This window comes from Ips typographus, linkage group LG13, assembly GCF_016097725.1.
Source record: "Ips typographus isolate SLU linkage group LG13, UJ_Ityp_2.0, whole genome shotgun sequence".
In the NCBI taxonomy this organism is placed as follows: domain Eukaryota; kingdom Metazoa; phylum Arthropoda; class Insecta; order Coleoptera; family Curculionidae; genus Ips; species Ips typographus.
The window spans coordinates 2,772,545-2,844,633 of NC_138434.1; the positions used below are offsets into that span (position 1 = coordinate 2,772,545).

General features: G+C 34.4%; 2 protein-coding genes across 5 annotated transcripts; both read right to left on the reverse strand.

The window, feature by feature from the left end:
- Positions 1–1,298: 1,298 nt before the first annotated feature.
- mfr (ferlin family C2 domain-containing myoferlin misfire) lies at positions 1,299–16,000 on the reverse strand. 3 transcript variants are annotated; one of them, XM_081991607.1, is made up of 30 exons: positions 15,826–15,999; positions 15,695–15,748; positions 15,546–15,630; positions 15,337–15,490; positions 14,301–14,484; positions 13,893–14,249; positions 13,667–13,844; positions 13,467–13,612; positions 13,037–13,240; positions 12,881–12,988; positions 12,537–12,689; positions 12,347–12,487; positions 12,182–12,298; positions 11,999–12,130; positions 11,792–11,947; positions 11,452–11,703; positions 11,148–11,352; positions 10,857–11,095; positions 10,753–10,806; positions 10,225–10,361; positions 10,035–10,166; positions 9,836–9,979; positions 9,590–9,760; positions 9,393–9,538; positions 9,036–9,184; positions 8,796–8,983; positions 8,247–8,485; positions 2,282–2,457; positions 2,124–2,224; positions 1,299–1,591 (listed from the first exon to the last, which is right to left on the reverse strand). In XM_081991607.1, the coding sequence occupies exons 1-30, from the start codon at positions 15,982–15,984 to the stop codon at positions 1,369–1,371; spliced, it is 4,884 nt and encodes a 1,627-aa protein (XP_081847733.1). In that variant the 5' UTR covers positions 15,985–15,999; the 3' UTR covers positions 1,299–1,368. The 3 variants fall into 3 exon arrangements, with proteins under 3 accessions (XP_081847733.1, XP_081847732.1, XP_081847734.1); XM_081991606.1 differs by having other exon boundaries at positions 15,686–15,748; XM_081991608.1 differs by lacking the exon at positions 1,299–1,591 and adding an exon at positions 1,638–1,848 and having other exon boundaries at positions 15,686–15,748; positions 15,826–16,000.
- A 31-nt stretch (positions 16,001–16,031) lies between these two features.
- On the reverse strand, positions 16,032–40,001 carry LOC145737034 (LIM/homeobox protein Lhx9-like). Of its 2 annotated transcripts, none has more exons than XM_081991611.1 (7): positions 39,852–40,001; positions 33,798–34,060; positions 25,306–25,479; positions 25,046–25,236; positions 17,469–17,577; positions 17,274–17,403; positions 16,032–17,222 (listed from the first exon to the last, which is right to left on the reverse strand). In XM_081991611.1, exons 1-7 carry the CDS (start codon positions 39,852–39,854, stop codon positions 17,004–17,006), a joined length of 1,089 nt encoding a protein of 362 aa, XP_081847737.1. In that variant the 5' UTR covers positions 39,855–40,001; the 3' UTR covers positions 16,032–17,003. The 2 variants fall into 2 exon arrangements, with proteins under 2 accessions (XP_081847737.1, XP_081847736.1); XM_081991610.1 differs by having other exon boundaries at positions 25,046–25,251.
- Positions 40,002–72,089: the final 32,088 nt, after the last annotated feature.

The window sequence follows — 72,089 nt, forward strand, 5'->3', positions numbered from 1 at the left end:
GTGTCCAAAAGTCAATTTCCAGTTTGGCCAAAAGTAATGGCTGACCTTCTTTAAACCACTTTTTGGGAAATATACTGTAAAAGCCAAAACTATTAAAGAAATTTTTTTATTAAAATTGTCTAGTACGGCCCTGGATTCTGTTTGTCAGTTCTCTGTCAAATTAGCAAACTATCCCTTTAAACCCCTTTTTAGTCAATTAAGTGCACATTTTTTGTTGATTCCTATATGCAGCACAGTTTTGGCAATTTGGCATCTTTTGTTATAAAAAAAGATGTACTACGGTCCGGTATTATGCTAATTCCAGGTCAGTACTTACCAAAATTATAATCAAATTTCACCTTTTAGGTGATAAGTGTGTTTTTTGGTAAATCCGCCATTTTAAAAATAATTTAAAAAGGAAAAGTTTAAAAAAAAAATTGTGAAATGAGGGAATAGAAACGTTTTCTTGTAGTATTTGATATAAAACGTGTTTTTGAGATGTATGACAGTTATTTTGACAATTGTCACGTGACCGTCTAGCTAAATAGTCTTCTGAAATCATGTGACAACTGTCACTAACGTCAAAACTGTGAAACCATGCTCTAAGGTTGCAAAAATCAGGGTTTAGAAACGTTTTCTTGTAGTATTTGATATAAAACGTGTTTTTGAGATGTATGACAGTTATTTTGACAATTTTCACGTGACCGTCTAGTTAAATAGTGTTCTACGTGACAACTGTCACTATCGTCAAAACTGTCAAACTGTTCTTCAGCAGTATTCAATATAAAGAGTGTTTTTGAGATTTATGATTGTGACAATGGTCACGTGACTGCCTATCTAAATTCTCCTTTACAACCACGTGATATCTAATGGCAAAAAAACTATTAAAAGACACCCTGTATAATAATGTAAAGTGAATGAATTTGTTTTCATCTACCGTTTTTGGACTGATTGTTTTACCGCCATTAAATATTTTGACTTGGCAACATGGCTGACAGACTGTGGAGCATGGTAGAACGGGCCATTTTGTATGATAACTCAGTAATTTGAAGACTAAAAATTTTGAAAAAATTATCATTTTCTCCACTGTACTGTGGTTATAATTGTTTTGCACTTCGGTTAAAATGGCCTACATTTTTGCGACACTCTGTACATTTAAGTGGTTTAAATGTTACGTACCTGATGGAATTGTCACATTTTCACTACTAACTGAGAAAAGTTTTTAATCAGTGTGAGTCTAGTGCCAAAGGCGCTGTTGCCAAACATAACACACACACAAAAAAGTGTCAATATTTACTCAATTGATTAAAAGAAAATCAAACTATTAATTGACTTTTAATTATACGGTTTGGATATAAATAAGCAGGCAAAACCAATATTTTTTAAAGTTTAACGCGCTGTTGCCAAACTGCCTCGTTTTTCTTTAGAACAAAAAGGACCTTGCGTGAAGTATCCCTCCAGGTACAAAACGACCAGAATGATCAGCAGCAACAGGGTGACCAATAGGACAAAACAGACAATCTGGCAATCCCGCGATTTTTTGCAATCGGGGCATTTGAGCCTAAAATGGCTTTCAACGTCCAAATGTCTGTGCTGGATACGATCTCCTAACCTAAAAAATCATTTTTTTTTGAGGTTAAGGAAATAAACTCACAAAATTTAAAATGACAGTATATTTTGGCTTATAGTAGAGAATTAACGAATTTTCGTACAACTTCCCCCGGAAGGGTATAATAAGCTACTAAAGCAAAACAAACTAATAATAGCAACAAACAGCCCTTAATGATTTTCCACCTCCATGTGCGACATACTACGTATTGACACGATTTCAATGGATTTCGAAACCAGGTAAAAGAGGTATCTGGTCTCCTAAAAATACCAAAAAAAAATGACAGCTGACCGTTTTAATCTGTTTGAGAAAGTTTAAGGGTGAAAATAGCATGAAATTAAATTAAATTGTAACGGAAATCCCGTTTGAATGCTGCAAAGTTTCATGACAATTTCGACCTTATAGGGTCTCCCAAATTTAAGCTAAAACTTTCTATTTTGTGTTATAAAGCAATTAAGTTTGTTATTTTAGGAAGCCAGAAATTAAGGGTAAATCAATGATTTTAGGGGAGTTTTTCAAAGGTTTCTCCACTTACTTTGGTGGGGGTAAAGGCTCCGGACCTTGTCTGGCCGTTCCTACAGGGCTGAGGTCTGCCTCCTCTTTAGTCAATATTTGCAGTTCCGCTTCGATTTTTCCCTAAAAATTGCCCCAAAAAGTTAAACACCCTGTATAATATGAGTGTAGACTAAATACCCCTAATTCGATTTGTTGAGTTTTCTTATTGGTGGCCTTAAAAGGCCACCACCCTTTTGTCCGTCTCAATTTGAACAGGTTGACTTTTTTGACATTTGGCTCTAAAATTGACAGGTTGCACTTTTTTGACGATCTGGCACCACGCGGCATTCGGGACAATTCCAGATTCAAAGAACCTAAAAATGTTTTGACAAATGACAGATCAAGAATGACAATGATAATAAAGATGTTTCATGACTTTTAACAGCCCGAAACTCGGGTGTTTTGACAGTAACTCGACTTGTCAATTTATAATTATTGCAGATATGCAGTAGGGTAATTCAAGACACAAGAAACTTTGAGTTTTAAGTTTTAATAATTAAAAGAATGTTAAACTAACATTAACAAAACAGCATGTCTTTTTTAACTTCTCAAAACTACATCGAACTTTTACTTGACTTACATGACACTGAGTTGACGTTGACAGCTGACAGACAGGGCATGACCCGTAATTAACCAACCAACCCAAGCCTAACCAACTAAACTAAGGGTTCAACTGGATTATCATTGCTACACTTCTATAACAATAATCTATGAAATTCACTTTTGACCACCCTGCATAGTAATGCAGCGCAAATGTCAGATAACCGAGTTATTTGAAGATAAATACAGAGTGGACTACATTGAAACCTGAATTCAACTTATTTACTTTGATAGCCCTCAACTAGACTATTTTGACAGTTGTCGACAGGCCATATTTGCAAATTATGACGTTTATTGACAGTTTCAAACCGGTCCTGAAATCACGTGACACCTGTCAACTGTCAAAATTGACTGGGGTAACCACTTACATTGTTTTGTCAATTCAGCATGTCATTTTCACCTAAAAAGTAGCCACGAGATTCTAGGAATGTCAATGTAACCCTAAAAATAGTCATGTGACATTCCAAATGTCAGTTTAACCTTAACAACAGTTAAGTGACCTTCATTAAATTAATTATATAAATTTAAGTTTAAATATAGTCACGTGTCACATTTTAACTTTAAAAACGGTCACATCATCGATTAGTCTGCGACAAAATGGCGTGTAAAACCCACTTAAAGTGAGAAAATTACTGTTTTAAGAACATTTTTGGAATCCTCATTAAATTTCCTATCTAATAACCTGAAAAAAACACTACAAAATCAAGTACAGTCAGGGAGAAAAACGCTGTCAAAGTTTGAATTGCCAAAAACACAGTTTAAAAGGACAGTCAGGGACAAAATCGCCTGTAAGACACACTTGAAGTGAGAAAATGACAGTTTTAAGAACATTTTTGGAATCTCCATTAAATTTCCTATCTAATACACCAAAAAAATACTACAAAGTTAAGTACAGTCAGCGAGTAAAACGCTCTTAAAATTTTAATTGTCAAAAACACAGTTTAAAAGGACAGTCAGGGACAAAATCGCCTGTAAAACACACTTGAAGTGAGAAAATGACAGTTTTAAGAACATTTTTGGAATCCTCCTTAATTTTTTTATCTAATAACCTGAAAAAAAACACTACAAAATCAAGTACAGTCAGGGAGAAAAATGCTGTCAACGTTTGAATTTCCAAAAACACAGTTTAAAAGGACAGTCAGGGACAAAATCGCCTGTAAAACACACTTGAAGTGACAAAATGACGGTTTTAAGAACATTTTTGGAATCCTCCTTAAATTTCCTATCTAATAACCTGAAAAAAAACACTACAGAATCAAGTACAGTCAGGGAGAAAAACGCTGTCAAAGTTTGAATTGCCAAAAACACAGTTTAAAAGGACAGTCAGGAACAAAATCGCCTGTAAGACACACTTGAAGTGAGAAAATGACAGTTTTAAGAACATTTTTGGAATCTCCATTAAATTTCCTATCTAATACACCAAAAAAATACTACAAAGTTAAGTACAGTCAGCGAGTAAAACGCTCTTAAAATTTTAATTGTCAAAAACACAGTTTAAAAGGACAGTCAGGGACAAAATCGCCTGTAAAACACACTTGAAGTGAGAAAATGACAGTTTTAAGAACATTTTTGGAATCCTCCTTAATTTTTTTATCTAATAACCTGAAAAAAACACTACAAAATCAAGTACAGTCAGGGAGAAAAATGCTGTCAACGTTTGAATTTCCAAAAACACAGTTTAAAAGGACAGTCAGGGACAAAATCGCCTGTAAAACACACTTGAAGTGACAAAATGACGGTTTTAAGAACATTTTTGGAATCCTCCTTAAATTTCCTATCTAATAACCTGAAAAAAAACACTACAGAATCAAGTACAGTCAGGGAGAAAAACGCTGTCAACGTTTGAATTTCCAAAAACACAGTTTAAAAGGTCAGTCAGGGACAAAATCGTCTGTAAAACACACTTGAAGTGACAAAATGACAGTTTTAAGAACATTTTTGGAATCCTCATTAAATTTTCTATCTAATAACCTGAAAAAACACTACAAAATCAAGTACAGTCAGGGAGAAAAATGCTGTCAACGTTTGAATTTCCAAAAACACAGTTTAAAAGGTCAGTCAGGGACAAAATCGTCTGTAAAACACACTTGAAGTGACAAAATGACAGTTTTAAGAACATTTTTGGAATCCTCATTAAATTTTCTATCTAATAACCTGAAAAAACACTACAAAATCAAGTACAGTCAGGGAGAAAAATGCTGTCAACGTTTGAATTTCCAAAAACACAGTTTAAAAGGTCAGTCAGGGACAAAATCGTCTGTCAAACACACTTGAAGTGACAAAATGACAGTTTTAAGAACATTTTTGGAATCCTCATTAAATTTTCTATCTAATAACCTGAAAAAAAACACTACAGAATCAAGTACAGTCAGGGAGAAAAACGCTGTCAAAGTTTGAATGGCCAAAAACACAGTTTAAAAGGACAGTCAGGGACAAAATCGTCTGTAAAACACACTTGAAGTGACAAAATGACGGTTTTAAGAACATTTTTGGAATCCTCATTAAATTTTCTATCTAATAACCTGAAAAAAACACTACAAAATCAATTACAGTCAGGGAGAAAAAGGCTGTCAAAGTTTGAATGGCCAAAAACACAATTTAAAAGGACAGTCAGGGACAAAATCGTCTGTAAAACACACTTGAAGTGACAAAATGACAGTTTTAAGAACATTTTTGGAATCCTCATTAAATTTTCTATCTAATAACCTGAAAAAAACACTACAGAATCAAGTACAGTCAGGGAGAAAAACGCTGTCAAAGTTTGAATGGCCAAAAACACAGTTTAAAAGGACAGTCAGGGACAAAATCGTCTGTAAAACACACTTGAAGTGACAAAATGACAGTTTTAAGAACATTTTTGGAATCCTCATTAAATTTTCTATCTAATAACCTGAAAAAAACACTACAAAATCAAGTACAGTCAGGGAGAAAAAGGCTGTCAAAGTTTGAATGGCCAAAAACACAATTTAAAAGGACAGTCAGGGACAAAATCGTCTGTAAAACACACTTGAAGTGACAAAATGACAGTTTTAAGAACATTTTTGGAATCCTCATTAAATTTTCTATCTAATAACCTGAAAAAAACACTACAGAATCAAGTACAGTCAGGGAGAAAAACGCTGTCAAAGTTTGAATGGCCAAAAACACAGTTTAAAAGGACAGTCAGGGACAAAATCGTCTGTAAAACACACTTGAAGTGACAAAATGACGGTTTTAAGAACATTTTTGGAATCCTCATTAAATTTTCTATCTAATAACCTGAAAAAAAACACTACAAAATCAAGTACAGTCAGGGAGAAAAAGGCTGTCAAAGTTTGAATGGCCAAAAACACAATTTAAAAGGACAGTCAGGGACAAAATCGTCTGTAAAACACACTTGAAGTGACAAAATGACAGTTTTAAGAACATTTTTGGAATCCTCATTAAATTTTCTATCTAATAACCTGAAAAAAACACTACAGAATCAAGTACAGTCAGGGAGAAAAACGCTGTCAAAGTTTGAATGGCCAAAAACACAGTTTAAAAGGACAGTCAGGGACAAAATCGTCTGTAAAACACACTTGAAGTGACAAAATGACAGTTTTAAGAACATTTTTGGAATCCTCATTAAATTTTCTATCTAATAACCTGAAAAAAACACTACAGAATCAAGTACAGTCAGGGAGAAAAATGCTGTCAACGTTTGAATTTCCAAAAACACAGTTTAAAAGGTCAGTCAGGGACAAAATCGTCTGTCAAACACACTTGAAGTGACAAAATGACAGTTTTAAGAACATTTTTGGAATCCTCATTAAATTTTCTATCTAATAACCTGAAAAAAACACTACAGAATCAAGTACAGTCAGGGAGAAAAACGCTGTCAAAGTTTGAATGGCCAAAAACACAGTTTAAAAGGACAGTCAGGGACAAAATCGTCTGTAAAACACACTTGAAGTAACAAAATGACAGTTTTAAGAACATTTTTGGAATCCTCCTTAAATTTCCTATCTAATAACCTGAAAAAAACACTACAAAATCAAGTACAGTCAGGGAGAAAAACGCTGTCAAAGTTTGAATGGCCAAAAACACAGTTTAAAAGGACAGTCAGGGACAAAATCGTCTGTAAAACACACTTGAAGTGACAAAATGACAGTTTTAAGAACATTTTTGGAATCCTCATTAAATTTTCTATCTAATAACGTGAAAAAAACACTACAAAATCAAGTACAGTCAGGGAGAAAAACGCTGTCAAAGTTTGAATGGCCAAAAACACAGTTTAAAAGGACAGTCAGGGACAAAATCGTCTGTAAAACACACTTGAAGTGACAAAATGACGGTTTTAAGAACATTTTTGGAATCCTCATTAAATTTTCTATCTAATAACCTGAAAAAAACACTACAAAATCAAGTACAGTCAGGGAGAAAAACGCTGTCAAAGTTTGAATGGCCAAAAACACAGTTTAAAAGGACAGTCAGGGACAAAATCGTCTGTAAAACCCCTTGAAGTGAGAAAATGACAGTTTTAAGAACATTTACGGGGTGGTTAATTATACCACTTTTCAGCACCGGAAGTCCTTTTTGATCACCCTGTACAGTGATGCTGTGCAGACACCAAATTCGTGGGTTTTTTAATGATTAATACAGAGTGGACTAAATTGAAGGCTAAACTCAACAGTTTCGACTATTCTGATAGTTACATGTTGGTTCAATATACTAATTTGTAGTCTTGAAAGTCCGCCATTGACCACCCGGTATAGAATTGCTGCGCAAATACGTGAATTTTTTGTTGTTGACTAAATTTGATACGAGCCCCTTCAACAGTTCATAGAAAGTTTACTTTAAGATTTACAGGGTGATTCAAAACATCATTTTACAGCTCTGAAAATCCTCTATCGACCATCCAGTATATAGTATACTGAAAACTCCAGTAGGTACTCATTTAATCGTGGCAATTACAGGGTGGCTGAAAAAATCAATTGGGGGAAAATTCCAGGAAGAAAAGTCGCCTTATATTGAAGAATTTTCGAAGCATTTGGCAACAGAACAGTTTCTTGAAATTTGAATCACTCTGTACAAATTAGTTTCAGTGTATTTGTATACCTGAACCGACTATATAAAGGCAACATACCGTATAGAGGGTGCTTAGAGCTTCTTCTTCTATAGCTTCTAGAGACACCTAGGGACAGTGTCGTGAATTAGTAAAGTCGGTAAAACAGAAAACTGTAAAATGCAGCTCCTCAATGTGTGGTTTCCCTCTGTTTAAACTTCAATAACTGCCTTATTTATCTAATAATAGTATAGATTTTTATATGTCGATGGATAGCCAATGAAACGGGTTTTCAAAAATATATATTTTTTGGATTATTAGTAAATTTGTTTGCCGCTAGGGGGCGTCAAAGTTAACCAATAACTTCCGCCCATTTCACATGCACTCTATTATATAAACCTAAATAACTGCCTTATTTGACTATAACGATATGGACTTTTATATGTCGATGGAAAGCCAATAAAATGGAGTTTATACCTAAAAAATCATCAGCTGAGAACGTATCATTGTCCCAAACAGTCAAATGAAGCACACAAGGTACTTTTGTCTCACTTTCGCTTCTGGAGAAAATCGTCTCTTTCTTTCTTATAACCAACTTGTTCTCCGTGGCCAAATAGTCAAATTGGAAGACAAACCTCCAGTTAAAGTTACCTTCCCCGGTTAGCGACCGGTAGTGCACGTCAGTATACTGAGTGTTCTGCGGATGGTCCAACCAACTGCAAATAAATGGTAAATTCAGTTGAAAAACACGTAATTAGGGTCAATTGTACGTAGAGTTCATATTCGCTTAGCACAAAACCTATTTAGGCCGATAAAGCCCATTAAAACGCTGATTTGTTTCAAACAAATATCGACCTTATATTAAACCAACTTGTTTTCAACTGAGTGTGTGATTTAAGGTGTTACAAAAAAGTGTAAATAAGAAAAATTGTAGGGAATTTTATCCTCTCCAAGATAGTGTTAAGGTGTTTTTGCCCTTTAGGGCCTTCTTAAGGAGTTACAAAGCAAAAACAAACTTTAACCAACCCTTTAACGTAAATATCCGATTTTTTCTCCCCGCTGAAAAAATCATCTTCACACAACACCACATCCTCAGTATTCCACACGACTACTCTCAGCTCGTAGGATATGGGCTTTCTGGGGGTTATATTGACTTTTTCTGGCACTGGATAGTCCAGTCTAGGGAATATGTCAACCCAGAGCTGGATTTTGCCCTGGAAAACGGGTTAAAACAGGTCGAAAAAGTGGCTTGAACCGGTGTTAAACCTGCTCAATTCCAGGTTTGTCGGGAGTAAACAGTGATCTGGTTTCAACATGTTCAGGCACAAACTTAAAGCCCACAACAGGCATTTCCTGCCATCTTTTCAAGGCCTCCAACGCGTAGTTTTCACGATCTGTGCAAGGATCTTGACTGGCTGAAGTTTAAACTTGAATTAGTGGTGTCTTATTTATAACGGTATGGAGTTTTATATGTCGATGGATAGTCAATTAAATGGGCTTTCCAACCATATACACACTTTTGGTGAGAGCTTTTTTTTTTATTATTAATAATATGTTTCTGATTTCAACTTGAATAACTTATTCACAGTCATGGATCAGAAAAAAAAGGAAACATAACCTTACACTTAAAATCCGAGGGAATAAACTCTTTAGCTCCGATACTGACTGATGTTTCAGTGTATTCTGGAGTAGGTAACCCCCATTTCTTGCACGTGGAGCTGAGAACGTCGCTTGGATTCTCCTGATCCCTCCACTGACAGTAGCCTGACCTATCACAGAACATTTTATCAGAAAGCGGAGCAACCTAACCTAAAACTGACTGAAAATAGGTCTGGGCAAGGCCACATTTGGCTCTATGTTTGGTAAAAAAGCGATTCTCCAGGTCGATTTTCGTTTCTCCTATCAGGTCATCTTTTGATGTGGCATCGTAGTCGTAGACCTGGATTGTTAAGGTTGTCGTTTCTGGAAAGGAGCCTTGGAATTCGAAACATCTAAAACAAGGTTAGGTCAGTAAAATGTAGGGGAAAGAAGACTGAAGGACGATCACAAGGTTTAGACGTGTGTACCTGCCAAATATGGGGTTAATGTCACTGGGAATGTAATTGTCCCGGTCTGAGACCACTTTAAGGCCAAATTGTACACGTACATAAGGATCAGATCGTCCATTAAGGTCTTTAGGTCTTAAATTCAGTCCACGGACGCAATATAACCTTAAAAAAATCTTTATTACATATTTTTTTGCTGCTAACCTAACCTAAAACCTACCTTAGAACATACTGTACTGAGTGATTATCTGGAAAACTGCTAAACACACCATCTTTGACCAAACTACCGTTAGGGGTGACGAATTGGTCCAATTGATCATCATCAGGTGGCCACTGGTAAATCTTTACAGACCTGAAATTAGGACAATAAAAATGGCATTTTTGACAGTTTTGACAGGGATCTGGAAAACCCTTTCAAGATGGCGGTAGTAAGTTGCTCGTCCAGGATCTCGTCTCCAGTACGTTTGCCTTTAAATATCTCAAAACTGGTCAGAATGTCCGAGAAACCTTTGAATTCAGGCTGATGTTCCAGTTCGTTTGGATAGACCTAAGAAAGTAATCTACGATTATGTTAATAAACTTGTATCTTCCTTGTAGACCAATACAACGAAAAACTCTAAGAGAGGAAAGTTGTAGGAAATTTAATTATCTACAAAAATGAAAGAGGACAGTTTTGCTCTAGTTGATCATTTAAGCGAGTAATATGCTAAAATAGGCAAATAGGATTATTAACGAATTTCTCTTTGCTTTTTGAAGTAAAGCTGGAGTTGTTGACCGAATTTTGACAGTTTTCATGTCTGTGACAGTTGACAAATGACATTTATAAACACGTCTAACATTGACAACTTTTAAAAACCACGCACCAAAAATCCAACTTTTCAAGTTATGATGAGTTTGATTACAGAGAATTTCTGCAGAATTTTAGTTCTTCAAATTACCTTTAATTTGTTTCTTGAAGAAGGTGGAAGGTTTTCTTGTTCACTTGGAATCTCCTGCAATTTAGCTTGTCTAGAAGACAATTTATATAAAATTCAGCTTTTACATCGATTGAAGCGTAGAATTTGGTCCACCAATCAAAATCACTGTAATCTTCATCCGTTTCTTCTTCAGGAAGCAACGTGTACTCACTTTGAGTGGGTTTCTTCAATCCTGCTCTTCGTTTGAAAAGTTTGAAGCATTTAGTGAACAATTCCCAGCATTTTGTCGCCCACGTTTCTTTCGCTACATCTTCAGTTCTCTTCATTAGCGCTCTCTCCCAGTTATCCACGAAGATCTCCGAACCTGCAAATTCGTTTAATTAGAGCGGTTTCAGTGGCTGGAATTGCAGAAATACTGGCAACACTGCGCATTACTAGACTGCTGGACCTCGAATGCACCCCACTTAACATGCTGAGCCTTTCTTCCATGGTGAGAGGGGTGAAGAGGAAAGGGGTGGTGTCGCAAATGCTTATTCCAGCGAATACGTACACCCCAAACTTCCTGCTGTCGTACAGTTTGAATTGGAAGGCTTCAGGGTATTCCTCTTGCAGTGCCATGTTCTGCAACAAATATTTTTTTTTAAATAACCATTTAGGACAAAACACCCCTCTAGCAAACAAAGGAGATAATTGAAGTTATATTAACACTAAAACACAAACCACATCCAGGGTTGCCACGTAGTTCGTAAAATTGGCAAACTTCCTGGCGTTTTCTATCACTTGGGAGTCCAGTGTTTTGTTGCCACAGTAAAACGTCACTTTAGGTCGATTGATTCGGATCAAATTGACTTTTCTCAATTGTCTGATGCCCCAAAATAACACCTCCACCCTGTATGATTCGATGCGCGGTTTCAGGTAGGGTGGGATGGCCACCACATGGTCCTCTTCCATCAATTTGGTCGGTTGTGCAATCTGTAAGTTGGGTTGATTGGATGAGAAACATCCACAAATGGGTGCAAATTAAAATAACTTTTCCAGTTGACATTTGGAGTTATTTTACCTCTATAAGCTCAAACCCGGACAGAATTTCCCCCAGAACCTCCTCTTGTTGGCGCAAAAGGTGAAATTTCAGCTTCAAGCTACTCGACTGATCTTCTGGTGGCAGGAATGTTACTAAAGGTTTGATGATTGCTCTCCCAACAATCTCTACAGACAGCTACAGGATTACGTGACAATTTTGCTGGAAAACAAACGAAAGAGGACTTGCCGGGTCCTGATCAAACATCTGCACCAAAAAGTGGGGAGGATGCTCCTGGATGTGCTCTTTGGAGCCATAAACGCACACGTTGTGGAAGGTTAAAGTTTGGTCCCAAAGGGGCACTAGAACGTTCTTTTTTATCTGGAAAATGGCACTTGCAAAGACCAAATTTCGTTTGGAAATTCAAATTACTTGAGTCTCCTTCATCTCTTTACCGTAACAAACTTGAACGAAAGGATCTACAAGACCACTTTCATCAAACCCTGGTTGCACCTCACCCTCAAATATGTAGGCTTTGGCCTCAAATAGCTGAAAAAAACCTTTAAGGACAAATTTTAAAAAATTTAACTTGATTACATATTTCTCTTCTGCCAATAGAAATCTTCCTTCATGCCTAAATCCCTTAGGGAGATTGGCAATGCAGTTTTCCTGCTGTTTGTCTAGTCCCAGCCACATGAGAATCTCCATCTTGCAGATCACAGCACTTTTTCTTTCTAACTGTAATGTAAACGCTAATTTCCCTTGCGAGAGTTATAGTTTAAGATACCTCAAACACTAGAGGTCGTAATTCCGCACAATGCGGCCCAATTTCCTCCTCAATTTGAGAGAAGACAACACTCCTAGCAGAGATTCTGAGGCAACCAACCTTTTTGCTTGAACAGGTCATGAAGATGAAGATGTCTGGCCAACACGGTTGTGCCTGCAAATTTCATGTGCAAAAAAGCATTCTAAACATTTTTGGTCTTTTGCAAAATTCCTCTATCACTACCCGTTTCCGAGATATTTATTCTCAAAATTGGTTTTTGACTATTTTTTTGAAAATTCCATTAAAAATTTAATATTTCGGTTAATCTTGGGGAAAAACCCTGCAACCCTGAAGAAATGTCTTACATCTTCAACTAATGCTTCAATTTTCTTCTGAATATCGTCCAAATGCCTAAATATGAGCTTCTTGGACTTGTTGGTTTGTAATACCAGCAGTTTGTCAAGAATCCCATTCTAAAAATGGGTTTTGAAGCATTAAAATGGTCAATTAGGACAACTTACCATCACTCTTAGGCACATTTTGACCCTGTCCTGGTCCAGTACAGTCCCATAGTCAAACTCGTAGCTTGTTGAGATGATTTCCATGTACTTTTTGCCCTTAGTGTACAATACATCTATGGTTTCCCTAAGCTTTTCCTCGATCATCAAGGCGGTAGAAGGAGAATACTTTCTGAACATTTCTTCTATTTCATTTAAGTTTGATTTCTGGAAATATCATTAATTAGGACTGTTATGGATGTTAAAGTGTTTGTTAGGACCATTACAGAAAGTTCGTTATTTTAAATTTTGAAATTTAAAATAACGGTTAATTTTTTCGAACTTTCTGGAGAAGAACAGTGAGTTTTTTGTATGTAAAGCATCAAGTATTGAATGACTGACAGGACCGTAATCAGGACAAATCTAAGACTTGGGAGCTCAAATACCTACTTACAAGACTATTGGAAATCTTCTCCAGCATATTAGAGTGGAACATCCTCTTCCGAAAGTCAGGCCACTTGGAACGGATTCTCAAACACGGCTTCCTCTCCCCATAGTCCAGGTAGTAAAATCCCCTTCCACTTTTCAAAGGTTTTTCCCCTGGAAACATAATCAGGACCTTCCAGGAAATAATTGGATTGGAAAAAAGAGCACCTGGAGTGGAATTCACTGCTGAAACATCCCCAAAACCGTCTCCGGGTTCTGAATAAGTGACAATATTGCCGAAAGTCATGTGAAACGATATGGGTTTGTCGTGGTACTTCTTGGAGATGCTACTAACCTCAAAAATACTTGCAAAGAGGTAAGTATCTTCAAATTGGAAGAGTTTCTCCTGTAAGTTTGTTTAGAGACAACACCACTAGTTTAGATGCAAAAGTACCTCAGATAGAGGAGTTAAACTGTGTTGAACCGAAACTTTTTGACCAGCACTGGTAGATACAGAGTCGTCCAGAAAATCCGTCTTGACAGACATAAGCAGGGTACCCAAATATCCTTCCAAATTCTGTTTGGAGTACAAATAGAGGTAGGCAGGCCCAAAAGTGGGTAAAAACCCCTCCACTGCATCATTGGAGATGTGCTTCAAGTTCAGATGGTGAAGCGCATGCACCGTTTTCTTGATGCCGGTAAAACAGAGCTCTACCTTTACTCTTTGGCATAAGGGCGGAAATAGGTCTGTGATGGTTAAACGTTCATTGTAAACTGGGTCTGGGGTAGCTTTCCTTACTGTGGTGCCGACCTTTCATGGAAAATATCATAAAATATTGGAAAATATCAGTCACAAACTCACCACTGAACCAGCAAAAGTTACTACCACATGGGTGGAGGGTTTCAGTTCACTGGGAGGTTTTTGACCACACTGTATATTGTGCAGATGAATGGATTTTGATTGGAGGTGTTCACACCGGTAAATGTCGAAGGTGAACCGCGCCCTCTGGCGTTCACCAACGAAAGCCATGGGAGTTAGTAGGTTTCTGAAATTTGTGTACAGGGTGATCAAACAAGTAATACTTGAAAAGCTGAATCGAATAATTCTAGACTATACAGAGAGTATATCGTTTAAAATAATAGTGTTATGCAGACTGAAATGTAAACTTTTTTGACCCACCCTGTATGTAATATAGGAGGTAGAAATTATTCCTTTACACCACGGTAAAGAGGAGTTTACGCAGATTAATTTGAATGGTTTAGCAACTCTGAAACCTAAGTAGTAATCGAGATACAGGGTGTTTTTGGTAAAAACTTGCAAAAATGTACCCAAAGAAGTTTAGGGCAAATATCTCAAAAACGGTGAAAGTTACGAAAAAATTACAAGGGAGCAAACATGTTTACAATTAAAAACTGAATTGAGGTATATGGGTTTGACAGTCTGTCATGGCTGCTGGTATACAGGGTACTCACAAAAACTGTAATGTTTTACGTTCTTGACACACCCTGTACGAATTTCCAGAGGTAAAAAATATTGACTTATACCACGAGAAAGAGCAGCTCACGAGGGTTATTTTAAGGGGTTTAGAATCCCTGAACTACAAAAAATAGCGGAGATACAGGATGTTAAAGTTCCAGGGTAATTTTGTGGTAAAAAATTCAAAAGTTGAATCCAAAAGGAAGTTTAAGTCAGATATCTCAAAAACGGTAAAGGTTACGAAAAAATTTCAAGAGACAAAAAATTTTCATAATTAAAATCTGAATTAGGTTACGTTAATTTGAAAGTCTGTTTTGATTGCCAGTATACAGGGGACTCGCAAAAACTACAATGGATTACGTTCTTGACGTGTGGCAACGTTGGGAGTTGCTATTTTTTTATAGTTAAATGGTGATTTTACCCTTCAATTTCGTCATTGACAATATTAAGGGGCAGTTTAGGGGTTTGGCCCCTAGCCAGCACGGTTATGTCCACTTTAAGGTAACCTGTAGGTCCACTGGCTACGTCCGCTTTAGGGGATGCCAAGACCGCCCATTTGTGGTAAAATTGCGAATCTGTCAAAGCGTACATGGTGACCAAAATGTTAAATCAACTCTAATTCGAGAATACTTTTCTGGTTGACCACTGTTGCCACATCGAGCTTAACGCTTCCAAGGATTTTACGTCTTCTGCAAAACGTCCTAGGCTGGATAACCTAAAACGTCTTAAATCATAAAAAAATGTATTAAAGGCAAAGACAGATTAGTTACGGTTAATACAATGGCTTTTTCTAGAAACTTGTCGTAGGTGGCTTCCAGTTCAAAAACGAAATACTGCAAAAATAAGACAAATTAGAGGTTTTGCGGAAGAATCTCTCAAGAATGTATATTATTTGAAATTATGGACAAACCTCATTATAAAATGGACTGTCACTGCATTTTTGAACTGCAGTGGACTTCTTCTTGTTGCCAACTCTTACCAGTACTGCGGAAGTCATATTGTCCCATATGTAATGTCTTCCTTCGATTATGGTAATAGCCACAAGATACGTGTTAAGTTTTTCTGACATTTTTGTCAAATTTCAGTAAGGTTAACAGTAGAAACAACACACAAAAGTCATTTCAATTGCTCGTATATTTACACAGAACGTTCGTTTTGTTGCTCTGTGGTGTGACCAACTGTCAACGTGACATCACACAACCATAGAGCGACAAAACGAACGAAAAAATAATAAGTTAATTAAACTATACACTGTAATCATTTTAATAACATAAATATGTACAAAATTGGAAAATGTGCTGCATTAAGAGATCTACTAGTACTACATTTACATTGCACAAATGTACAAAACTACTTTCTCCTATATGGGTGGTTTTAAGGCCTCTTTTCAGAGGATAAGTATAAAATTTGTACACTTAACTGTATTATATCCATATATTTGTGAGATTGCGCAAGTGTCGTTTGACAGCAGTGGCGGGTGTTGAAAAAGACACCCTGTAAGCTTCAGCTTGATATCTCCAGCCGTTTTCAAGATTTCAGTAAAAAAAAACACCAAATTCATCAACTATTTCACTATTACTACTGTTATCTGTATCTGTATCTTACTACGTCATTGTATTGCGCAAACTCTGGACCACAAATGAACGAACATCCGTTATTAAGGCAGACGGTAGAAGACTCCGTCTCGTGCCACAAGATATAGTCTGCAACCCGCACCGGGTTCGTAAAGTATAATGAAAATAGTAAATCATTTCTAAATTATCGTCTAACACATGTAAGTAAAACCTATTTTATTATTGTGGTACTTTGTGCATGTAAAAAGTATTGTTTAAAGTGTTACTTTACCTGTAATGTATTTACCTGTATGTTGATTCTACCTGTAAAACAAGATTACGTTTAACTTGTTGAGCCAAAAGAGTTTTACAATATTTAAGGTGTAAATTGCGTACGCCGCCACTGCTTCAAAGTCACTTTATACTAATGGTGTTTCAGTGTGACGTTACGTTAACCTCACAACGTAACCTAACCCGACACTTAGTTTGTCTCTAAATAATTAAATATTTGGTACGATTTCGAAGCCTTAAAAAACTAATAAATATCACTGAACGACAAAGTCTGGGAGTTTTGATTATGCAGATGATGGTGCAGATCATCTAAACTTTGGTGGGATAAATTGCTGTCAATGATTGATGAACTGCTTGGGGAACTGTTTGGACCGTTGCTTTGTATGGTGTTGTTGTTGTTTTGGTTGCCTTCCTGCCTCATCAGGTTTCGTCGCCATTTTGCTCGGGCATTTTGGAACCACACCTAAAAATTGTGCTCAGAAAAAGCTTCAGAATAGTCTGATGAGGCCTTTACCTGCAAAACTCGTTTGGACAATCCAGTTTTCTGTGCTAACTGCTTTAAATCTTTAGCGTCCGGGTTTTGGTTGATGGCAAAATATGTTTTCATGGTACGTAATTGGTGGTGTTTGAAGGAGGTTCTCATTCTGCAAAAATGTTAATTCGTCCCATGAAAATGGGGAACTAAGAAGAAGAAAATGGTTATTATTACCGTTTTGTCCGTTGCGTTTGGTGGCCATTGCTCGAAGCTGGAGATGTCACGGACGAATCGTAGGAAAGCGACTCCATGGAGGAGGAGAGGTCGCCTTGATGCAGCATTTCTGTAACAAACAATCCTGTCAGTCATGTTTCAATAAGTGACAGCTGTCAAAAATGACTGATGAATTTTTTTAAGAAATTGATTAGGAACATTTTTGGTCCCTCGTAAATTTTTTGCAACTTTCGCCCTTTTCAAGTTATTTAGCAAAAACTAGTTTGACGCAACAAATTTTCAAATTAGTTGTAATTGTGGTTTGAAATTTGAACACCCTGTAACGCAGTTATTTTTGAGAGTTCAGGCGGGTTGAACCACTCAAATTAACCGTCTAAAACTCCTTTTTCCAGTGGTGTTAAGCAAAAATTTTTATCCGAAAAATTGTGTACAGGGTGACCAAAAACAGTCAATCACCATACTTTTCATACACACCCTGTATACTCGAAGCAAAAACGCTCCTGCAAACTTACGGTGTTGGGTTAAGGAACTGATTAGGACCATTTTTGGTCCCTTGTAAATTTTTTGTAACTTTGGTCCTTTTTGATTTATTTAGCAAAAACTAGTTTGACGCAACAAATTTTCAAATTAGTTGTAATTGTGGTTTGAAATTTGAACACCCTGTAACGCAGTTATTTTTGAGAGTTCAGGCGGGTTGAACCACTCAAATTAACCGTCTAAAGCTCCTTTTTCCAGTGGTGTTAAGCAAAAATTTCTATCTGAAAAATTTTGTACAGGGTGAACAAAAACATTCAATTGCCATAATTTGTATGCACACTCAGTATACTGGAAGCAAAAACGATCCTGTAAACTTGTAGTGTTGAGTTAATGAGACTATTTCAAAATGGTGATGATATTTAGGGTTAAAGTTATATCTTTAGGCTACCAAATAACGTAACTAGTGTCGTTTTGTACGGCTGTAACGTCATCGCAATTTTGATTAATTTTCACTGTATGAAACAAAAAACTGAAAACGGTGTTGCCAATATATGGAAAAAATACTTGAAAACCATTGAAATGCACTCACAATCGAAACAATGGCAAACAGCCCTTTGTTTTCCCTATAAACATCAGTGAAACACTCACGAAGCTGTCCATACACGTATTCGATACCTTGTTATAGAAAAGTAAAGCAGTTGCATTTGTAAACAATGGCATTGTGCCCCCCTTAGTATTGTCCTGGACGTTTTTCTTCTAATGAGCAAATACAATGTGTTTTCAGCGTTTTGTTTAGTCCAGCCCTTACAGAAGGTTTTATGGGATTCTAGGGCTTTAATCGAGCAGGTGTTGATTAATAGATAATCCCTAAAGCGGACCATACAAAAATTCCTTAGCGGCCATAACGTTTTTAACCAATGGGCTACCGGATGGAACTTATCCAATCAGGATCTGAGGACACTTTTCAACTGTCAAACGGTTTCGGCCCGGCCACCCACCGTACCAACGACCCAATAAATTACCAGTCGATATAGGATCGATACTTGACTGTACAGTGTTGCCACACTGTCACCACAATCCACTAAACCAATTTCTAATCACCAAAAACACCAACCACTTTGAACTGTTGTACCTACTTAAAATGCACTTTTTTGTCCCAAAATGAGGGACATTTCCACGGACCGCAATAGGAAATCTTTGCAAGGGGATGTGGCAACGTTGCGCTGGTCAGTCGAATTAAAAAAAAAAAACATCGGTGCTGGTTCTGGGAGCTTTAAAACTGCCGACAATAAATTTAAAAACAAATCGATGCATTCGAAATGAGTCTCGAAAATCGTCACCACGATCGTTTTTTGTTTTTTTTTTTTTTTTATAAATGGTCGACTAAGGCTGTGTTTACACCACCCATAAAGATCTCGGATGGGGATATGCTGTCAGTATAGTAATTATGGTTCAAGTTTGCTTCAAATATTCTGCAGGCACAATTGGATTTACCGCAAAAACTAACAATTGTGGCAGGCAAAAATCAACTGAATATTTGAAGCCCTCTAGTGGCCAAACTATTTAACCAATCAGGTAATGTTGCATATCGGCGGAAAGCCCATTTCATTAGCTATCCATCGACATATAAAAGTCTATACCTTAGCGGTCAAATACGGAAGCAATTTAGGTTCAAACGAAATATTGCATAAGAAACAGGGGCAGAAAGTCCAATTAATTTAATAGACCATAATTATGAAATTATATCCCTATAAACATTTTTGACAGTTACGTGAGTCTAGTTTTGACTAAATTGTAGTTCGTTCAACTGTCTTTTCACTACCCTAAAAAGTGTTTAGTGTCTACTGTCAAAACAACGTCACAATTTGTCAATAAATGTGACGTTACACTAAAATGCGGTTACTAGACTTTGTTCAATTTGACAGCTAGTAATTCTGTTATTTTGACAGTTACGACAATCTAGTTTTGACCAAATTGTAGCCCGTTAAACTGTCTTTTGACCAACCTAAAGTGTGTAGTGTCAACTGTCAAAACAACGTCACAATTTTCTAATTAAATGTGACGTTGCACTAAAATGCAGTTACTAGATTTTGTTCACTTTGACAGCTAGTAATTCAGTCATTTTGACAGTTAGGTTAGTCTAGTTTTGACTAAATTGTAGTTCATCAACTGTCTGTTGACTACCCCAAAAAGTGTTTAGTGACAACTGTCAAAATAACGTCATAATTTGTAATTAAATGTGACGTTGCACTAAAATGAAGTTACTAGACTTTGTTCATTTTGACAGCTAGTAATTCAGTCATTTTGACAGTTAGCTTAGTCTAGTTTTGACTAAATTGTAGCTCGTTCAACTGTCTTTTGACTACCCTAAAGTGTGTAGTGTCAACTGTCAAAACAACGTCACAATTTTCTAATTAAATGTGACGTTGCACTAAAATGCAGTTACTAGACTTTGTTCATTTTGACAGCTGGTAGTTCAGTCATTTTGACAGTTAGGTTCGTCTAGTTTTGACTAAATTGTAGTTCGTTCAACTGTCCTTTGACTACCCCAAAAAGTGTTTAGTGTGAATTGTCAAAACAACGTCATAATTTGTCAATAAATGTGACGTTGCACTAAAATTCGGTTACTAGAGTTTGTTCACTTTGACAGCTCGTAATTCTGTTATTTTGACAGTTACGTCAATCTAGTTTTGACCAAATTGTAGCCCGTTAAACTGTCTTTTGACTACCCTAAAGTGTGTAGTGTCAACTGTCAAAACAACGTCACAATTTTCTGATTAAATGTGACGTTGCACTAAAATGCAGTTACTAGTCTTTGTTCATTTTGACAGCTGGTAATTCAGTCATTTTGATAGTTACGTCAGTGTAGTTTTGACCAAATAGTAGCCCTTTAACGATAAAAACAGTAAGACATTCCAAATTGTGCTGCTCCGTCCCTGAGGAACCGAGCTTGTTGAAACTTGCAAATTTATTAAACTCACTTTATTTTATTAAATTATTTCTATGGCTATTGGTGTTGACATGGTGAATGAACTAACTTTAACAACTTTGCGGATTGCTGTAACCACACTGATATCTTTATGGATCAAATTTGCTTGAAAGCAATTATCGTTTTAAAGGATTTTGCCATAAGAACTGGGAACGGTAGCAAGCAAAAATAGACCAGAGTGACTAGAAAAAGAAATTTTATTCCCTTAAAATTCCAAGCTCGATTAAGTTACTGACCAGTCATAAAACCTTTTGAAGTTTCCATGAAAACCGTCCTTTAAAGATAACACTCAGGACTTTAAGGGTAGCCTTAGAGTGGTTTATTCGGTCTAAAACCTATTTAAGGGCCAGTTGTTTGTGAATTTCCTTGTGGCACACAGTTGCTACTTCTTTAAAGGTAATCAGACCGTTAAAAGTCCCATAATTCTTTCCCTTTTCTAGATAAAATAGTGTAGATAGTAAAAAATGGGGCCAAAACTGAAAAACTGTTTTGTATGGTGTTATCAGGACGCACCTGTCTGTTTAAGTAACCGATGAAGATGTTATTTAATGGTTATTTCCATCAATTTTACTATTTGAAAACCTGCTTCCAAATACTACCGAGAAAATGATGTTTAATCTCGTTTTGACGAGTGTGGGAGCCTGAATAAGGCCCACAAGGGCGCTATAGTGTGTTTACCACTTAAACACGTCTATCAGATATAGAAAAATAGACAACGATGCAAATAATGAAGGGATAAGCCCTTTGCCGAGTATAAGGGCTCTTCAAAAGCTTTAGTGCTGGTTGGATTTTGCTGTAAATATAATTATATTATAAAACCACCATTTTTTTTCTCATAAATCACGTGATCTGAAGAGCGAAATTTCAAAGTTTGACCTGACTATCACATCAAGTGTTGGCACAGTTTACTAATATACTTTTAGAAAACCAGTATTTTGAATTAGATTTTATTTCAACAGTTTCAAACTTTTGTCACAGTTGACTGGTGTTCCTAATTAAGGTTAGGTCAATTCCCCATGCCAGTGTTGCGGTGTTTTAGAGAAGGGAATGAACTCGATAAGAAGTCCAGTAGACTCAAGTCTGGGGATATGGCCTGTTCAGTTGCCATTTTGAATTCTGCCCGGTTTTTCTGTCGATAACAATTAGCGGAGAATTTGAACTGTTCTCGTTTTGGGCGGCCTTTTTCGGTGTTTTTGGATGTCTCCTTATAAATATTCCGCTGCCAGTACGTCTCAACAAGGGCATGAAATGTCCATTATAATTCAGTATTAAAAACAGAGAGAGAGGAGAAACATCAGCAATCAATTTTCTGATGAATATAAAGATGAGTGTCCTTGTTTTCAGTCACTGATTGTACCGTTATAGGTAATTTTAGTCCAAAAAGTAGTATAATCTTTTAAGGTCAATTTCCTTTACAATTAGATGCAATTTAAAGTTGGAATCCCGTTAAGTCACCGATATTTTTCAAGCAAAAATCAACCTTATCGTCAAATTACTCTAATTCTCGTTTGTAAATGATTGAATTGTCAAATTTTCATCAAGCTATAAAATTGCAATCTTTTTTTGTTCATTTTATACTTTCATGGACCGTAACTCTCAATTCAAACCCAATTTATATATTTTTTTTATTATTGTCTGTTTGTTTATTGAAATTGACTAGTAATCCAAATTAATGAAATTTAATATCAAATTTTGTAATTTACAATTGCGAAATTAAATGTTTTATGAATGAAACTGGCAATTTAAAAATCCAAATTAATGAAATTTACAATTGAAATTTTAAATTTAAAATTATGAAATTCACTGTTTTATTGATAAAATTAACTGTTCAAGTATACAAATTAATGAAATTTAATATCCAATTTTATAATTTTCATTTATGAAATTAGCTGTTTTATTGAAGAAATTGACTGTATATTAATACAAATTAATGAAATTTAATATCAAATTTTGTAATTTACATTTGCGAAATTAAATATTTTATGAATGAAATTGACCATTAAAATATCCAAATTATTGAAATTTACATTTGAAATTTAAAATCATGAAATTCACTGTTTTATTGATAAAATTAACTGTTCAAGCATAAAAATTAATGTAATTTAAAATCCAATTTTATTATTTCTATTTATGAAATTAGCTTTTTTTATTGAAGAAATTGACTGTATAATTATCCAAATTAGTGAAATTTAATATCAAATTTGGTAATTTACAATTACGAAATTAAATGTTTCTGAATGAAATCATCAAAGTATCCAAATTAATGAAATTTAATATTAAATTTGGTAATTTACATTTGCGAAATTAAATATTTTATGAATGAAACTGACCATCAAAGTATCCAAATTGATGAAATTTACAATTGAAATTTTAAATTTAAAATTATTAAATTCACTGTTTTATTGATGAAATTAACTTCAAGTATCCAAATTAATGAAATTTACAGCCCAATTTGATAATTTTTATTTATGAAATTAGCTTTTTTATTGAAGAAATTGACTGTATAATTATCCAAATTAGTGAAATTTAATATTAAATTTGGTAATTTACCATTGCGAAATTAAATATTTTATGATCGAAACTGATCATCAAAGTATCCAAATTGATGAAATTTACAATTGAAATTTGAAATTTAAAATTATGAAATTCACTGTTTTATTGATGAAATTAACTGTTCAAGTATACAAATTAATGTAATTTAATATCCAATTTTATTATTTTTATTTATAAAATTAGCTTTTTTATTGAAAAAATTGACTGTACAATTATCCAAATTAATGAAATTTACAATTCAAAATTATGAAATTCACTGTTTTTTTGATGAAATTAACTGTTCAAGTATCCAAATTAATGAAATTTACAACCCAATTTTATAATTCTCATTTATGAAATTAGCTGTTTTAGTGAAGAAATTGACTGTATAATTATTCAAATTAATGAAATTTAATATCAAATTTTGTAATTTACAATTACGAAATTAAATGTTTTATGAATGAAACTGACAATCTAAAAATCCAAATTAATGAAATATGAAATTTAAAATCATGAAATTCACTGTTTTATTGATGAAATTAACTGTTCAAGTATACAAATTAATGTAATTTAATATCCAATTTTATTATTTTTATTTATGAAATTAGCTTTTTTATTGAAAAAATTGACTGTATAATTTTCCGAATTAATGAAATTTAATATCAATTTTTGTAATTTACAATTGCGAAATTAAATATTTGATGATCGAAACTGACCATCAAAGTATCCAAATTGATGAAATTTACAATTGAAATTTGAAATTTAAAATTATGAAATTCACTGTTTTATTGATGAAATTAACTTTAAGTATCCAAGTCAATTAAATTTCATATTTTATAATTTGCATTTATGAAATTAGCTGTTTTATTGAAGAAATTGACTGTATAATTATCCAAATTAATAAAATTTAATATAAAATTTTGTAATTTACAATTGCGAAATTAAATGTTTTATGAATGAAACTGACAATCTAAAAATCCAAATTAATGAAATTTACAATTGAAATTTTAAATTTAAAATTATGAAATTTACTGTTTTATTGATGAAATTAACTTCAAGTATCCAAATTAATAAAATTTTATATTTTTTTTATTAATGTTTTTTTGAAAAAAATGACTGTTTAATTATCCAAATTAATTAAACTTAGCATTCAAATTAGCAATTAAAAATTATGAAATTAACCGTTTTATTAATGAAATGTCCAAACTAATAAAATTGCCTGTCTAATTATCCAGATTAATTAAATTTTAATATCTCCGGAAATTTAAGAGGTACGAACCTGAAATTTCGAGGATCCTACTAGGAATTTTGTATTTTAAATTATTTTAACCTGAAAATTCAGAGAAATTTACAGTTTTTTTCTGAAATTTTTAGTGAATTATTACAGTTATTTGAAAAAAATAATATTTTCGAAACTACAAGAGATATAGGGTGGATTTTTGGATTGAATTATCAAGCAAACCGCAAACCTTCTGTGATCACACTCTTTGAAGGTTTTTCACAGGATCGGACTGGACAAAATTAATTTTATTAAAATATACTTATGGTTTTAAAAAAGGTTATGGGTTATGGGACTTACCTAGAGTAGCAGCTGCCATTCTCATTCCTATATCCCCACAACTGGCCTCATCCACAATGGGTTTCCTTTTTCTGGGCCGTCCCTTATGACTTTGTGGAGGGGTGTTGGGGGGGTAATACCCCGGAGACTCCCCCCCAGAATATACAGGGTGATCGTGTGGATCGAACGTGTCCATCATTTCGTAATGAGGCCTGTTTAAACAGAAACTATACAGGTACAAAATGCTTTGGAATGGTTTTGTGATTTATTAAGAGCAATACCTGCAGTAAATCAGGCCGTCTCGCAGTCCAAAATGGTCGCCTTTGGACAGGGGAATACCGCACAAAGTGCAGGAGAAACATTGTAAATGATAAACCAGGTCTCTGGCTCTCATTACCAATTCGCTGGCTGATATACCTGCATGGCATTTTCCACATCTAGTAACCGCGAACATCCTGTATATATAAAGAGCAGAGAATTATTAACATGCAGATGGCGCAGCTGCTTTCAAAATTGCATAATCCCCCTGAATCAATAATAATCGTTTTAATTATAAATTCGTATAAGAAACCAAGGGATTAAATCCATAAATAATTTCTTTTTTTTTTTTGCCCAGTTGCATATTATACAGGAAGTGACAAAAAGTGTAATTTTCCTACCGCCCTTAGATATACGCAATTATGTGTAATAAGGCTGTCAATTAGAATCGTTTCAGATTTTTTTTTATTAATATTGGTTTGTTGACTTTATTTGTGGAGTTACAGCAAAAATGTAACATTAAGACTTGTAGGGAATTTTACGCTTTACAAGATTGCTTCAAAGCATTTTTTGCCCTGAATGAGCATTTAAAGAAGTTACAAGCCGAAAACTGTCTGCGATGCACTCAAATGCTTCACTACCTCCAAAGTTCAGGTGTAGGTTTAATAGAGCGTAGCTCCGTTATTTGAAAACTTACTGCAAAAGTGTAAATTAGAGAGTTGTAGAGAATTTCATGGTTTAGAAGATTATTTCAAAGAATTTTTGCCCTTAAAAAATTATTTCTCTCTCTTTCTCCCTTGGTGGTTGCTTTCAACAAAAACAAAAACATAAAGTCATAAAATTGAATCAAATACGGTAGAGTCAAAATAAGTGCATTCACTGTGTTAAGCAAGTTTTAACCATACAGAAATGTACCCTAGTTACGTTAGAAATTGATTAGAAAATGAATGTAAATAAGGTCGATTTTCGGTTGAAATGAATTAGTGCTTGAACGAGACTTACGGTTCTAAATACGTTTTGCGCCAAGCAAAACTCAGCCTTATAGGTGTAATAAGGTAGGATCAATTAAACTGAAAACAGTCCCCAGAATCTAATCTAAATATACGCGGCAGTCGAAAATATATGGCCGCATTATAATTCGGTGGAGTGAAGACAACGACCATAACTCTCACAAAGATAAAAACCAGATCGGCGTATGAGGCCCATAAATTCGGCCGCGTCCTAATTAATTGAAACCTTCGGATTTCAAACCAAAATTCGTCTTTTAGACCAGAAAAACAAAAAAAGTAGAAAAGAAGAATTCCGGCGGGTGCAAAAATACGGGAGACAGCCAATTAGTAGAAATTGATATTCATTGTTCTTTTGGTCGCATTCTTTTACAAATAGTTATTTTAGAATTATCTCGCCCATGGATATTTTTCCATTTAATTAACATTTTTATTGGGCGTCATTGACGATCACGTATTAAATACAAAATGGCCGCTGTGTAAATTTCCATTTTGTCGTGTCAAAAGAAATGACAGTTTGGACCTTTTGGGAAACTTCTAGACGGTTCTAGAACACTTTGAAAGCTTTTAGACTGCTCTAGAAGCGAATGAAAGCTTTCAGAGTGTTTTGAAGCCTTTTGGAAGCTTCTTTGCTGTTTCAAGAGCTTTTGAAAGCTTCTAGCTTGTCCTTGAGAATTTAACAAAGCTTATAAACTTTTTAAAAGCTTCTGGAAGCTTCCAGGTAGTTTCAAGACCATTTGGAAGTTTCTAGACTGTTTTGGAACCTTTCGACTGCTTTAGAAGCATTTTGGTGTTTTTATAGTGTTTTGAAATCATTTAGACTACTTTAGAAGCTCTTGGTAGGTTATTGAATTGTTTAGAAAGCCCATTGAAGCTTCTGGACTTCTTTAAAAGCATTTGGAAACTTCTAGACCGGCCTGGAAAGTTTTTGAACTGTTCTAGTACTATTTGGAAGCTTTTAGACTGTTTTGAATACTTTTACGAGCTTCTTGACTAGTTGAAGAGCATTTGAAAGCTCCTTGACTGTTTTGAAAGCATTTTAGAGCTTCTATAGTGTTTTGAAGTCATTTTAGACTACTGAAGAAGTATTTGGACAATTTAAAGAGCACATATTGAAGCTTTTAAACGGCTTTAAAAGCATTTGAACTGTTCTAAGAGTTTTTGGAAGCTTCTAGGCTGTTTTAAGTGCATTTAGAAGCCTACGGACTGTTTATGATTGCTTTAGAAGCATATTGGAATTTTTATAGTGTTTGGAAAATGTTTGACATTTTTCTAAATTACTTTAAAAGCATTAAAAAGGTTTTGAACTATTTAAAAGCATCTTGAAGCTTCTGGACTGCTTTAGAACTATTTGGAAACTTCTGGACGCTTTTGGAAGTATTCGGAAGGCTTCTAGACTGTCTTGAATTCTTTTGGGAGCTTCTAGACTAGTTTATAAGCGTTTGGAAGATTCTAGACTGTTCTGAAACGTTTTTGAGAGCTTCAAGACTTTTTTAAAAGCTTTTAAGCTTTGAGGCTTTTCAAGAAGCATCTGGAAGCTTCTAGACTGTATTGGAAGCCTTTGAAAGGTTTTAGAGTGCTTTAGAGGCATATGTAGGCTTCAGACTGTTATAAACGCATCTGACAGGTTTTAAATTTCTCTAGTAGCATATGGAAGCTTTCAGACTGTTTTGAAAGATTTTGAGAGCTTCTAGACTGGTTAAAGAGCATTTGTAACGCGTCTGGATTGTTTTTGAAAACTTCCAGGTTGCTTAAGAAGCATTTGGAACGTTTTTGAACTGTTCAGAATAGTATTGACGCATCTGGACTACTTTAGTAGTGTTTGGAAGCTTCTAAACGGTTCTGGAAGACTTCGTAAGGCTTTTAGACTGTATTGAACTCTTTTGGGAGCTTCTAGACAGTTTTAGGAGCATCGTGAAGCTTCCAGATTGTTTCAGAAGCATTTGGAACATTCTATATTGTATTTAAAGCTTTTTTCTGCTGCTGCTTAGGTTTTTAATGTTTGACAGTTTGTTTAATTATTTGACAATGACGCTACCGCCATCTTTGCTCTACAAAACGAATCAAGATGGCGACTAACCGACACATGGTTTTCCCAGATAAAACTAAAAACAAATTATACAATATGGCCGTTATTTAGTTAGTTAAAAATCAAAATGGCACCCAATGCCTTAAATTACATGTATTTAAGACATAGGGACTACTAAGCCAACTTCAAAGCCGCAAATTTCCATTACTTTAAATGGGACACCCTGTATATTTGAGTACCATTCGATTCTGCTTTACAAGCCCTACATAATGACCTAAAATGTACGGTTTCCGAGATAATTAGGGGCAAAATCTCCTTTACCTTTAACAGGGAGATGACTTTTTTTTTAACCCACAATTTCCTCTTATTTTACATGCAACGACCCTGTATATGTTAGAACCAATCGATTCCGCTTATCAAGGCATAGATTCTAGCAAGCCAAAACAAAAAAAAAATTATGTCAGTAAGGTTTAATTTTGCTTGGCTTAATTGTAAAAACAACAGCAAACTCCATAACAATCAGAAACAGTTTCAAGCCACTTTGACCCTTACGTACATGAAAGTTTGAAAATAATCAGTTGGAATGTTTAAAAAAAACTACTGAACCGTGCAAAGTGTTTCCCTGTACGTTTTCCTTCAACCTTTTTGATATAAACGTGGCGATAAGCCAAATCACCAGTTATACGAACTGACAAGCGTATCAACCCACACAAAGTCAGTCACAAGTCGTTTGCAGATGCGTGTTTCCCACAAATTTGTTTTTGCTGGATAACGAACGAAATTAATTATTCAGAAAAATAGACCAGAGAGTTTTCATTAGACTGTTTTTTAAACATTGCCTCTGGGGGACAGTAGGCACATTCCCATGGTCATAAAAATATGGTCCAATTAATTAAACAATAATAGTAGAAGAAAACTTTTTTTTTTTTTGGGTGGAACGCCACCGGAATTTTAATAGGAAAGAATGTCCGGTCTCATTATTTTTAGGTTACGTAACCTTTCTTCCTTTTTTTTTGAAAATGTAATAATTTAGGAACATTTTGACCAAACTGATAACTGTTTTGGGTGAATTTATTGCCATTGTTCCGGGCATCCGAAAATGTGTCACACACGCCACCGATTCGATGGTAGCACTAGATTGTCAATGGAATTGGACCCAATTATCGAATTTTTCCTATTAAAAACAACCTGAAATAGGGAAACGATTTAGTGGATTGTATAATAAGGTTGCTTGAAATAATTTATGATTCAAATGGAATTTGTTGTTGCCATTAGCACTATTACCAAGCAAAAATGAACCTTACGTAATTTTTACATTTTTATATTAAAAGAGTGAAGTTCTGTTCATGTTTCTGAATCAACCTGGAAACCTCCACAGGCTTTTACAACAATTCTTGAAACGAGGGAAGGGAATCATCAAGAGAAGGACCTGTAGAATGTGACAAGAACCCGCCATTATCAGCTTCTTCTGTCAAATTCTATCAACACTTCTTGTGAGAATTCGGTTTCCTGCTTTAAGAATAGGCCCTCAGACACGTTCCAAATGCTCTTTAACCAGTTTAGAAGCTCTCAAAATGTTTCAAAACAGTCTGAAAGCTTCCATATGCTACTAGAGAAATTTAAAACCTTTCAGATCCGTTTATATCAGTCTAGAAGCCTAAATATATGAATCTAAACCACTCTAAAACCTTTCAAAGGCTTCTAATACAGTCTAGAAACTGCAAGAAGCATCCTAAACAGCCTTCAAGCTCTTAAAAGGTTTTAAGAAAAGTCTTGAAGCTCTCAAACCTTTCAGAACAGTCTAAAAGCTTCATCAACTAATCTAGAAGCTCTCAAAATAATTCAAGACAGTCTAAAAGCCTTCCAAAAACTTCCAGAACCGTCCAGAAATTCCAAATAATTTTAAACCAGTCCAGAAGCTTTTTAAACAGTTCAAAACTGTCTAGAAGCTTCCAAATGTTTCTGAAATAGCCTAGAGGCTTCCAAAATCTTTTAGAATAACCTAAAAACATTCGAATCCACTTTAGTTAATGTCTAGAAGCTCTTAAAAGATTTCAATACAGTATAGAAGTTTCCAAATCATCCTAAAGCAGTCCAGAAGCTTCAAGATGCTTTTAAAGCAATCATACACCTTCGGAAAGCTTATAAATGCTCTTAAAACAGCCTAGAAGCTTCCAACAGCTTTTAGAACAGTTCAGAAGATTTCCAAACGCTTCAAAACAGTTCAGACATTTCAATATGTGCTCTTTAAACCAAAAACCTACCAAATGCTTCTAAAGTAGTCTAAAATCTGCAAAATGCTATAGAAACTCCAAAATACTTCTAAAGCATTCGAAGGCCTTTCAAAACAGTCTAGAAAGCTTTCAAATGCTCTTCATTTAGTCTAGAAGCTCCCAAAAGGATTCGAAATAGTCTAAAAGCTTCCAAATGCTTTCAAAAAATTTCCATGTTCGTCTATAAGTTTCCAAAGGCTTTTAAAAAAGTCCAGAAGCTTCAGTGGGTTTTCGAAATAGTTCAATAATTTGCCAAATGCTTCTGCCTTAGTGTAAAATGATTTCAAAACAGTATAGAGACTTTAAAATGCCTCTTAAGTAGTCGAAATCTTTCCAAAACAGTCTAAAAGCTACCAAATGTGTCTGAAACAGCCTAGAGGCTTCCAAAATCTTTTAGAACAGCCTAAAAACGTTCCAAATCTTCTTTAGTTAATGTCTAGAAGCTCTTAAAAGTTTTCAATACAGTCTAAAAGGTTCAAGATGCTCCTAAAAGCTTTTAAGAAAAGTCTAGTAGTTTCCAAATCATTCTAAAGCAGTCCAGAAGCTTCAAGATGCTTTTAAACAGTTCAACCCCTTTTAAATGCTCCTAAATTATTCAAAAAAATGTTTTCAAACACTATAGAATCTCCAAAATGCTTCTAAAGCCATCATAAACCTTCGGAAAGCTTCCAAATGCTCTTAAAACAGCCTAGAAGCTTCCAACAGCTTTTAGAACAGTTCAGAAGATTTCCAAACGCTTCGAAAACAGTCCAGAAACTTCAATATGTGCTCTTTAAACCAAAAACCTACCAAATGCTTCTAAAGTAGTCTAAAATGACTGCAAAACGCTATAGAAACTCCAAAATACTTCTAAAGCAGTCGAAGGCCTTTCAAAACAACCTAGAAAGCTTTCAAATGCTCTTCAATTAGTCTAGAAGCTCCCAAAAGGATTCGAAACAGTCTAAAAGCTTCCAAATGCTTTCAAAAAATTTCCAGGGTCGTCTAGAAGTTTCCAAAGGCTTTTAAAAAAGTCCAGAAGCTTCAGTGGGCTTTTGAAATAGTTCAATAAGCTGCCAAATGCTTCTGCCTTAGTGTAAAATGATTTCAAAACAGTATAGAGACTTTAAAATGCCTCTTAAGCAGTCGAAATCTTTCCAAAACAGTCTAAAAGCTGCCAAATGTGTCTGAAACAGCCTAGAGGCTTCCAAAATCTTTTAGAACAGCCTAAAAAGGTTCCAAATCCTCTTCAGTTAATGTCTAGAAGCTTTTAAAAGATTTCAATACAGTCTAGAAGCTTCAAGCTACTCCTAAAAGCTTTTAAGAAAAGTCTAGAAGTTTCCAAATCATTCTAAAACAGTCCAGAAGCTTCAAGATGCTTTTAAACAGTTCATTCCCTTTTAAATGCTTCTAAAGCAATCATAAACCTTCGGAAAGCTTATAAATGCTCTTCAAACAGTTCAGAAGCTTTCCAAACGCTTCTAAAACAGTCCAGAAACTTCAATATCTGCTCTTTAAACCAAATGCTTCTAAAGTAGTCTAAAATGACTGCAAAACGCTATAGAAACTCCAAAATACTTCTAAAGCAGTCGAAGGCCTTTCAAAACAGTCTAGAAAGCATTCAAATGCTATTCAATTAGTCTAGAAGCTCCCAAAAGGATTTTAGACAGTCTAAAAGCTTCCAAATGCTCTTAAAACAGCCTAGAAGCTTCCAACAGCCCTTAGAACAGTTCAGAAGCTTTCCAAACGCTTCTAAAACAGTCCAGAAACTTCAATATGTGCTCTTTAAACCAAAAACCTACCAAATGCTTCTAAAGTAGTCTAAAATGACTGCAAAACGCTATAGAAACTCCAAAATACTTCTAAAGCAGTCGAAGGCCTTTCAAAACAATCTAGAAAGCTTTCAAATGCTCTTCATTTAGTCTAGAAGCTCCCAAAAGGATTCGAAACAGTCTAAAAGCTTCCAAATGCTTTCAAAAAATTTCCAGGGTCGTCTAGAAGTTCAATAATCTGCCAAATGCTTCTGCCGTAGAGTAAAATGATTTCAAAACAGTATAGAGACTTTAAAATGCTTCTTAAGCAGTCGAAATCTTTCCAAAACAGTCTAAAAGCTGCCAAATGTGTCTGAAACAGCCTGGAAGCTATTAGAACAATCTATAAGCTTGCAAGAATTCTTCACAACATTAAAGAAACTTTCTAAAGCTCTTGAAACAGCCTAGAAGTTTCCAAATTACTACAAAACACTCTGAAAGCTACTACATGCTTCTACAGTCCAAAAGCTAGCTTTTAGAACCGTCTAGAAGTTTGCCAAACCTTCCAAAACAGTCTATAAGTTTCTAAAAATCCTTCAGAAGAACTTAAAAACTTCCAAAAGGCTTCAAAACACTCTGAAAGCTTTCGAAACAGTGTAGAAGCTTCAAAATGCTTCTGAAACACCCTAGAAGTTTCCAAAAGCTTTAAGAACAGTATAGAGTAGCTTTAAAAAATCCTCCACAACAATTTGGAAGCTTCCAATTGCTCTTGGAACCTAGAAGCTTCCAAAAGGCACCTTCCTGCTTCTAGAGCAGTCTAAAAGCCTTAAAAGTCTTCTGGACCTGTCTAGAAGTTTGCCAAAGCTTCCAAAACAGTTTATAAGTTTCCAAAAATCCTTCAGAAGAGCTTAGAAGCTTCCAAAAGGCTTCAAAACACTCTGAAAGCTTTCGAAACAGTGTAGAAGCTTCAAAATGCTTCTGAAACACCCTAGAAGTTTCCAAAAGCTTTAAGAACAGTATAGAGTAGCTTTAAAAAATCCTCCAGAAAAATTTGGAAGCTTCCAATTGCTCTTGGAACCTAGAAGCTTCCAAAAGACACCTTCCTGCTTCTAGAGCAGTCTAAAAGCCTTGAAAGTCTTCTAGAACCGTCTAGAAGTTTGCCAAAGCTTCCAAAACAGTTTATAAGTTTCCAAAAGGCTTCAAAACACTCTGAAAGCTTTCAAAACAGTGTAGAAGCTTCAAGATGCTTCTGAAACACCCTAGAAGTTTCCAAAAGCTTTAAAAACAGTATAGAGTAGCTTTAAAAAATCCTCCAGAACAATTTGGAAGCTTCCAATTGCTCTTGGAACCTAGAAGCTTCCAAAAGACACCTTCCTGCTTCTAGAGCAGTCTAAAAGCCTTAAAAGTCTTCTAGAACCGTCTAGAAGTTTCTCATTACTGTTGAAACGTATATTAGTCTTTATACAGGGTGTGTCTTACCTGTAATAATCGTCTTTACAGTAGATATTGCCATCTCGAGCAAAACAACTCAGTTCACTATCCAAAGGTAGTTTGCATTCGCAACATTTCAAACAGCAGGCATGCCATTGGCGGTCCACGGCCAATAAATAGTAACGATCCTGTATTTTCCCCCCGCAACCCGCACAGGATGACGCTTCCCCCAGTGACGAGCCGCCCATGCTTGAACAGGGTGAAGCAGGCACGTGATCGATGGGATCCCGGTCTTTAAGCATGTTGAAAATCTGCAAATACACCACCGACCAATTAGAATATCCCTGCCAAACCGACCAGGGGACGTACAGGGTGGCTCATGGAAAACGAGACCATTTACTATACAGAGCAGTTTTGATTAAGTGTTGCTTGTCTCTGGTTCTGGTTACGGATGGGTCATCGTGTATAATTTGATTCATTATTACAGTATAGTTGGTTCCGTATAATTTTTTTGTGATTTTCTATGTCGCCTTCCTAGTTTAAAGGCGCCACTGAGTACAGTTAACTACGTAGTCTGGGTTCACACCAAAGTAATGATTACACCAAAACGGTGGTACCTAGAAGAATTTTAGTGCCGGAATCGTATTTTTCAGGTCGAAATTAATAAATAGAGACAATTTTTTAAGGTGGTACCAATTACCCTTAAAACCCTATCAAAAACTTTAAAAAGTCGTTAATTTGAAATTTTGTTGTGTCATTCACTAATGTCAAAATTGTCATGCATCTCAAAAGGGTTTTTGAGATGCATGACAGTTATTTTGACAATTGTCACGCGCCCGTTTAGCTGAATAGTGTTCTACAATCACGTGACAACCGTCACTAACGTAAAAACTGTCAAACTATGCTGTAAAGTTGTAAAAACTCGTATTTAGAAACGTTTTCTTGACGTATTTGATATAAAACGTATTTCTGAGATTTATGACAGTTATTTTGGCAATTGTCACGTGACTGTCTAGTTAAATAGTGTTTTACAATCACGTGACAACTGTCGCTAACGTCAAAACTGTCAAACTGTGCTATAAAGTTGCAAAAATCACGGTTTAGAAACGCTTTCTTGCAGTATTTGATATAAAACGTGTTTTTGAGATGTATGACAGTTATTTTGACAATTGTCACGTGACTGTCTAGTTAAATAGTGTTTTACAATCACGTGACAACTGTTGCTAACGTCAAAACTGTCAAACTATGCTCTAAAGTTGCAAAAATCAGGGTTTAGAAACGTTTTCTTGCAATATTTGATACAAAATGAGTTTTTGAGATTTATGACAGTTGTTTTGACATTTTTTACGCGACCGTCTAGCTAAATAATGTTTTACAATCACGTGACAACTGTCACTAACGTCAAAATTGTCAAACTATGCTCTAAAGTTGCAAAAATTAGGATTTAGAAACTTTTCTTGTAGTATTTGATATAAAACGTGTTTTTGAGATTTATGACAGTTATTTTGACAATTGTCACGTGACTGTCTAGTTAATTAGTGTCTTACAATCACGTGACAACTGTCGCTAACGTCAAAACTGTCAAACTGTGCTCTAAATTTGCAAAAAACAGGGTTTAGAAACGTTTTCTTGAATTATTTGATATAAAACGGGTTTTTGAGATTTATGACAGTTATTTTGACAATTGTCACGTGACCGTCTAACTAAACAGCCTTCTGAAATCACGTGACAACTGTCACTAACGAACGTAAAAACAGTCAAACTATGCTCTAAAGTTGCAAAAATCTGGGTTTAGAAACGTTTTCTAGCAGTATTTGATATAAAACGTGTTTTTGAGATGTATGACAGTTATTTTAACAATTGTCACGTGACTGTCTAGTTAAATAGTGTTCTACAATCACGTGACAACTGTCATTAACGTCAAAACTGTCAAACTATGCCCTAAAGCTGCAAAAAACTGGGTTTAGAAACGTTTTCTTGAAAAATTTTATATAAAACGTGTTTTTGAGATTTATGACAGTTATTTTGACAATTGTCACGTGACCGTCTAACTAAATAGTCGTCTGAAATCACGTGACAACTGTCACTAACGTCAAAACTCTCAAAATATACTCTAAATTTGCAAAAAACAGGGTTTAGAAACGTTTTCTTGTAGTATTTGATTTAAAACGTGTTTTTGAGATTCTGACAGTTATTTTGACAATTGTCACGTGACCGTCTAGCTAAATAGAGTTCTACAATCACGTGACAAGTCTTACCGTTTGACCGCTAGAGGGCGTCAAAGTTAATTAATGTTTTTTGAGGATTTTTGCAAATAACTCCAAAACTATTTAACTTAGAGGTCTGACATTTTTATCGTAAATGTATCTTGATAAGACGCAAGTTTTATTATCTATAACATTTCCAAAATATGTTCAAATCATTCAAATTTTTCTGCAAAAAATTTCAAATTTTCACTGAATCGTAAAAGTTTGACTTAGGGTACCAAAAGACCGTACTGCTCTTTGTGAACCCTAAAAACTGTCAAAAAACGTATATTTTCAAAATATTTTGAAAAACTGTTGTCCTAGACAAATTCAGACACCGGAATCGGGCTCCTGAGGTCAAAATTAGTATGTAAAGGCCATTTTTTAGACCTACATGACGCATGTTCAGAGAATATCACATCAAAAGCCTAAAAAAGTCATTAAGACTAAATTTTGGTGCATTTCACCACTAAATCGTGAATAACTCAGTTATTGGAAACAATTATTATAAAAACATCGTATGATCATAAATAGGTAATGAATGGAGCTATCACGTGACGGTGAGCAGACTATTCTAGGTCTCACTGTTTGGCCGCTAGAAAGCGTTAAAGTTCATTATTTTTTTACGAGCATCAGATATCTTCTCCAACTGACATTAATTTGAGTTTTGGTTAATTACAATTATTAAAAGCAAATTGTGTACATTTACACAAAAATTGTCCCTACAAATTAAATGCATGTAAAGGCGAAATTGGCATGAAATTAATTGCTTCCTAAACCTGATTTGCCTTGGTAGTTGGAAGGGAGGGTAAGCGAAAATGAGTCTAATTAATCTTAGTTTCGGTTTTTGGTGAATTACAATTATAATGTATTACTATAATTAGATGCCAAAATCATCATTTTTACCTCACAAATAAAGGCGATATTGGCTTGAAACAAATTGCTTCCCAAACGGAACTTGCTGTTACACTGAACAATGATGGCAAGCGAAACTAGGCGTTAATGACCACACAAGATTGAATCTGAATTAATTTATGTTAATTAATCACCAAAACCTGACCTGCAGTTTCACCTATTCAGATTTAATGCAAAACTATTCATTACAGTCACTCGACTACGCCCACGATTGTACGTATAAATTACTTTCAGGTCAATTTGTTAATTGTTAATTGTAATTGCCCATTCGATACAATTTATTGAGTTGGAGACAATGCTTGTACCAATTAATTCCGCGACGATTTATTGATTCGCGAGGAATTTGAACGTAATTGGAATCCTCACTTAAGGAGACAATGAACCAGGGAATTTGCTGTTTTGGTGCGACCAACTATTTCTACTGGGTGTCCCAAGCCATCTAGAAACTTGTCTCTTAAAATTTCCGTCAATAAAGTCTAATTTCGCTTACCAGCAATATTCCGTTTGAACGCAAATCCCGTTTGGAAAGCAATTTGTTTCAAACCAATTTCGTCTTTATTATTTACATTTAATTTGTTCTGCTTGACATTTTTAACAGTGAATCGGTGTTTCTTCTCTATTTGTTTTATTTGGTTTAACACTTAATCAGGACAGTAGGTACAGTCAAAAAAAATGTCCCTAAAACAGAAAGGTAAACTAAAATTGGAAAGTTAAAACTCATTTCTCATTTCACCAGTGTTTATGGGTTGAAATTTGCTTGAAATTTTCCTGTCATTAATTTGAAAAATCATAAATCTGAATCACTACACTTTTCATGCACCCCCTGTATAGTAGTACTGTAAAACTTCCAGGGATAAGTTTAGCAGTACTTTAAGAACATTTTTGCTCCCTTTAAAAAATTTCGTAACTTTCACCGTTTCTGAGTTATTAAGCAAAAACTGGTTTTGATGCAACAAATTTTCAAATCAATTGAAATTGTGGTTTGAAATTTGAACACCCTGTAACTCGGTTATTTTCAGGGGTTCAGGGAGGCTAGACCACTCAAATTAACTGTCTTGAGCCCCTCTTTCCAGTGGTGTAAAGCAAAAAATTCTAGCTTAAAAATTGCGTACAGGGTGATAAAAATAGTGAACCAGTATACTTTTCTTGCACACCCTGTACACTGGAAGCAACAGCGGTCTTGCAAACTTATCGTGTTGGGTTAAGGAGTTGATTAAGAACATTTTTGCTCCCTTGCAAATTTTTCGTAACTTTCACCGTTTCCCAGTTATTTAGCAAAAACCAATTTGAGATGCAACAAATTTTCAAATTAGTTGAAATTTGTGATTTGAAATTTGAACACTCTGTAACTCAGTTATTTTTGGGAGTTCAAGGTCATTCAACCACTTAAAATAACCGTTTTCAGCTCCTTTTTCCAGTGGTGTTAAACAAAAAATTGTATTTTAAAAATTGCGTACAAAGTGACAAAAATAGTGGACAATTTGAAAGTATCTGAAATTTGAATATGGTTTAAAGGACAGTCAGAGACAAAATCTATGGTAAAACCTACTTAAAGTGAGAAAATCACGGTTTTAAGCACATTTTTGGAATCGTCATTAAATTTCCTATCCGATAACCTGAAAAAACACTACAAAACTTAATACAGTCAGGTAGAAAAGCGGTATCAAAACTTGAACTACCAGAAACATTATTTACCAGTAATTTACCGGTTAAATTTTCCTGGTAAAGTAAAAACTTTACTTACCGCTAATTTACCCATCACTATTTGCACCCAATTATAGGTACAGTCAATGAGGAAAAAATAGTCTCATTTTGCAACTGATCAATGATGTATTTTTGTCATAAAACCGTTAATTCTAGGTCACCCTGTATAATGTGTGAACAATTGAAATTTTAGTGGAAATAAAATCTGAACCAGAAAGGCTTTACTAATATACAGGGTGTGCTGTATACAGGGATTTGAAAAAATTTCTTAATTAACTTGATATTGCTAAATTACTTGTTATACAGTTAGGATAAAATGGTGGAAGCGCCAGAATAATGTTTGGGGATAAAGGATATCTCAAAAACTAATAAGTGTGGGTCGGGGACCCTTTTGGTTTGGGTTGAGATGGGCAATCGCGTGACCTAAGTGATAAAAATAACCCATTTTCGTGCGAATATCTCGGAAACGGAAAATGACAGACAAGATTTTCCGATGGCTTCGTATTGGGTGAGCAAAAACGCAACTTTTTTGACTTTTGACAGGAGTTGTCAGGAAATTTGATTTTTTTGCATTATAAATCGCTGATTGCTCGATTAGTTGAAACATTTATAGCTAATGAATAAAACTGTCACGTGACTTTGAGTGGGGGGACAATAAGTCTTACCGTTTGGCCGCTAGAGGGAGTTGATTCAATGCTTTTTAAATTTTCGTAAATATCTCAAAAAATATTAAATCGTGAATAACTCGGTTATTTTAAACATTTACTTATAGACACATGATAAGAGAGTACATCCTGAATGGGACTATCACGTGACGTTGAGTAAGTTGTATAGTTTGGCAGCCAGGGGGCGTCAAATTTGATTAATTGTTTTTAGTACATTTCTTGTTAAAGTGTGAATTTTTGTAAAATTCAACCTAAAAAAAATATCTCAATAACGTGCAAGCTGAACAGATTACGTCACAGCATTTTGCTTTGATTTTTACCATACATTTCCCCGTCATAAATTTCGTTATTTAATATAATTTAGATGCAAGAATTGCTATGGAATTTAAAACGGTTTATACAGGCGTAACAGTGTTTTTCACAATATTTATCAAAAACTGTCGGATTATGACTTAATTTATTCATATCAACCCATTTAAGGCACGCTTGATTTGAAATTCAAATGATTCCACCTACAGGAATTAATTAAAACCCATGTGGCAACGTTGCTTAACCTATAAAATTAAACTCACCATAAGAAATTCAATAGGAAATCCGTTTTGGCAGAAAAAAACCACGAAATCACCCAGTCACTAAAAATTCACTGTTGGTGCACCATAAAGCCTGTTTCACACTACTCTGTCACTACTACAACACATCTAAAGCTGGCTGTACATCTCGCACAGGGATGCTGACGATGCCACGCCCATTCCGGCCAAACTGTCATAGATAGGACCGCCCTTTTTGGGGCGGCGCCGGCCAATCAGCGCGCTCCCTGACAGTCTGTATACAGTGTGTGCGTGTGTGTGTATGATGGGCCTCGTCAGACATCGGGAATTACGAAAGAGAGCTGAAGTTGGCAGTTTTTCTGGTAGAATAATTAAAGTCGTGTAAATATTGAAGGGATGATTGGACCGGTGCTGAACCATTGAGTTTTGTCTGTAATGTATACAGGGTGGTGTGAATTTTCCATCGGACTCCCCTCCTGATGACCCGATCATGACGAAACTTTGATCACTGATCAGATTTTTGTGCCACTCTGTATGAACAGGGTGAATTTTTGAATTTTATCCTGCTGGATTTAGGGAACATGATTCACTCTGTTTTGATGGACAAAACTTGGGACACTAGGTAGATAATTAGACTTTTTGCTTGTCAAATTTATACAGAGTGGATCAAGCTGAATACAATGATAATTCAGTTTTTGCTGTAATTACAAAGTGGATTTTTCAGTTTTGAGAAGCACTCTGTATCCTGTTTTGTAAAAACAAAAGCTTCTTAGCAAGTGACTGACTATACTGACTGAATTAGGTAACAACAAAACTTTTTGGTAGTCACTGGTTTTTTTTTTTCGTGTTTGTGTGAAACACAAAAAGTGCAATGTTGCCAGGTCTACCGTTAGAACGGTGTATCTACCATATTTCTGGTTCTTTTTCCGTCCTCCTGATTTTTTGTATCTAATCTACCGTTTTTAATTACATTGCCATTATGTTGGTTGTGCAACATTTTAGTTACGTTTTCCGTTTATTGAATAGGAAATTTAATGAGGATTCTAAAAATGCGCTAAAAACATTAATTTTCTTACACCAAATTATCCTCTAAAACCACGTGATGTCTGTCACTAATGTCAAAAATTTGACTAGAATTTGCAAGAATTACATTTTAAGACAGTTTTCGAAACAAGTCGATTTTTTGAGATTTATGACAGTTATTTTGACAATTGTCACATTACCGTCTAGCTAAATATTGTTCTACAATCACTTGACAACTGTCACTAACGTCAAAACTGACAAGCTATGCTCTAAAGTTGCAAAAAGCATGGTTTAGAAACGTTTTCTTGTAGTATTTGATGTAGAACGTGTTTTTGAAATTTATGAGAGTTATTTCGACAATTATCACGTGACCGTCTAGCTAAATAGTGTTCTACAATCACGTGACAACTGTCACTAATGTCAAAACTGTCAAATTATGTTCTAAACTGTCAAATTATGTTCTAGAGTTGCAAAAAACAGCGTTTTAAAACGTTTTCTTGCAGTATTTGATATAAAACGTGTTTTTGAGATTTATGACGGTTATTCTGACAATTGTCACGTGACTGTCTAGCTAAATACTTAGTCTGAAATCACGTGACAACTGTCACTAACGTCAAAACTGTCAAACTATGCTCTAAAGTTGCAAAAAACAGGGTGTAGAAACGTTTTCTTGAAGTATTTGATATAAATCGTTATTTTGAGATTTATGACAGTTATTTTGACAAATTTTCACGTGACCGTCTAGCTAAAATAGTGTTCTACAATCACGTGACAACTGTGACAAACGGCAAAACTGTCAAATTATGATCTAAAATTGCAAAAAAACAGGGTTTAGAAACGTTTTCTTGTAGTATTTGCTATAAAACGTGTTTTTGAGATTTATGACAGTTATTTTGGCAGTTGTCACGTGAATAGTGTTTTACAATCACGTGACAACTGCAACTAACCTCAAAACTGTCAAACTGTGATTAAATGTTGCAAAAATCGGGGCTTAGAAAACGTTTTCTTGCAGTGTTCGATATAAAGAGTGTTTTTGGAATTTTATGATTTTGACAATGGTCACGTGACTGCCTAGTTAAATTATCCTTTAAAACCATGTGATATCTGTCACTAATGTCAAAACTATTAAAAGACACCCTGTATAATAATGTAAAATTTCTTCCGTTATCTACCGTTTTTTGACTGATTATTCTACCGCCATTAAATATTTTGACTTGGCAACATTGAAAAAAGGGTTATTTTCGCTTAATACGCATTGCCTATTGTATAGGAATTCCATTTGATCGTACTTAAGTTTCAAGGAAATTTCGACCTTAAAGCAGTCAATACTGACCTAAACTGCTGAGCTACTAATTGCGTCAAATAACTCGAAAACGGTTAGAGATACGAAAAAACTGCAAGATAGCAACATTGTAGCAATTTAAGCGTACAACCTGGTTCCCGTATTTTGATTGAAACTTTCCGATTCCTTAAGACTGTTTAGAGGTGAGCCAAATAGCATACCACAACAATTTAGGACACTCTGTACGCGTTGTTCTAAAACAAATCCAGTGAGTGGTATTGGTGGAAAGGGGGCTACATTTTAACTGGTTTGCGCACCCTGTAAGTGGAAAAATGACGGAAATATTGATTTTTTTTTAAATTCGGTAGTAATTCCACCACCCCGTGCTTAAATTGCATGTACATACAGAGTGTCCCAAATATTTGGCTAAGTGACAGATGACAGGTTAAGCTCCAATAATAGGAGGAAGAAGGACAAAACGACAATCGTTCTCACTCACCCTGGCTGAAAATAGAGTTGTTTTTTCGCTTTTAATAAAACATGAGAGGATTTCTGTCGAAAAACGTGACACTCCGGTGATTTATTAAGTCTGGGGGCTTTAAGTCTTGACTCGTGCTGGTCCAAATCCCCCGTCGCTAAAAACAAAGCCCTTTTCGATCCGAAGGGCTCTGAATTTGATCCTTTTTCAGGTCCCTTTTCGGCAAATCGTCCCTTTTGTCGTGCGGCCCTTTTTTGCGATTTGACACTTTTGCTAATCAGAATCTGTTTAGGAAACCAATTACTTTAATAAGGGAAAAATTACCCAAACCGTGCATTTCAATGAAAGTTGCGTCCCATTGAGGCACATACATTGTAAAAATTTCACACTGCTAACTCAAACCGTTTTTGAGATATTTAGAAAAATATCCGAAAAAAGCTAATCAAGTTTGACGCCCTCTAGCGGCAAGACGGAGCCAGTTAGCGGTGATCGCTCAACGTCACGTGATAGCTCCAATTATTAGCTACTTACGATCATTTAATGTGTCTGTATGGAAAGTTTCAAATAATCAAGTTATTTGCGATTTTTTGGGAAAATGCACCGAAATTTTGTCCAAATGAAGGTTTTTCCTGACTGACCGCCTGACTGGTTTTTCCTAAATATCTCGAAAACGGTTAGATTTACCGAAAAACTGCAAGGGTGCAAAATTGTTCCTAATGGACCACTAAATCAAACGACGTAACGTTTGAACTTCAATACAGCTGCCTGTATACAGGGTGTGCACGAAATTGTTAGTAGGTCACTATTTTTGCTCACCCTGTAGAAAAATTTTTGGATCAAATTTTTTGCTCTACACCACTGAAAAGAACAGTTCAAAACAATTCATTTGAGTGGTTGAACCACCCTGAACTCCCAAAAATAACCAAGATACAGGGTGTTCAAGTTTTGAACTAATTTTCGGTAAAAAGTGCATCAAAGTAGTTTTTGGATAATATCTCGAAAACGGTTAGATTTACAAAAAAACGACAAGAGTGCAAAATTGTTCCTAATGAACCACTAAACCAAACTGCGTAACGGTTGAACTTCAATATAGCTGCCGGTATACAGGGTGTGCACGAAATTGTTCGTGGGTCCATATTTTTGCTCACCCTGTAGACAATTTTTTAGATCAACTTTTTTGCTCTACACCACTGAAAAGAACAGTTCAAAACAATTCATTTGAGTAGTTGAACCACCCTGAACTCCCAAAAATAACCAAGATACAGGGTGTTCAAGTTTTGAACTAATTTTCGGTAAAAAGTGCATCAAAGTAGTTCTTGGATAATATCTCGAAAACGGTTAGATTTACAAAAAAACGACAAGAGTGCCAAATTGTTCCTAATGAACCACTAAACCAAACTGCGTAACGGTTGAACTTCAATATAGCTGCCTGTATACAGGGTGTGCACGAAACTGTTAGTGGGTCACTATTTTTGCACACCCTGTACACAATTTTTTACATACAATTTTTTGCTCTACACCACTAAAAAGAACAATTCAAGCCGATTTATTTGAGTTGTTGAACCACCCTGAACTCCAAAAAATAACCAAGATACAGGGTGTTCAAGTTTTGAACTAATTTTCGGTAAAAAGTGCATCAAAGTAGTTTTTGGATAATATCTCGAAAACGGTTAGATTTACAAAAAAACGACAAGAGTGCAAAATTGTTCCTAATGAACCACTAAACCAAACTGCGTAACGGTTGAACTTCAATATAGCTGCCGGTATACAGGGTGTGCACGAAATTGTTCGTGGGTCCATATTTTTGCTCACCCTGTAGACAATTTTTTAGATCAACTTTTTTGCTCTACACCACTGAAAAGAACAGTTCAAAACAATTCATTTGAGTAGTTGAACCACCCTGAACTCCCAAAAATAACCAAGATACAGGGTGTTCAAGTTTTGAACTAATTTTCGGTAAAAAGTGCATCAAAGTAGTTCTTGGATAATATCTCGAAAACGGTTAGATTTACAAAAAAAACGACAAGAGTGCCAAATTGTTCCTAATGAACCACTAAACCAAACTGCGTAACGGTTGAACTTCAATATAGCTGCCTGTATACAGGGTGTGCACGAAACTGTTAGTGGGTCACTATTTTTGCACACCCTGTACACAATTTTTTACATACAATTTTTTGCTCTACACCACTAAAAAGAACAATTCAAGCCGATTTATTTGAGTTGTTGAACCACCCTGAACTCCCAAAAATAACCAAGATACAGGGTGTTCAAGTTTTGAACTAATTTTCGGTAAAAAGTGCATCAAAGTAGTTTTTGGATAATATCTCAAAAACGGTTAGATTTACAAAAAAACGGCATGAGTGCAAAATTGTTCCTAAGGGACCACTAAACCAAACTGCGTAACGGTTGAACTTCAATACATTTGCCTGTATACAGGGTGTGCACGAAATTGTTAGTAGGTCACTATTTTTGCTCACCCTGTAGAAACATTTTTGGATCAAATTTTTTGCTCTACACCACTGAAAAGAACAGTTCAAAACAATTCATTTGAGTGGTTGAACCACCCTGAACTCCCAAAAATAACCAAGACACAGGGTGTTAAACTTTTGAACTAATTTTCGGTAAAAAGTGCATCAAAGTAGTTTTTGGAAAATATCTCGAAAACGGTGAGATTTACATAAAAACGACAAGAGTGCAAAATTGTTCCTAATGAACCACTAAACCAAACTGCGTAACGGTTGAACTTCAATATAGCTGCCGGTATACAGGGTGTGCACGAAATTGTTCGTGGGTCCATATTTTTGCTCACCCTGTAGACAATTTTTTAGATCAACTTTTTTGCTCTACACCACTGAAAAGAACAGTTCAAAACAATTCATTTGAGTGGTTGAACCACCCTGAACTCCCAAAAATAACCAAGATACAGGGTGTTCAAGTTTTGAACTAATTTTCGGTAAAAAGTGCGTGAAAGTAGTTTTTGGAAGATATGTCGAAAACGGTTAGAAAACACTACAGAAACTCCAATATGCTTCTTAAGCAGTCGAAAGCCTTCCGAAACACTCTGAAGGCTTCCAAATGATCTTCAGCTAGTCTCGCTATACCAATTTTAGTGCTTTCTACTCCGGATTCTGGTAATAACATACAGGGTGTCCTATTGAAAATAACGTAAATTTCTCCCATTTTTTTGTTACTTGAGTAGAAATTTGGTCGATCTGATCACGTAAAACATAAAAACGCAGCGAGTGGCATAGAAAGTACGACCCGGTACGACCTACGGTGCTTATCTGCGATCATAGCGACACGCTTAATGGCATTCTGTCTGTCAAAGGACAGTCGTATGTCATCGCTGACGCCATACGCAGCATCTTTGGTAATGAGTGTGACATCTTGGAGAGATACGTCATGATAAAGTGACTACATATAAAAACTGCTTCCTACCGTGTGTTCATATGGCAGTAAATATGAGAGAGCCACTAATCATCTTGACTTATATATCTACAAGGGAAAAAAATGCATAATTTGAATCGTAGAAATTAAGTTATTTCTATTGGTACACTGGAAACATAACCTAATTTATTAATTTACTGCATTTTAGTGTCAAACTTAGTGGGATACTGTGTAGCTCCTTATGTAAGGCTTGACAAGCAGAATCGAATTACTCTAAAATATACAGGATGTCCCATTTAAAATACTGAAACTTTTTATAAGATTTTGGCAATTTTTAAGTTATTTTCCTTTTCTGGAACGGATTTGGCAAATTGAAAAATTATTCTTTCAAAACATTCAGTTTCAGAACTTTTCAGAGGTGTTTGGCAATTTTAAAGCAAATTTTGCAAAGTTTTCTTATTTTGACAATTTTAGAAAACGTTTTTCTAGTTTTTAAAGGTTTCTGGAAATTTTTGAAAAACTTTTTGCAAAATGTACGACTATTTTAAAGGAAAAATGTCTTTAATGGTTTTTGTTCTTTTCAGAAGCTTCTGTCAAATTTTATAACATTTCTTGCAAATTATGGCCTTTTTAGAGCTATTTGACAATTTTATTTGACAGTTTTCAATCACAATTCTACCTGGGTTTACGACTTTTTTTGAGGTTTCTGAGGTCTGTACCTTATTAGTGGCCTTTGGCATTTTCAGCATGTTGTCTTACTTCCTGAAAGTTCGCTGGCAATTTCAGGCAATTTTTGTAAGGTTTACTATTTTTTTATTAGTTTTTGGCAATATTAAAAAATATCTGGCAAGCTTTTATGACTCTTTTTAGTGGCTTTTGCAATTTTAAGACAATTTTTGCAAGTTTTATAACATTTTTATTGGTTTTGCCAATTTTAAGACACTTTCTACACAATATTTTATTTTCTGCATAATTTTTGATAATTTTAGAGGCCTCTGCCAATATTAAAAAAAATATCTGGCAAGCTTTTATTACTATTTTTAGTAACTTCTGGCAATTTTAAGACAATTCTTGCAAGTTTTATATCTTGCATATTTTTAATAGTTTTTGGCAATTTAAAGACACTTTCAACATAGTACTTTATTTTCTGCAACATTTTTTATTATTTCAGAGACCTCTGGCAATATTAAAAAATATCTGGCAACCTTTTATGACTCTTTTACTGGTTTTGCCAATTTAAAGACAATTCTTGCAAACTTTATATCCTTTTTATTGCTTTTTGGCAATTTAAAGACAGTTACTACACAATATTTTATTTTCTGTAAAACTTTTCATTATTTTAGAGGCCTCTGGCAATATTAAAAAATATCTGGCAAACTTTTATGACTCTTAGTAACTCCTGCCAATTTTAAGACAATTCTTGAAAGTTTTATAACTTTTTTATTGGTTTTTGGCAATTGAAAGACAGTTACTACACAATATTTAATTTTCTGCAAAACTTTTGATTATTTCAGAAGCCCCTGGCAATATTTAAAAATATTTAGCAAGCTTTTATGACTCTTTTACTGGTTTTGCCAATTTAAAGACAATTCTTGGAAGCTTTATAATTTTTTATTGATTTTTGCCAATTTAAAGACACTTTCTACATAGTAGATTATTTTCTGCAAAATTTTTGAGTATTTTAGAGGCCTCTGGCAATATTAAAAAATATCTGGCGAGCTTTTATGACTCTTAGAAACTTCTGCCAATTTTAAGACAATTTTTGCAAGCTTTATATCCTTTATATTGGTTTTTGGCAATTTAAAGACACTTTCCACATAGTACTTAATTTTATGCAACGTTTTTGATTATTTCAGAGGCCTCTGGCAATATTAAAGAGTATCTGGTAAGTTTTTATGACTCTTTTTAGTGGCTTTTGCAGTTTCAAGGCAATTCTTGCAAAGTTTGTGACTTTCTTATTGGTCTTACCTTTTGCAATGTTTCCCTTAAATATCTTCAAAACCGTAAAACTTTTAGTAGGTGTTGCCAAGCATAATCGGATGGATCTATACTGGGTGTCCCATTTAAAAAAAAAATGGTAATTTTTTGTTTTGCAAACAATGACTATTCTGACTAAATATCTCAGAAAGTGTATCCCTTTAGTTCAGCAAATTTAATTTAATTTTTTAGGTCATCTTAAGCAGAATATTTGTGTGAATGTTCCACAATACTAAAGAAAAACAAGATCACTTAATACCTGAACCAATAATCAATAAATCAACAATGATCCAGTATAAAATTCCAATAAATTGTAGCATTTGGCATTTTTTGAGTTTCCTCTAAATTAAACACGAAGCTATGGGAATCGATTGCGATCCGTTTAATTTAAATATAAATTGAAGAATTAACGTTTAATGCATATTAAAACAAACCGATTATGTGGAATTGATAAGATTTCCACCAGGTACACAATTAAGAAAGAAGACCGCTTTGGCTCACCGTGTTATTACAGAACGGTTTAGTGTTAATGGAAAAATTTATGTCTTTATATCGGCATAAATCTCGATGATAAATTCCGTTTCGTAATTTGTTGCGTGGCCAATAAATCGTCGTTTTATTAATTTCGGGTTACACAATGTTAATGAGTTATGTACCTGCAACCTTGCACGATAAGCTGTAAAGATATGGATGTAATTAACAGATTTTTTTTCCCATCACGAAATTACCATACTTTTCACGGAATTTTGACTGCTTAAAACCACCGAAAAATCACCTTATTCTGTTATTTTACATGCTCCACAGGGTATCAGTTGCACAAAAAGACCGATCTGTATAAGAGCACCCTCCTCGTAATCGGATACGAAAACATGTTTTTGCCTTCCTAGACAGTATAACACATGGATGATGTCTTGTGGTTTACTTGTACAGAGTGGCACGACAAAAGTGCTTTTTAGACACTAGAATCGTGTTCCTTAGGTGAAAATTTGTATATAACGACAGTTTTGCTCAGGTGGTAGCAGTTAACAGAATACCTTTTGAAAATTCCTTAAAACCCAATGATTTGAACAGAATTTCAGTACACCTTACCGCAAAATCGTGAATAACTCGGTAATTTCACACATTTCGTATTAGAGTCCCGATTTCTAGAAACTTTTCACAATATAAAGTGTCTAGTATATTGTGTAAAATTTTTATGAATCACCCTTGTTAATCTTGGAAGTTACAGGTGGTTAACCAAGTGACTGCACCAAAACAGACAACAAATTGGAACGATTTTAAGTCGTTTTTGGAACGGTTTTTAGTGGAATGTTTCTGAGACAATTTTTGAAGGAACTGAGTCTGTTTTTGGAACTGTTCCAAAGCAGTTTTGACTAAATTTTTGAAACAGTTCTGAGGCTTTTTTGAAATTGTATTGAGTTGTTTTTTGGAACGGTTTTTGGAATAGTTATGAAGCAGTTTTGAAACTCTTGCAATTTTTTGAAAGCAATTTTTTGAAGTCTATTTCCTGAGAAGCATTTTGGAACAATTGTAGAACAGAACAATTTTGAGACTGTTTCTAGTTAAATGTTTTCCGAGTCTGTTTTTGGAACTGTTCCAAAGCAGTTTTGTCTGAATTTTTGGAACAGTTCTGAGGCTTTTTTGAAATGGTTTTGAGTCGTTTTTGGAACGGTTTTTAGTTGAATGTTTCTGAGACAATTTTTAAAATATTTCTGAGTCTGTTTTTGGAACTGTTCCAAAGCAGTTTTGTCTGAATTTTTGAAACAGTTCTGAGGCTTTTTTGAAACGGTTTTGAGTCGTTTTTGGAACGGTTTTTGGAATAGTTATGAAGCAGTGTTGAAACTCTTGCAATTTTTTGAAAGCAATTTTTTGAACTCTATTTTCTGAGAAGCATTTTGGAACAATTGTAGACAGAACAGTTTTGAGACTGTTTCTAATTAAATTTTTTCTGAGACAGTTTTTGGAATATTTCTGAGACGGTTTTGGAATTGTTTTACGAAAGTTTTGGAAAGGTTCTGAGTCTTTTTTAGAACGGTTTTTAGTGGAATGTTTCTGGGACTGTTGAGACTGACTTTAGGAACAGAACGTGCTTCTTAGATTTGTGACAGTTATTTTAACAGTAGTCACGTGACAGTCTAACTAAATTATTAACGACGTAACATCTGTCACTAATGTCAAAATTTGACGAGAATTTGCAAGAATTACAATTTAACACAGTTTTCAAAACAGAACGTGTTATTGAGATTTGTAACAGATATTGTGACAATTGTCACGTGACCGTCTAGGTAAATTATTCTCTAAAACCACGTGATAAATGTCATTAATGTCAAAACTATCAAAAATTGCAAAAATCAATGTTCAAATTTTCTATTCTTGCAGTATTCAATAGAAAACGTGTTTCTGAGGTTTATTACACTTATTTTGACAATTATCACGTGACCGTCTAGCTAAATAGTGATCTAGTAACCACGTGACAACTGCTACTAACGTTAAAACTGTCAAAGTATACTCAAAAATTGCAAAAAGTAGTTTAAAAAAACGTTTTCTTGCAATATTCGATATAAAACGTGTTTCTGAGATTTATTATAGTTATTTTGACAGTAGTCACGTGACCGTCTAGCTAAAAAGCGTTCTAGTACCACGTGACAACTGTCACTAACGTCAAACTGTGCTCAAAAGCTGTAAAAATCAGAGTTTAGAAAAGTCTTTTTGTAGTATTCGATAAAACGGGTTTATGTGATCTATGACAGTTATGTTGACAATTGTCATGTGACCGTTTAGCTAAATAGTATTTTAAAATAACGTGACAACTGTCACTAACGTCAAAACTGTCAAACTGTGCTCAAAAGTTTCAAAAATCAAGGTTTAGAAATTTTTCTTGGAATATTCGAGATAAAACGTGTTTCTGAGATTTATTATAGTTATTTTGACAGTAGTCACGAGACCGTCTAGCTAAATTGTGTTCTAGAACCCCGTGACAACTGTCACTAAAGTCAAACTGTGCTCAAAAGCTGCAAAAATCAAGGTTTAGAAAGTGTTCTTGCAATATTCGATATAAAACGGGTTTCTGTGATTTATGACAGTTGTTGTGACAATTGTCACGTGACGGTTTGGCTAAAAAATGTTCTAAAATCACTTGACAACTGTCACTAACGTCAAAACTGTCAAACTGTGCTAAAACACCACAAAAAAAGAAATATTATTGACCTAGGTAGATAATAATGTCAATGTCTATTAAGACATCTGACATGAATGAAATATACTTGATTTGACAGAGACAGAAAAAATAGGTTGTTTCTTCATGTTGTTGTTATCCTAAATTTTTTCATTTTCAATAAAAGGACCATCAAAAATATGGTAAATGGTGGAAAAAACGCTATATTATCCACGGGTTTAGACAGCTTGTATTACTTGCTTTTTTACCGCTTTTTTCATGATCTTAGTGCTTCAATCCGGACTTTATTTATTATAAACACACAGAGAGCGCTAAAGTTGACTGTTTTAATTTCCTACATTTTTGCAAATATCTCGAAAACTGTTCAGTTTAAAAGTCTGAAATTTTTACCGTTCATGTGTCTCGGTAAGATGCAACTTTTGTCAGCTACACCATTTTCAGAAAAACGGACATTTTGACATTTTGTTACCCACGATTTTTTAACAAAAAATTGTCTTGTGAAAAAATCTCAACCTTTTTAAGGAAACTACTCCTTAAAAACAACCTAAAAATGTCAAAAATGGTGGTATTTAGAGCTATTTTGACACCGGAATCGTGATCATATCTTCCTTTTAGCATTGATTTTTTACAAATTTACAGGATAACCTCAAATTCTGTATTTATTAAAACATAATGGCGGAGGTAAAAATGGTCTAAAAGTCAATTTTTTGTTAAGTGTTCAAAAAAATGTTAGGGTACAAAATATGCTTAATGAGTGCAGTGACATCAATAAGCTGTCTGATGATGACTAATTCGCTCGAAACCAGTTCGGTGACTTCTCGGCTCTAATAAATAGCTCGACACAATTAGTAAGGTGGCAACTGTGGTTAAAAGATTAATTATCGTGGACATCAATTAAATCTGCGAAATTACCCACGAATCCATTTGTCTACTAGCATCATCTGCTACTTTTACCTACACTATTATTATGGTGCAATTTTCACGAAAATAGCGGAAACGTTCCTAAAAAGCAAATAGAAAAAGAGTCCCATGTCACCTGCTGCTCTAGCTCCAAATTGGATAAAGTCACGTGAACGATGTCGTGTACTGATTTCGAGGGAAAAACGTGAAGGCAAAAAGTGTCACCAGAAGTACAGAGGCGGCTCGTTAATTGCCACTAGTTTCAGTAAACTAAAAATAAATAAATTAAATTTGAGGCCTACGCCACTGGTTGCTTAAAATAAGGGTCAAGTCTCTCTCGATCTCTTGACGGGACACGCACAGGAAGCTAATTGGCCGTAATTGACAAGAGATACACTCACATACATGCATTCTGTTCCCTTTTGCAATTTTTGCGGTTAATTACTCATGTCAAATATGCCAGGGAATTTAGATGGCAAAATTTCAGTGTGGTGGTTAAATTCTGCTTTTTCGGACCTACATTTTGCTACAACTATGTATTTACCAACATTTTTACTGTTTTCGAGATATTTAAAGACAAAATTACGTCTGTCTTCCCCCGATGGAGTATAAGGCTATTGACAATGACGTAATAATTGTCATTCCTTTTCTAATACATGTAAACCGACTTCATTGGAAATTATAATAATAATAAGTGTTATTTGTCAAAATGTCATTTTTTAAGGTTGTCACTGCCTATAAACTGTCAAAATTGCCACAATTTCAAGGTTATTTCCAAAACCGTGACAGTTAAAGCAAAATGGAGGTCAGATTAGTGTTTCCCAGTTGAAAATTAGTAAAAAAGGTCACTTTGATTGAGAAAAATCCAATATGGCCGCTATTAGTATAGAAGAGCCAAAAATCCAAAATTTGAGTCAAAATTTCGTGCATATTTCCAAAAAATCGTCCATAAGTCGCTTATTTGAAACATCCTGTATAAACATACCGTATAATAAAAGAAAGCTAATGAATAAAGCTATCACGTGACGTTGAGCGGGCAGAGCTAAGTTGTATCGTTTTGACTAATTTTTTTCGGATATTTTCATGAATATCTCGAAAACCGTTTGAGTTAGGGTTTGAAAAATTTTTACCACCTATACAACCCGTTGGGAGACAACTTTTACTACATTTAACATTTTCCTGTAAAGTGCTCCGTTTGACCTTGAAAAATAAAAAATGAATTTCTGACATTTTTTTCTCTGGGTACTACACATGGATTTTTTCGGAAAATTTTTGAATTTTGAAAATTATTTTTGACTGCCTAGATAGTTTTAAGTTAAGGGTAGAAATGTGTTGTGAAGTGTCATATGTCAAAATGTCATTTTTTTAAAAGTGTCATTTCCTAAAAACTGTCAAAATTGCCACAATTTTAAGGTTATTTCCAAAACCGTGACAGTTAAAGCAAAATGGAGGTCAGATTAGTGTTTCCCAGTTTAAAATTAGTAAAAAAGGTCACTTTGATTGAGAAAAATCCAATATGGCCGCTATTAGTATAGAAGAGCCAAAAATCCAAAATTTGAGTCAAAATTTCGTGCATATTTCCAAAAAATCGTCCATAAGTCGCTTATTTGAAACATCCTGTATAAACATACCGTATAATAAAAGAAAGCTAATGAATAAAGCTATCACGTGACGTTGAGCGGGCAGAGCTAAGTTGTATCGTTTGACCGCTAGAGGGCGTCAAAGTTGACTATTTTTTTTCGGATATTTTCATGAATATCTCGAAAACCGTTTGAGTTAGGGTTTGAAAAATTTTTACCACCTATACAACCCGTTGGGAGACAACTTTTACTACATTTAACATTTTCCTGTACAGCGCTCCGTTCGACCTTGAAAAATAAAAAATGAATTTCTGACATTTTTCTCTCTGGGTACTACACATGGATTTTTTCGGAAAATTTTTGAATTTTGGAAATTATTATTGACTGCCTGGATAGTTTTAGCTTAAGGGTATAAATGTGATGTGAAGTGTCATTTGTCAAAATGTCATTTTTTAAAGGTGTCACTACCTAAAAACTGTCAAAATTGCCACAATTTTAAGGTTATTTCCGAAACCGTGACAGTTAGAGCAAAATGGACGTCAGATACGTGTTTTCCAGTTTAAAATTAGTAAAAAAGGTCACTTTAATTGAGCAAAATTCAAAATGGCCGTTGTTAGTATAGTATGCTTAAAAACTCCAAATTTGAGTCAAAATTTCGTGCACTTTTCCAAAAAATAGTCCATAACTCGCTTATTTCAAACATTCTGCATGAACATACCGTATAAGAAAAGAAAGCCAATGAATAGGGCTATCACGTGACTTGGAGCGGACAGGGCTAAGTTGTACCGTTTAGCCGCTAGAGGGCGTCAAAGTTGAGTATTTTTTTTCGGATATTTTCATGAATATCTCGAAAACCGTTTGAGTTAGGGTTTATACAATTTTTACCACGTATACACCCCAATGGGACTCAACTTTTACTACATATAACATTTTTCTGTACAGCGCTTCGTTTGACCTTGAAAAATAAAAAATGAATTTCTAACATTTTTCTTCTGGGTACTACCCATGGATTTTTTCGGAAAATTTTTGAATTTTGAAAATTATTTTTGATTGCCTGGATAGTTTTAGCTTAAGGGTATAAATGTGATGTGAAGTGTCATTTGTCAAAATGTCATTTTTTAAAGGTGTCACTACCTAAAAACTGTCAAAATTGCCACAATTTTAAGGTTATTTCCGAAACCGTGACAGTTAGAGCAAAATGGACGTCAGATTCGTGTTTCCCAGTTTAAAATTAGTAAAAAAGGTCACTTTAATTGAGCAAAATCCAATATGGCCGCTATTAGTATAGAAGACCCAAAAATCCTAAATTTGAGTCTCAATTTCGTGCATATTTCCAAAAAATCGTCCTTAACTCGCTTATTTCAAACATTCTGCATAAACACACCGTATAACAAAAGAAAGCCAATTAATAGGGCTATCACGTGACGTTGAGCGAACAGGGATAAGTTGTACCGTTTGGCCGCTAGAGGTCATCAAAGTTGACTCTAGTTTTTGTTGAATATCTCAGAAACACCTCAAATTAGTGATCTGAAATTTGGTACCACAAACGTTGAAATACAACTTTATTACGGGACAATAACAGAAACTTCTCCTTAATCTGTTGTTAACCAAAAACAGTACTTTTTTCAAAATATGTCTGGTTCTGGTTCAAGAAAACAAACCAATCTAAGACATAAGTGAATTTCAACAGTTAATTTTATTACAGCCTTCTGGGGCAGAAAGTACAAAAAAGCATCTTTGTAGAAAATGAAGTATTCCCATTCAGAATAGGAGAAAACGAGCAAAACATACAGGATGTCGGGGCAATAACAATAAAAACAACATTAAAACAAACATGTAACCGGCTGACGTACGATGTTGTACTAAATGCTGAAGATTCGGTTATCTCTGCATCTTTTTTAATGTATATGTCACCAAAAGATTCTCACACGCTGCAGCATCATGTAACACAAACCATTTTCGTTGGTTTCTTTGAAAAAATCTTTCGTGGCCATAAAATGCGACCCGCTGAGTACGTTTACCACGGAACGTTCTCGTCAGAATGTTGTAATAAATTAGAGACGGTACACAGTGTGAACTTAGCCGGGATTTCGTCAAGTGTCAACTGTCATATTGTGGCTTCTTTACTCATCCAATTAACCGCGCATCGTTCATCATTAATTATAATTTACCATCGGAAATCTGTCTTTTTTTTTGGGGATTTATGAGGTACAGTCCCACCCACTTCCCCCGTTTCACGTGATAAATGGCAAGGGAAACACATTGGCGCCTAAGAATTTTAATGATACCACGTGAGGTAAGGAGATGGGGCGAGGAAACTATGCTCAACACACATAAATTATGTAATTAGGCAGGTAAGGAGTAATTTGTTGGGTTAGGTCGAATTGTCTGGATTCTGTTAATCTAAACAGGATTTTTAGCTATAAATAGGAAGGAGAAGTTGAAAATGTACTAACCGGATGTCCCGGATCACTGGATCACCATGTATTAGAAGCACGTTTCTGTCATCTTTCTTAGAAAGTTAGTGATTTTTGGATCATTTTTAAAACCACGCCACCTACCGATTTTAATGCGGTTTGGACTGTCATTAGGCTTGGTTTATTGGCTTTTTACTGATGTAAAAACATCAGTAAAACATCAACTGCCATACACAGGGTGTGAAAGAAAAAAATTAAAAATGTTTGTTGTAAAAAAGTGAAATTTTCAAGTAATCCCTAATTGACAATGTAAGAAAGTATTTTTTAGGTCAAAATCTCGGGACGTTTTTGGGCGTTTTCCAATTATCGTCCCGTCACAAGGAATAATGATTGAAAAGACAACATTATACAGTGCTCAAGCATGAATTAAGTTATGACAATAGCTTTCTATGTGTCCTTTTAGTCCAATATTATCTGTTATTTAATAATTTTTAAAGCAATCCCATGACCAATAAGACCATACAGGGTGGCTAGAGACATTGATTTTTGCTATAAATATAAAAATCGTACTTCAAAAATACAAATTTTTCATTTTTTTAAATTAATAATTGTTTTCTAAGTTTTGACATTAGTGACAGATATCACGTGGTTTTAAAGAATCATTTAGCTAGACAGTCAAGTGACCATTGTCAAAATCATAAATCTCGAAAAAACACTCTTTATATCAAATACTGCAAAAAACTTTTCTAAGCCCTGATTTTTGCAACTTTTGAGCACAATTTGACTGTTTTGACGTTAGTGGTAGTTGTCACGTTATTTGTAGAACACTATTCCCGTGATAAATGTCAAAATAACTGTCATAAATCTCAAAAACACGTTTTATATCAAATACTGCAAGAAAACGTTTCTAAATCCTGATTTCTACAACTTTAGAGCATAGTTTTACAGTTTTGACGTTAGTGACAGTTGTCACGTGATTGTAGAATACTATTTAGCTAGACGGTCACGTGACAATTGTCAAAATAACTACTATAATTCACATAATCACGTTTTATATCAAATACTACAAGAAAATGTTTCTAAACCCTGATTTTTGTAACTTTTGAACACAGTTTTGACGTTAGTCGCAGTTGTCACGTGATTGTAGAATACTATTTAGCTAAATGGTCACGTGACAATTGTCAAAATAACTACCATAATTCTCAGAAACACGTTTTATATCAAATACTGCAAGAGAACGTTTCTAAACCTTGTTTTTTGCTACTTTACAGCATAGTTTGACAGTTTTGACGTTAGTGACAGTTGTCACGTGATTGTAAAACACTATCTCGCTACTCTGTGAAGTGCCAGTTGTCAAAATAACTGTCGTAAATCTCAAAAACACGTTTTATATCAAATACTACAAAAAAATGTTTCTAAACCGTGACTTTTGCAACTTTAGAGCATAGTTTGACAGTTTTGACGTTAGTGACAGTTGTCACGTGATTGTAGAATACTATTTAGCTAGACGATTACGTGACAATTGTCAAAATAACTGTCATAAATCTCAAAAAATCGTCTTGTTTCGAAAACTGTGTCAAAATGCAATTCTTGCAAATTCTAGTCAAATTTTGACCTTAGTGACAGGCACCACGTGGTTTTAGAATATAATTTGGAGTAATAAAATGACTGTTTTAAGCGCATTTTTAGAATCCTCATAAAATTTCTTATTCAATAAACTGAAAAAGTATATAAAAAGTTTCACAACCAACATAATGCTAATGTAATTAAAAACGGTAGATTAAAATACAAAAAAAAAACAGGAGAACGGCAAAAGAACCACAAAAACGGTAGATATACCGTTTCAACGGTAAACCTGGCAACATTGATTATTGCCTGTCATGCCCCACTTTTCTTAGGTTATGGTCTACTTTTTCTTCTTTTCCGCAACTGGACAATTTCATTGACTACGTTTATGTCGTAGGCTGTTAATCCGATCGAGAAAGCGGATTGAATTAAGAATTATTCAATCGAGTATTTATCGTGTTTTACTTACATTTGATAACTTTGAATTATTGAATGCGTCCGAAAGATTATGTTATTTTCTAAATTTAAAAAAAAAACAAATTTTGACAATTTTTTTGAAAATTTTGAAATTACCATCATATGATAGGTCTCAAAAAAGTAAGATAGGAACATGTAAGCCGTTTTGCTATATCTTCAACCATTCATCTGCTACAGTCCAAGTAGTGAAAATCCAATGTTTAAAAGTGAATAATATCTCGAAAACTCCAATATTTAAAAAACTGATTTAAGTAAAAACTCCCTACATTATTCAACAGAATCAAGAAACAGCATCAGTTACTATAGGGTTGTCAAAGAAAAATACGTTATTGCCACTGATTTCATTCATTTCATTTTTCAGGCAACGCTGGAATCACAAAAATATTTTAGTTGTATTTCCTATTGTTTCAAACATGTATCATTTTTGGTTTTTTAGATACAATACCTCGCATTCTTAGTTGGCCACCCTGTACATACCTCCTATTGGAGAATGAACACAATTTTGAAGCTGAATATCTAGCGAAATGTAAACATTTTGTATCTAAAAGCCTAATAACATACAGGGTGTCTCATCTGAAATAATGTAAATTTTTAGCTTTGTATGATTACAAAACAACATTTTAGGCAGTCAGAACAGATTGTCAAAAATCACAATGTAATTGACATTTGCTGGTAAGCAGTTGCATAAATTCAATCAATATCTCCAAAACAGCTACCATTAACGACATACCAGCATCGTTTGATGTATGGCAAAATACATGGTAATTAGTTGGTAATTGCCCACATTCACAAGAACAATTGATAATTAAAAATGTTTGATAAGACTTTCTGATTAATATACCAATATAATTTTGTGCAATTAAGCTGATTGGCGCATAATCCACAATTTCCATTGTTATCACGTCGACCAAATGTCCGTCCAAATTAGCATACATCTATACGTAGTCCACTTATGATAATTGATTAGCAGACGCTAATGAGCAGGCTTTTTCCCCTCTTTTACTTAAAAAAGAAACAAACGTTTTACGGTGAACTTGAAAAAATTGGGTGATTTTTCGAAAAAATTACACGTAATTACATCGATCGTTATCGTTTTCTCCATGCTTTTTTACCTAAGTAGTTCTTTATGCAAAATTTGTATTTTGTATAGTTTGTTGATCGGTTTGATTGGATCAGGAGTTTTGTATTAATGAGACTGACTGCGAAAGGTGTTTGAAGTAGTTAATTATGCCCTAAAGGGCCTATTTCACCTTGATAACTTAAAAATGTCAAAAGTCCTACATTTTTAATATATAAGGTTCAAATTAGTATACAGAGTGGTCGTCAGTACCGCACAATCTAACAATTTAACTGTCAATCACTTGGCATTTGATTTTTATAATAAATTTGGCACCGCTGCCAGGAAAGTGTCATTTTTGAACAAACATCATGACAAACGTGGTCAAAAAATGGTTAAAAAAAACTTTCAAATCTGGTCTTCTAGGAGGTTTACAAGTAAATTTTTGACACTGAAAACAGTCAAAAAACAGAATTATTGGACTAATTTTAACTAACGTTTAATTTTTTAGACTCTAGGTAGTGTAAAATTGAACTGAAAACTTGTGAGAGTCTAGATTTGTACTAAATAGTTTTAAAACTTGTTTTTAAACTAGGAATAGTCTTAAAATTCGTTTTACCAGACTGCAATCCATTTTTGAGTGTCTGAAACTGAATTTCAATCACTGAAAACAGTAGGAAAATCAAAAGAAAGATTGTTGCCCATAAAACCCGTTTTTTACTACTAGTCTAAAAGTTGTCTTTTAAACCTAAAAATGACTTTACTAAGACTAAAGAGAGTTCAAAAACTATTTTCAGGACTTTAATTGGGGTACAAGGTACTAAAACAAGTCTAGAACTCAATTAAACACTGGTAACAGTCCAAATTAAATTTTCGGACTAATTTAATACTAAAAATTAGTGTTCAAAATTAATATCGCAGCATTTAGTGTCAAAAATTAGTTCTTTTATTACTGAAGAGACTGAAACTTGACTTTTACTATTATAAATAGTCTTAACCTCGATTTTTCAGTGTTAAAGTATTAAAAACAGGCAGAATTTCTTGGAAATGCTCCAATTTTTTGCATCGATGAGTGTAAAAGTCAATTTAATAGTGATGAAGCTTAAAATGACAGTTTCAATACTATGGACAGTGTACAAACTGGCTTTCAGGCCTGATAAATCAAAAACCTTGTGAAGATAGTCTTGAAACAGCCTTAAAGCACTAAAAAAACTAGATTTTTAAGAAATGCATTTTTAAGTCTATGGAGAATGTAAAAATTGGTTTTTAAGTCTGCTGTGTCAAAAACCAGATGAGGATGGTCTTGAAACTCGATTTTCCAAGCTAAAAGCAGTTTTAAAGCACTAAAAATAGTCCAGAATTCTAAGAAAATGAAAAGCAAAGTATTTAAGGCAATTTTCATGAACCTAATGTCAATATTCTGGAATTAAGACTCAAATATTGAAATTATGAAAACTTCACATGCAAATTATTCGCTTCTGATGTCACTTTTTGGTGTCCAAATCAATTTTCAAGGTTTAAATATATGAATTTGTAATAAAAAATTTTAGAAAAAGTAGTTTTTTATGTCTACAAGTCAATTTTTATTATCAAATTTCTATTTATCTGACAGGCAACAAAGACAGTTTTTAAGCTTCTCAAAGAAATTTTCAATACTAAAGTCTTTAAATTTGTCCGGAAACTATGAAAACTGGCTAGAAAAAACAATTTTTTAAGCTTCTCAAGTCAATTTTCACATTTCCTTGGCAGTTTTTAAGTTTGTGTTGATTTTGGGTCTTTGAACGTAATAACTCAAATATGTCGTAAACGAAGTTTCAAAGGAAATTAAAATCTGAATGAATGACAGCTTAGATAAGTTTAGTTTAGAGTGTACTGCACCTAATGTGTCACATTGAAACCACAAATTAAGTTGAACTTGGAAGTGTCGGTCAAACCGGGCATTATTCTGACAATTATTGACGTTTTCAGTCAAAGTAGACCAATAGGACACCCTGTGCTCTGCTGAGTGTTACTACTTGGTTGTCCCAGTGTGTATTAATATTCAATTAAGTGTCTCATCAAAACATCTGTTTCTGGTGGCTCATCCAGCTGTACAATATGATAGGTGGTACCGGTTTTCGGAAATATATTAATGATTTCCTTCATATTATACCGGTGTCGTTTTCGTGAGTGCAAATGGACCGACACCTTGAAACTGTATACCGTTGACGTTTGACAGTCCCGCTGGCGCCATTTTTTCACGCCCACTAGTCCGGTCACACTTTGGTAAAAAGTGAAGCGCCACGGTAGCCAATTAGTTAAAACATGCAAATGTATCGTTATACCGTGTGTCCCGTAATTCTTGCGGCCAATCATTGTCAATATAGTTGATGCTAATCAGTGTTGTAGGTGTGATTGGACGATTACTATGCTACTTTTTTTGTAACAAAAAAGCTTGCAGGGTGCTAATTAATAAAAGATGATGAATAAATTTACTCTGTTTACATAGATGACACGGAACCATCTGTTAAGTTCAGGAACTTTTTCTTTAAATCAAAAGAGGTTTACTATTTTCATGCACACCCTGTATAGTAATATAATTATAAATATAATATAAGTAATAAATTTGCTCTCTTGCAAATTTTTCGTAACTTTCACCGTTTTCAAGTTATTTAGCCAAAACTAGTTTGATGCAACAAATTGTGGTTTGAAATTTGAACACCCTGTAACGCATTTATTTTTGAGAATTCAGAGAGGTTGAACCACTTAAATTAAACGTCTTAAGCTCCTTTTTCCAGTGGTGTTAAGCAAAAAATTTTATCTGGAAAATTGTGTACAGGGTGACCAAAAACATTCAATCACCATAATTTTTATGCACACCCTGTATAGTGGAAACAAAAACGGTCCTGTAAACTTACAGTGTTGAGTTAAAGTGTCGATTAGGAACATTTTTGATACCTTGTAAACTTTCACCGTTTATGAGTTATTTTCAATTCCAATTAGTAGAAATTGTGGTTTGAAATTTGTTTCACACGGTTTAAAGGACAGTCAAGGACAAAATCGTTTGTAAAACCCACTTGGAGTAAGAAAATGACAATTTTAAGCACATTTTTCAAATTGTCTATAAATTTCCTATTCAATAACCTCGAAAAGATTACAAAATTTGGTACAGTCAGGGAAAAAAGCGGTAGCAAAGTTTGAACTGCCACAAACACAGTTTGAAAGAACAGTCAGGCATATAATCGCCTGTAAAACCCACTTGGAGTAAGAAAATGACTATTTTAAGCACATTTTTGGAACCCTCATTAAATTTTCTAGCCAATAACCTGAAAAACACTACAAAATTTGGTACATTCAGGGAGAAAAGTGGCGGCAAAGTTTGAACTGCCAGAAACACAGTTTGAAAGGACAGTCAGGGATAAAATCGCCTGTAAAACCCACTTGGAGTAAGAAAATGACTATTTTAAGCACATTTTTGGAATCCTCATTAAATTTTCTAGCCAATAACCTTAAAAACACTACAAAATTTGATACATTCAGGGAAAAAAGCGGTAGCAAAGCTTGAACTGCCAGAAACACAGTTTGAAAGGACAGTCAGGGATAAAATCGCCTGTAAAACCCACTTGGAGTAAGAAAATGACTATTTTAAGCACATTTTTGGAATCCTCATTAAATTTTCTAGCCAATAACCTTAAAAACACTACAAAATTTGATACATTCAGGGAAAAAAGCGGTAGCAAAGCTTGAACTGCCAGAAACACAGTTTGAAAGACAGTCAGGGATAAAATCGCCTGTAAAACCCACTTGGAGTAAGAAAATTACTATTTTAAGCACATTTTTGGAATTCTCATTAAATTTCCTGTTCAATAACCTGAAAAAGACTACAAAATTTAATACAGTCAGGGAGAAAAGCGGTAGCAAAGCTTGAACTGCCAGAAACACAGTTTGAAAGGACAGTCAGGGATAAAATCGTCTGTAAAACCCACTTGGAGTAAGAAAATGACTATTTTAAGCACATTTTTGGAATCCTCATTAAATTTTCTAGCCAATAACCTGAAAAACACTACAAAATTTGGTACATTCAGGGAGAAAAGTGGCGGCAAAGTTTGAACTGCCAGAAACACCAACAACCAACCATATGTTAAACTCAGGAACACAGCTTTTTCTTAAAAAAAAGCGGGCATAAAATTGAAATTTATATCGGACAACCTAAAATGGCTACTGCGATAGCTTTTCAAGATAAAGACATTTTTGTTTCGCAAAAAATAACAGAAAAAGAATAAATCCGTTCTCTCTTTTGTGGCTTTTGTATTCCTATAAGCCTTTTGTCTTCGAGCACGAGACCCTTTCCTTTGTTTCGATTTTTTCCCTTCTTTTCTTAGCCAAACTGACGAAAATATTCGAGTAATCGTTCCACAAAGGCTGCTTTTATATCGCAGTCGTTTTACTATTACTAACGTCTTTACCTGTGTGTTGCATTGTTCTTATATTATGATCTACTTGTAGTAGATAAAGATAATGTTTGGTTATCTTTTAGCGCATATCTCCGACGAAGGAGACCTCTATGGAGATCGATACGTGGGGCACGGGGCCTGATGATTGATTTTTTTACAAACGTCATCGGCGGATTGGCTTTGAAGGCTGCAGGAGGGCCCGATTTGAACCTGCGGGAGTTTTGTGGCGATGACTCGTGCCCCAAAAACCACCAGGTTTGCTACCAATGTTTAGAGCCCAGAATTCTCGTTCTTTCTACATCTAAAGTAATAGATAAAGAAAATGTTTAAACAATTTGACTAAAATAGTTTCAATATTGTAGCACTTTTGGTTGAACCGAAATTCGTCCAGAAGTTTACGTATTATTTTCAACGGGACACCCTGTATGTTATTACGTTATCAGATTTTACTGTCTCAGAGCTACATTTTGTATTTTAAGGTAAAATTTACGGATATTTTAAATGGGACATCCTGTATATTATTAGATATTTTGATTCTACGTAACATTCTGAACCACTTTCATGTACAATGTCCTAGACCCAACTCTATCCGTTTTCCAGATTTTGTACCAATCAAAGAACAAATATTATTTATAATGTAATATGGTAAACCAAACCTTACCCTTGCAATTTTTTGGAGAAAAATTTTGACTTTGACAGTGCAAATACCTTTAAAGTGATAGAAGAAATTTAATGTAAGGTGTCAAAGTGACAGATTTGCTTTAATAAGGGAAGTATGCTTTAAAATGTACTGAAAAATTGCAAAAAATACTATTTTTAGGTTAACCACCTACGAGTAATCTAACACCAGAATTGAGATTTTTAGACTCAATTTAGTTTATAAAGTGATTTTCAAAGAGATAGTACCAATAGTGTGGTACTTATAAAAGGGCCGTTAAAAATCCAAAAATGTTCAATTTTGGTGCATCTCTCCATATAACCGTGAATAACTCAGTAATTTAAAGTTTCTGCATAAAGATATAAGAAAGTCGTAGATAGGCAATGAATAGTGCTATCGATTGGTGTTGAGTGCACATCGCTAGGTAGTACCGTTGGGTCGCTAGAGGGCGTCAAAGTTGACTTAAAATTTTCGGACGTTTTCGTAAATATCTCGAAAATGGTTCAATTGATGAGATTCAAATTTTGTACTGGAAATGTATCTCGACAAGAGGCAACTTTTTTCTTATGTACACATTTTTTGAAAAATTTACCTTTTTTCCAAAAAAAATAAAAACTGAAATTTTCCAAATTTTTAAATGGGGCACACCCTGCAATTTTTGGAGAAAAATTTTGAAATTTTAATTTTGAATTTGACAGTGCAAATACCTTTAAAGTGATTTAACGAAAGGTGTCAAAGTGACAGATTGGCTTTAATAACTTAACTATGCATTGAAATATGATGGAAAATTGCAAAAAACTACTATTTTTTAGGTATCTCGAAAATGATATCACCTACGAGTAATCTAACCCCAGAATTAAAATTTTCATAAAAACAAAATTTCAAATCATAAAATTTATTTAAAAACTGCAAATTGACTTCAAAATCTTCAAAATTGAGTTGGAAACTAAAAATTGACATCAAAATCATGAAAATTTACTTAAAAACTGCAAATTCTTAAAAATCTTCAAAATTGAGTTGGAAACTAATAATTGACATCAAAATCATAAGATTTACTTAAATACTGCAAATTAACTACAAAATCATGAAAATTTACAAAAAAATTGCAATTTGACCTTAAAATCATGAAAATTTACTTAAAAATTGCAACTTGACCTCAAAATCAAGAAAATTTATTTAAAAACTGCAAATTGACTTCAAAATCTTCAAAATTGAGTTGGAAACTAAAAAATGACATCAAAATCATGAAAATTTACTTAAAAACTGCAAATTGACTTCAAAATCTTCAAAATTCAGTTGGAAACTAATAATTGGCATCAAAATCATGAAAATTTACTTAAAACTGCAAATTGACTTCAAATGAGTGCACCACGCTAAGTAATACCGTTTCGCCACTAGAGGGCGTCAAAGTTGACTTAAAATTTTCGGACATTTTCTTAAATATCTCAGAAACGGTTCAATTGATGGGGTAGACATTTTTACAAGAAATTTATCTGAACAGTACGCAACTTTTTCCAGATATATACTTTTTCCGAAAAATGTACGGTTTTTTTTGTAAAAAAATTAAAATTTCAAAATTTTTAAAGGGTAAAGTCAAAGTGTTATGGTTGGTTATTTTTCATTTATTATTATTATGAATCAACGCTGTACAGGGTGGTCAACAAATTTCCGGGTAGACAAAATTGATGTAAATGTCACGTCACACCTGTCAGAATCATCGATTACACTTTTTGACTAACACTAGATCAGTGAGTCAAACTGACTTTGTAATTGTTATTAATATTCCAATGAACACTGTTCCCATTCAAATAATTTGGGTCGAATAACAACATACCAAAAAGGATTTCCCACAATTACTCATATAATCCGAAAAAGGTAATAAATTACAGGGCTGGAATAGCCGATAATGACCGTTAAAACTGCCCTGTCAACCCAAGAAACCATTGAGAAAGGTTCTACGCCAAGTCATGGTCTTAGTGATTTCGTTTTTTTTTCTTGAGCTTGATGAATGGTGGTAGTTGCTACTGCAGGTACTTCGTGATGAAATGATTAAAGATTGTCCCATGAGAATTTTTTTTGTCCCGTCATTCGGACATTTTAAACACACCCGATCAAGGATCTAAGGAATTTAGTGGGGTTAATTGTAAAGGATTTACTCTAAGTTAGGTTTAGTTTGAGGGTTCAAGTGGAGAAAGTATAGATTTTTAGTTATTTTACCAGTCTACAAACAGACGTTTCGTCTAGCAGTTACGATCATCTTCAACCAATAACACAGCAAATTCTGACATAGAATTGATTAATGTACTATTTAATTACCCATGCGTCAGGACAATAAAGATCAAAATTGCCTGCCACTAGCTTCAATTATAACGGCCACCGTCGTTAAAATGCTGGTTAATTTTATGCCAATTTCGACCTTACGTCCTATAAATGAATAAACCTTATGATGAATGATTTGAGTTGGCAAATGCCATTAAACAGCTAGTGGATTTAATGCCAATTTTACCATTTTTGCAGAAAAAAGTACAAAACATGTGCAATAATCAACAATTTCCCAATGGTCATTTACGGTAGAACTTGAGAAACTTCTTGAATTTTTAGGGCAATTACCGAGCTAAACCAAGTCAACTTTGGTGCCCTCTAGCGGCCAAAGGAACAAACGTCACGTGACAGTCGGATTAATTGGCTATGTACGATCATATGGTATGTTTATAGTAAGTATTTCGATTAACCAAGTTTTTGCTGTGACGTGGAACGGTGCACTAAAATTGCATGTAAATTGTGACATTGTTTTTGCTCAGTATCTCAAAAACCGTACTTTTCTAGTACATCAAATAGTAGGCTATTGTTGTGGTAGTCGTTGATAAACGAATTAGAACGACTTTATGATATACACGGTGTCCCAGGAGATTTGTGGCTTTGAATGCAGCACTTGTTATAGCAAATGTGATCTTAATTGGTGTTGAGTTACAGAAAGTTAACCAAGTGACTCCACCAAAAAATTTACCACAAATTCAGTTTTTAAGTTAAAAACTTAAGTTTTTTACACAATATAGCCCAAAGTCAAGAGGAAAAGTGGTGTCAAAAATTGAATTGTCAGAAACACAGTTTGAAAGGACAGTCAGGGACAAAATAGCCTGTAAATTTCACTTGGAGTAAGAAAATTACTGTTTTAAGCACATTTTTGGAATCCTCATTAAATTTCCTATCCAACGATATAAAAAAGCACTAGAAAATCAGAAAAAGTCAACGAGAAAATTGGTGTCAAAATTTGAACTATCAGTAACACAGTTTGAAAGGACAGAAAGGGACAAAATCGCCTGTAAAACCCACGTGGTGTACGAAAGTGCCTGTTTTAAGCACATTTTTGAAATCCTCATTAAATTTCCTATTCAATAATCTGAAAAAACACTAAAAAATTTGGTACAGTCAGGGAGAAAAGCGGTGTTAAAGTTTGAACTGTCAAAAACACAATTTGAAAGGACAATCAGGAACAAAATTGCCTGTAAAATAAACTTGAACTTAAAAAATTAGTGTTTTACGCCTATTTTTGGGATCCGCGTTAAATTTCCCATTCAAAAACTTGAAAAAATACTATAAAATTTGGTACAGTCAGGTAGAAAAGCGGTGTCAAAAGTTTAACTGTCACAAACATAATTTGAAAGGACAGTCAGGGACAAAATCGCCTGTAAAACCCACTTGGAGTAAGAAAATGACTGTTTTAAGCACATTTTTGGAATCGTCATTAAATTTCCTATCCAACGATATAAAAAAGCACTAGAAAATCAGAAAAGGTCAAGGAGAAAATTGGTGTCAAAATTTGAACTATCAGTAACACAGTTTAAAAGGACAGTAAAGGACAAAATCGCCTGTAAATCCCACGTGGTGTAAGAAAGTGACTGTTTTAAGTACATTTTTGGAATCGTCATTAAATTTCCTATCCAACGATATAAAAAGGCACTACAAAATCAAATACAGTCAAGAAGAAAAGTGGTGTCAAAATTTGAATTGTCAGAAACACAGTTTGAAAGGACAGTCAGGGAATAAATCGCCTGTAAAACCCACTTGGAGTAAGAAAATTACTGTTTTAAGTACATTTTTGAGAGCCTTATTAAATTTCCTATCCAACGATATAAAAAGGCACTACAAAATCAAATAAAGTTAAAGAGAAAAGTGGTGTCAAAATTTGAATTGTCAAAAACACAGTTTGAAAGGACAGTCAGGGACAAAATCGCTGTAAAACCCACTTGGAGTAAGAAAATGACTGTTTTAAGTACATTTTTGGAATCCTCATTAAATTTCCTATCCAACGATATAAAAAGGCAATAGAAAATCAGAAAAAGTCAAGTAGAAAATTGGTGTCAAAATTTGAACTATCAGTAACACAGTTTGAAAGGACAGTAAGGGACAAAATCGCCTCTAAAACCCACGTGGTGTAAGAAAGTGACTGTCTTAAGCACATTTTGAAATTCTCATTAAATTTCCTATTCAATAATCTGAAAAAAACACTAAAAAATTTGGTCTCGTTAAATTTTCTATTCAAAAACCTAAAAGAATACTATAAAATTTGGTACAGTCAGGTAGAAAAACGGTGTCAAAAGTTTAACTGTCAAAAACACAGTTTGAAAGAATACTCAGTGACAAAATGACCTGTAAAACCCACTTGGAGTTACAAAATGACTGTTTTAAGCATATTTTTGGGATCCGCGTCAAATTTCCTATTCAAAAACCTGAAAAAAATACCATAAAATTTGGTACAGTCAGGTAGAAAAGCGGTGTCAAAAGTTTAACTGTCAAAATTACAGTTTGAAAGGACAGTCAGCGACAAAATCGCCTGTAAGACCCACTAAGAGTTAAAAAAATTACTGTTTTAAGCACATTTATGGAATCCTCATTAAATTTCCTATCCAACAATATAAAAAGGCACTACAAAATCAAATAAAGTCAAAGAGAAAAGTTGTGTCACAATTTGAACTACCAAAAACACAGTTTGAAAGAACACTCAGGGACAAAATGACCTGTAAAACCCACTTAGAGTTACAAAATGACTGTTTTAAGCATATTTTTGGGATCCTCGTTAAATTTTCTATTCAAAAACCTAAAAAAATACAGTAAAATTTGGTACAGTCAGGTAGAAAAGCGGTGTCAAAAGTTTAACTGTCAAAATTACAGTTTGAAAAGACTGTCAGGGGCAAAATCGCCTGTAAAACCCACTTGGAGTAAGAAAATGACTGTTTTAAGCACATTTTTGGAATCCTCATTAAATTTCCTATCCAACGGTATAAAAAGACTACAAAATCAGATGAAGTCAAGGATAAAAGTGTTGTCATAGTTTAAACTGGCAATCACACTGCCATAAAAATCTCTTCTCCAATGTGGAAGTTACAGAGCGTTAACCAAGTGACTGCACCGAAACAAATTTTATAGTTTGAACTGAAACTTTGAAAATTCATCATAAATTCAGTTTTTAAGCTAGAAGCTTCATTTTTTTACACAATATAGCCCAAAGTGTCTAGAATATTGCGTAAAATTTTCATAAATCTTCCTTCCCCAAGCTGAAAGTTACAGACCGTGAACCGCAGTCACCTGACTTTCCCCTCTCCCCCTTCTTGGAGTCTCGTTACAACAAAAAATCTCGGCTTCCTAGAGCGTCCATCAAAAACTCATATTATAACGAATCCAATTTGCCGGGCAGGCAAACGTGTGTAGTATTAAAAAGGCTCGACCAACCCCTTGACAATGACGTAAACGTGGGTGCAAAACAAATGAAGCACGTTCGGATTTTCGGTGTGGTTGCGCTAATGAATGGTTTACGGAGGGCACGTGGCCCTGACACGTGCTACGTGCCACCGGGATCAGGAATAATACCTCCGACAAGTGCTTTTAATGTGCCCAAAGCCGTGTAATAGAGCTCTCCCCGAGTTTCCTACAGTTTTTTACTCAGAACAATTGATTTCACTATTTCCCAGGCTATATCACTTGGAGGGGGTGTTTACTAGATTAGGGTGGTATTTTTTTCGGATTTCCAGTTTTCCACTGAAAATGTCCTAAATATGATAATTCAGTGCTTTAATGTGGTATCCATTCAAATTTTGTGCTTATTACTACAACAGTTATTTAGGACAACTCTGGTTATCTCTAATAAAGAAAATCACCAAAATATTCAAAATTGTAAGGTCGAAATTAGTCTGAAATCCACAAGCATTTTAAAGGAATTTGTCGTTAGAAATGAATTCATTGTTTTGCAATTTTGCACCTTATTTATACTTTTACCTTTGGATTAATTTATTGTTAGGGTTTCCATAGAATACCGTCCCTTAGTTCATAATACTAAAATTAGGAGAAATGGGATTTGTGATTGCAATTCAAAATAACGGTCTTTAAAGTGCAAAACCTTATTAATGCAATTTCAAAAAAGTAGTTGAATATCTCAAAAACTATTACAATTACGGAAGATTCATAAGAGACCAAAAATGTTCAGTTTACATTTACATCTACTTGACGAACACATGACCAATGTTGCAAAGTCAAAATATTTAATGGCGGTAGAATAATCAGTCAAAAAACGGTAAATCAAATTAACTGTCATGAAAATTTTCATAAATTTCCAAAACATTTTTTATATCAAATATGGCAAGAAAACGTTTCTAAACCCTGATTTTTGCACCTTTAGAGCATAGTTTGACAGTTTTGACTTTAGTGACAGTTGTCACGTGATTGGAGAACACTATCTAGCTAGACAGTCACGTGACCATTGTCAAAATAACTGTCATACATCTCAGAAAAACGTTTTATATCAAATATTGCAAGAAAACTTTTCTAAACCCTGTGTTTTGCAACTTTAGAGCATATTTTGACAGTTTCAACATTAGTGACAGTTGTCACGTGATTGGAGAACACTATCTAGCTAGACAGTCACGTAACAATTGTCAAAAAAACTGTCATAAATCTCAAAAACACGTTTTATATCGAATATTGCAAGAAAACGTTTCTAAACCCTGTTTTTTGCAACTCTAGAACATAGTTTGACAGTTTCAACGTTAGTGACAGTTGTCACGTGATTGTAGAACACTATTTAGCTAGACCATCACGTGACCATTGTCAAAATAACTGTCATAAATCTTAAAAACACGTTTTATGTCTAATACTGCAAGAAAACATTTCTAAACCATGTTTTTTGCAACTTTAAAGCATAGTTTGACAGTTTTGACGCTAGTGACAGTTGTCACGTGATTGTAGAACGCTATTTAGCTAGACGGTCACGTGACAATTATCAAAATAACGGTCATAAATCTCAAAAACACGTTTTATATCTAATATGGCAAGAAAACGTTTCTAAACCTTGTTTTTTGCAGCTTTAGAGCATAGTTTGACAGTTTTGACGTTAGTGATAGTTGTCACGTGATTTTAGAACACTATTTAGCTAGAAGATCACGTGACAATTGTCAAAAAAACTGTCATAAATCTCAAAAACACGTTTTACATCAAATACTGCAAGGAAACGCTTCTAAACCATGTTTTTTGCAACTTTAGAGCATAGTTTGACAGTTTTGACGTTAGTGATAGTTGTCACGTGATTTTAGAACACTATTTAGCTAGAAGATCACGTGACACTTGTCAAAAAAACTGTCATAAATCTCAAAAACACGTTTTACATCAAATACTGCAAGGAAACGCTTCTAAAACATGTTTTTTGCAACTTTAGAGCATAGTTTGACAGTTTTGACGCTAGTGACAGTTGCCACGTGATTGTAGAACACTATTTTGCTAGAGCGTCACGTGACAATTGTCAAAAAAACTGTCATAAATCTCAAAAACACGTTTTACATCAAATACTGCAAGAAAACATTTC

Coding starts and splice junctions, on each gene's coding strand:
- mfr (XM_081991606.1), bottom strand. CDS start 15,984: ATGTCAGAAAAACTTAACACGTATCTTGTGGCTATTACCATAATCGAA. Junction 14,250..14,300: donor TAACTTTTGCTGGTTCAGTG/GTGAGTTTGTGA, acceptor TTTCCATGAAAG/GTCGGCACCACAGTAAGGAA. Junction 9,980..10,034: donor TCAGTACAGTATGTTCTAAG/GTAGGTTTTAGG, acceptor GATTTTTTTAAG/GTTATATTGCGTCCGTGGAC.
- LOC145737034 (XM_081991610.1), bottom strand. Junction 25,252..25,305: donor GACGGCCTGATTTACTGCAG/GTATTGCTCTTA, acceptor GTACCTGTATAG/TTTCTGTTTAAACAGGCCTC. Junction 17,223..17,273: donor TGTCCAAACGAGTTTTGCAG/GTAAAGGCCTCA, acceptor CACAATTTTTAG/GTGTGGTTCCAAAATGCCCG.